General features: G+C 52.3%; 1 protein-coding gene across 1 annotated transcript; it reads left to right on the forward strand.

The window, feature by feature from the left end:
• The first annotated feature begins 38782 nt into the window (after positions 1 to 38782).
• SLC30A1 (solute carrier family 30 member 1) lies at positions 38783 to 47239 on the forward strand. Its single transcript, XM_037496546.2, has 2 exons — positions 38783 to 39371; positions 42535 to 47239. Exons 1-2 carry the CDS (start codon positions 38798 to 38800, stop codon positions 43434 to 43436), a joined length of 1476 nt encoding a protein of 491 aa, XP_037352443.1. The 5' UTR covers positions 38783 to 38797; the 3' UTR covers positions 43437 to 47239.
• Positions 47240 to 70638: the final 23399 nt, after the last annotated feature.

The following is a 70638-nucleotide window of genomic DNA, read 5'->3' on the forward strand; positions in this document are numbered from 1 at the left end:
CCTTCCTTCCTTCCTTCCTTCCTTCCTTCCTTCCTTCCTTCCAGTCAGATACGCGGGAGGGTGAGAGAATTCACCAGAGCCAGAGTGGGGACAGAACAGGCAGATTGACGAAGCACACTGCTGTGGGGAGCAGCGAGCGTGGCAGGAGGGGTCTGTGCATCATGTGGGACACTCGCTGGTGGCCGGGGATTGAACCGGTGCTGCAGAGGCTGCGGGCAGCTTTACAGCCCAGTGCTCAACCACTGCGCTACTGGGGAGGCCCTCTTCTGGGTCTTTCTTAGCTCTGGAATTGTGTACCTAGGGTTTTATGCCTGCAAGTTTTAAAGAAGTATGTGTGCCAGCAAAACATCATAAGGACCTGTCCATTTTTCTGACAGTTGGTTTTGGACATCCCCACTCTGCCAAATCTTCAGTAAGACCTGATCTCCAGGTCTGAAGGGATGTAATGGTTGATCAGGAGGCACAGAGATCCTTGAGGTTGCAAAGTTGTGGATCACTCTGGATGGAGTCGGGCAACCCAAAGCAAGGGATTATTTCCTTCAGCAGCTGTTTTGCAACCTTGGAAGCTTTTTCTGTCTTAGTGGGAAATGCCTCCATCCTTCCTGAGAACATGTCCACAAAAACCAGTAGGTATTTGAAATTGCCTGTTGTTGAAGGCATTTGCGTAAAGTCCACTTGCCAGTCCTCAAAAGGGAACTTGTCCCGATATTGAACCCCAATGGCTTTAGGGTGTGAGTCAGTCTTGGGGTTATTTCTGGCACATATTTGATCACCTCAGGTGATCCATTGTGCTATTTTATGTAAATATGGGCCCTTGAAATATGGGCGCACTGTTTCTAATAAGGCATCTCTCCCATAGTGAGATCCTTCGTGCAGATGTTTTAACACCGGATATACCAGGGCCTGGGGGAGGAGTATCATCCCATGGGAGTTTACTCTCCAAGTAGAGCAGGGGTCAAACTCAGTAAATCCCCATGCACGAGCTCTCTCCTCATCCCGCTCAGTGTATTCAGGAACATACTGAGTTAGGTCCCCAGGAGGGATGAGTGCACCCTGGACAGCAGAACGGGCAGCGGCCTTAGCCACCCGATCAGCTACTCTGTTGCCCTTTGCCATGTCAGACCTACTCTTTTGGTGGCCAGGACAATACATTACGGCCAACAGCTGATGGTAAAGCGACTGCCTGTAGCAAGGCCACGATTTCTAATGGCTGTTTGACATCCTTGTTACTGGTGGTAAGCAGTCCTTGCTCCTTCCAAATGACCCTGTGCATGTGGAGAATCATGAAAAAGTACTTGGAGTCCGTAAATATGTTGGCTTTTTTACCTTTTAAGAGTTCCAATGCATGGGTCAGGGCTATTAATTCAGCTTTCTACGCTGATGTACCTGCCAGAAGAGCCTTGGCTTCTACAGTGTTCTGGAGCATCACCACTTCGTATCCGGCACAACGGCAGTCTTGCTCCATGAAGCTGCTGCCATCTGTAAATAGCTCCCACTCTGGATCTGGCAGAGGCTGCTCACTTAGATCCAGTCGGCTGGCATACACTGTGTCAATGGTTTCTAAACAGTTATGGATTAAATTTTCATCCTCAGGTCGATCTACATTGTTTGGAAGAAGTGTGGCGGGATTCAGGGAATTGGAAACCTGCAGTTTCACATTAGGATTGTTTAACAGAGTTGCTTGATATTTTCCCATTTGCCCAGTCGTCAACCAAAGTCCATCATTCTGCTCCAGCAATGTCAAGACCTGATGTGGCACACACACAGTGATGGGCTGCCCCAATGTAAATTTCTCTGCCTCATGTAGGAGGTAACAAGTGGCAGCTACATCTTGCAAATGTGGAGGCCATGCCTTAGTGGTGTGGTCCAATTGTTTGGAAAGATATGCAATGGGCTGCATTTCTAGTCCCAACAATTGGATTAGCACTCCTAAGCCAACCCCCTGTCTCTCATATACATAAAGTCTGAATGGCTTTCTAAGATCTGGAAGCCCTAATGCTGGTGCTGAGATCAACTTAACTTTTATGTCATCAAAGGCTTTTTGACATTCTGGAGTCCAACACAAAGGTTCAGAGTCCAGGCCTTTGAGAGCATCATATAAGGGTTTTGCTATTAGTCCAAAGTTAGGAATCCAAATCCTGCAAAACCCAGCCACACCCAAAAATCTGTGCCACTGTCGCTGGTTGCTGGGGACTTTAATTAAGGGCTGAAATTACCTGTTTTCTTTCTGTCATCAGGCTCCATTTGCCTTTCTTAATTTCAAATCCCAAATATGTCACCATTTGTTTACATATCTGTGCCTTGTTAGGTGACACCTTGTAGCCACATTCTGCCAGGTGGTTCAGTACCACTATGGTATTTTCCTGGACTTGTGATCAATAAATCATCTACATATTGTAATAAGATGCCCTTGTTGAATTGAACCTTCTTGAGATCTCTAGCTAGTATTTCCCCAAAAATAGTTGGGGAGTTCTTATACCCCTGTGGACACTCCAGCAATATTGGAGAGTGCTCTTGGACTTAGGGTCTTGCCACACAAAGGCAAAAAGCAGTTGCTTTTTGCCATCTATTTTATCCCATCTATTGGGATACAGAAAAAGGCACCCTTAAGGTCTAATACAGAAAACCACCCGAAGTCACCAGGTATGGCAGTTAATAAGGTGAAGGGATTAGGTATGGTGGGATGTAAATCCTGGACAATGTCATTAATGGCCCTTAAATCTTGAACAAAATGGTACTCGCCTGTATGGGGTTTCTTCGCTGGCAAAATCGGAGTGTTGTACGTTGAGCGGCAGGGCTGAATGAGTCCAGATTGAAGAAACATTTTTAATACCGGCTCAATTTCCCTCAAGGCCTCCTCCTTTAAGGGGTATTGCATCCTCCTGGGGTTTTGCTCCCCTCTATCACTTCTATCTTTACAGGCTCTGCATTTTTCGCACATCCTGGGGTCCCATCAGCCCATACCCATTTACTTACTCTTTCAATGATTTCTGAAGGTAAAACTTCACCTTTTGGTGGAACATCTTTAGTAAATAACATCTGGAACCGCAGAGCATGTTCTAGAGGTAACTGTAGGTGAAGACTCTGATTTTTGGGTGAGAACGTAATTCATGCATTAAGCTTGCTTAAAAGGTCATGACCATGTAGAGGGGTTGGACACTTTTCCATGTATAGGAAGCTGTGCTGGAGCTGCGTGGTGCCCAGCAGGCACTCCAAAGGTTGTATAAAGGCTTTCTGTTGTGGCCTTTCTGTAATCCCAGTGACTGGGATGGTCTCTGCTCACTTCAGTCAATTTAGAATTCAAAACAGAGTATGTCACTCCAGTGTCCACTAAGAAATCAATCAGGGCCTCCCTGGTGGCGCAGGTAGTTGAGCGCCGCATGGTGAAGCTGTCCACAGCCTCTGCAGTTCGGGTTCCATCCCGGCCGGCTGGGGGGAATCCCACATGGGGCAGCAGACCTCTCCTGTCTTGCTCGCTGCTCCCCTCAGCAGTGTATTTCTTCAGTCTGCCTGTTCTGTTCCCCGCTCTGTCTCTGGTGAATCCTCTCACCCTCCCACACATCTGGCCTGTACCCTGGTTCTTGTATAAAAATAAATAAATCTTTAAAAAAAAAAAATTTTAAAAAAAAAAAAAAGACAATCCCCCACAGTGAGTGTTACCCAGGGCTCTGAGGGGGTTATTTTAATGGGCCTCTTTAGATCTAGTGGAGCCCCTGGGCACCCCTATTCTTCATCTGAACCTTCTCCATGTACTATCATTTGACTCCTTTCCTCTGTACTTGGCTCTTAATTTCTTCTACTCTGTCCGTATTCCCTCCTATCCTCATCTGAGCCTCTACTCTGGGCTACCATTTGTCTCCTTTCCTCTCTCCTCAGTTCTGGGTTCCTGAGCTCCGTCTATATTCCCTCCAGCAACCCCTGCGTCACTCTCATGTTGTGGTGTCATTGGCCTTCTTTCCTACCTTCTGTCACTATTTCATCTCCTGCTTACCTATAGTCTGGGACAATGGTACTTCTAATGTCCCTCTTCCCTGCAGTAAGCACATTGATTTCCCCCTAGGGGTTCACTCCCCCTAGGGGTTCCTGAGTGCTCTCCCCATACTGTTTCCCTGAAGCCCTGTCCTGTGCTCCCCTTGTATAAAAAACAGTCGCAGGTTTCCGTCTCTTTTCCTTTCTGTTGTTATAAACCCAAAATGTCAAGTCCACTGAGACAGACTCATCTCTGTGACGCCGTCCACCTTTGTTAACTTTCTCCTTATGTCTGGGGCACAATGCATAATGAATGCCATAGTGATCAGACGAGTGTTTTCTGGGGCTTCTGGGTTTATATCTGTGTGGTCGGTATATGTCTGGATAATTCTTTCAAGGAACTCTGAAGGATCCTCATTAATTCCCTAGTCGAGCCCTAAGATTTTATTGTAATTTTTTGTTTGGGGATTCCCTGCTGCAGTCCTACCAGTAAACATTTTTTATAGCGCTCTGACATCGCCATTCCCCCATTGTTGGGGTCCCAGTCGGGATCTACCACTGGGACAACCATCTCTGGCTCTGGGGATTCCCTGTCCTGTTGGTGGAGATGGTCAGCCTCCTCCCTGGCTTTCCTGAATACCATTCTCTGCTCATCCAGAGTCAGCAAAGTTTGTAGCATGGACTGTATATCTGCCCAGTTAGGGCGGTGGGACAGGAAGATAGAGGCAAACAAGTTCACCATCCTCTTAGGTGTCTGCCGGTACGAGGGGACAGAGCTCCTCCAATTGAGGAGGTCCACGATGCTAAAGGGATGGTGTGACCAAAAGTACCCAGCACATCTCCCATGTTCATTCAAGCCACCCATCGGCATCTGGCAAAAAGGAAACTGTCCTGCCTCAGGTTGGCCCTTCCAGCCAAAGTGGGTGCCATGTCTAATGAGGGGAAGAGATGCTAATTTTGCTTCCTCCCTGGAGAGCAGTGGAGGCTGTGAAGCCTCAGGAGTCTGCACAGGAGGGGCCTTGTCACACAAAGAAGGACTTTGTCCTGATGCATTTAAGGTATTTAGCAAATGATACTCCTCTCCTATCTCTGCCCTCAGGTCCTCCCAACCTACCTACCCTTTGGTGATCTGGGATTTGTAATTCCCAGTGTTGTGGGGGTGGAGTCCACAAAGCCTGTATGGAGTTAACTCAGGACATCCTTTCTCCCTAACAAGGTGTCAGTGTGAGCGTATGAAGGGAGTGTGTGAGAGTGAACATGGGTGTGTGAGGTGTCAGTGTGAGTGTGTGAAGGGAGTGTGTGAGAGTGAACATGAGTGTGTGAGGTGTGTCCGTGTGTGAACGTGTGTCAGGTGTGTCAGTATGAGTGTGTGATGGGAGTGTGTGAGGTGTGTCCGTGTGAATGTGTGAACATGAGTGTGTGAAGTGTGTCAGTGAGTGTGTGAAGGGAGTGTGTGAGAGTGAGCGTTAGTGTGTGAGGTGTCAGTGTGAGTGTGCGAACGGCACGGTGTGTGAGTGAACCCCAGTGACCGCGTGTGCCAGAAGCAGAGCGCCGGCCTGCGTCACACCAACAGTTCCGGGTTCTGCGGTTCACGGAGCTGAGATACCGGTGCCCTCTCCTCCTCCACACCCCGGCCTGTTCCTCATGATGTTATAGGACAGGGAGAGGGGTAGCCCAAGCCCCGCAAACCTGCCTATTTAAATGGGTTCTGCCATCCGCCGCATCAACACAAAACATAGGAGACTTTAATGGGAAGGAACTTTAATTAAACTAGGAAACAACACAGGTAAGGCAAAGAGTCTAGTTTCTAAATGAAGCACCCAAAGTCACCCATCCCCTCGTGGGTAAAAGTCCATCCATATGGGATCGGCCCAGAGCAAGGCCCCAAGGCCTGCCACAAGTCTAAAGCATCTTCCAGTGGGGACCCACAGAAAAGGGTCACAAACAACCAGACAAGCCCGGAAGGAAAAGAGCAAAATCAACATCAAGATAAAAGCTGCCATTGTCACCTCCCCACGGGTCTCACCCACATCTGTGTCACCTAGTCCACGACCAAAAGACAAGTGCAGTTTCTTCACGTGTCTCTAGGCTCCATGTGCCTCCTCCAGGTCTCCTGGCTCCATCCTGCTTCCTTCCTCAGTCTCTTCTGCAGCTTCTCCTCTTCCTGCTCAGCTCCACCCTCCCTTGGGTAGGGCAGGGAACCTGGAACCTCCCCCTTTCCTGGGGACCACCCTGTTACAATGAGAGCGGCATGGCTCCCCCTCCTCCCTCAGCCACGTTCACAGGCAGTCACCAAGATGGGCGACCTGAGGGTCGGGTGGGAGGGTCATTGGTGTCTGCACCTAGAAGCCCCTTGAGAGCTGGGCACACCCATGTGGTCTCCATGACCCCAAGGCCTGGTATCAGTGGCAGGACCACAGAGGCCGCATGAGGCTGAGGGAGCAGGCCCCTGAGGTGGGGCCAGAACCCACCCAGCAAACGCCATGATGACGGGACCCCGTGGGGTCCGCTCCCACTGCCCGCAAGCCCCAGCCCCTCACTTTCTGTCCTGTTCTCTTCCCCCTGAGAGGGCAGCCAAACTGGCCCCTTCTTGGAGTTTCTCTGGCCAAAACAGTAGCCTCTACCAGGTGTGGAGAGCCCCATTTTATTAAAATTAAATTAAAAATTGATGTCCTCAACTGCTCTGGTCGTGTTTCAGAGGTTCAGGTGCCCAGGAACGTGGCCACCGTGCTGGACATGGACCACATCCATACTGGAGGATGTTCTATGGGCCTTAGCCCGCAAGGTTTGTGGCTCCGGGCCGAGCTCCGAGCCTGTGTGGCTGTGACCAGGGTCCTCGGAGGCCACTCCTGGAAGCAGGGCCTTCCCATGTGGACCGGCTCTGAACCCACCCCAGGTTTTGGGGCTGGGGAAGTGGATTCCCTTGAGCCACAGGCTGAGATAGGACAAATTCCTCAAACTTTGTGCTTTACAGACAATGAAACTGAGGCCCTGAGAGGTGAAGTGATGCCCCCAGGTCACCTGGCACCCCGAGGCCAGAGTCCACCACTCACCAGGGGCCCCCTTCATTCCCCATCAAGGGCGAGCAGAGCGGGCTGCCTCAGAAAGGTCTGGGCCTTAGATTCCCAGATGGCCAGGCCCCTTGGAGGTGCTGCTCCAGGGCTCAGAAAGGGGCCTGAGGACCACGTTGTCCAGCAGCCGGTGTGGGGGCACCAGGCAGGGAGACTGACTCCGACTGGCTCAGCCCCTGAGGTCAACAGGGGAAACTCAGGGAGCAGTGACCTCCACACCCAGCTCCCCTGTGCTGCTCCCCCACACCCTTCTTCCCCCTCCAGCCTGCAAGAGGGATTCTCGGGATGCCCTGTGAAGGCCAGCGGGAGACCTTCTGCCTCAGGACACGCCAAGGCAGCTGCTCTGTTCCGGGTGGTCCGGGTGGCCCAGGCAGGAGCTGAGGATGATGAGACAGCACTCAGACCATGGCACCGGCTGCGTGGCCCATTTGGGCCTGGCACACGGAGTCTGACCCAGGCAGGGTGGCCGGCAGGGAGGTGCCTGACAAGATGCCTGCTGGCCAGCTCCATGCTGTTCCCTCGACAGGAAGCCTTTCATCTTTGGGCAGTGACCACCATGAGGGGCGGCTTCCCAGCCCAGGGAGTGCGGTGGGATTGTGCAGCCGCTCCCTCTGCAAGGAACCCCCTTTCATCTGGGGACCCCAAGCAACACATCATCCTTGAGGCCTCCACCTCTGTGTGCATGCAGCTAAGCCCTGGTTTTGGGAATTGATGAAGAAAACAGGAATTGGGGGCGGGGGGACAGGGATTAGCCTGGGGGCTGGTAGTTGGATGGCCATCATCACCTGGGTTGGGCACTTTGCAAAAAATTCCCCTGTTCTCCACTGCTGGCCACAGTCCAGTCGGGAAACTCTCAAGAATGGGGATCCCTGGGGATGGGTTGGGAACTGCGTCTTCATCCTCTGTTCAGGGCTTAATAGTATCTCAAAGGGGCTCTTGGAAAACTCCAGCCCCTGTCCCCAGCCTACAAGGCTGAACCAGGGGACCCTCCCCGGCAGGGGAACACGCTGACCCCTCTCCGCGGGAAAACTGGCACCAAGGACGTCTCTGTGTGGTTTGGTCCCCTCAGGTACATCCCCTCATCCCCTACTCACCCCCGAGCTAGCTCATCTCTACCGAAGACTTCTGGTGTGTTCCAGCCCCAAGAGACACAAGACAGGGTCCTTGGTCTGTAAGGCTCACGCGGCTTGCCTTCTCGTGGGGCACAGGGCAACAACCCCACAGATGTGTGAGGGAATGTGAGGTCGACGAAAGGGCTGTGAAAACCAGAGCCCAGTGTGGTGGAGTGACAGCCATTTTGACAGGGGTGATGGGAAGCTAAGCTCAGAAATTGCTGACCTGTCACACTTTTCCTGGTGTTGTTAGGGGGAAAGGATGTCCTGAGCAAACTCCATACAGGTTTTGTGGACCCCACCCCCAACTCCAGACCAAAGCCATCAAAACACTGGGAATGACAAATCCCATCACCACAAAAAGGAGGGTTGCTGGGACCTGAGCATGGAGTTTAGCAGCCAGGTTTGGTATAAAACCAGACATGTGGGCCTTGGGGCTCTCTCTTGGCCCCATAGCTCTTGGCTTTTTGCCAGCTCTCAGCACGACATTGGATACCAGGTCAGCGCAACTGGTAGGATGCATTCACGAATTTATCTCCTTCTTTTTCTCCTTGAGATATTCATTTCCCTTTCTTTTGTAAATAAACTCTTTATTAACCGTTGTGTGTGCCTGCAGTTGAACATTAATAAATCCTTTTTAAGCATGCAGGTGAGGACCCACAGTTAGGCAACCCATTTCATATTGGAGTTGCCCTGTAACAGTGTGAAAGCTCCAGGGCCCTCTCTGCATCCCCAGGTATCCTAGGAACCAAAGGTCACAGGCCCATCATGAGACCCCTGCTCATCCCCTCCCCGGCCCCTCTGTTCACGGCTTTGCTGAGAGCCAACTAGCCCTCCCTCTAAGAAGACCCAGAGATCTCCAGGCTCAAGGTGACACAGGGGGGCATGACATTCTGTCACCTTCAAGACACCTTCAGGCAGCCCTGGCTGACCGCAAGCTCTGACTAGCACCAGGGAGCCAGGCCAGCATCTCCAGGGCTCTGTCTTTCACTCTCCCAAGTGACGCCCTGGGGTCTGCTCCCCTGGGCCCCCACTTTTAGGATGGTGAAGGGGCCAAGGGCATGTCTGGCCCCTGGTGAGTCTGCAGGTACTGATACCCAGCACCCCAAAGGACAGAGGCTTGACCATTCCCTTCCCAGAGAGGTGGTGTTGGTGGGTTTGGAGGCAAAGACACCCTGTAGCCCTCTGCCCTGTGGCCTGCAGGGGTCACACTTGGTTGTCAGGCAGACCTGGAGTTGAGTGGGAGTTCCGCCACTGATGGGGCCCCTTTGAGCCTCAGTTTTCCCATCTGTAAAATGAGGATCTCACCTGCCTTGAAGAAATGGCCCAGTCCCTGGCCTAAGTTGGACCTGAGGTCAGTGACACAGGCTGTGGTTTCTGCGGCAAACAGCTAATCTCTGTCAGCTCTGATTCCTCAGCTGCGAAGGCGGGATCTCAACAGCCCCACCCCATGGAGCTTAACTAGCTGAGCTGCCAGGAGCCAGCATGCCATCTCATGTGGGCTCCCCAGCAGCCCTGGCCTGTGAGTCTGCGCTGAGCTGCAGCAGGACCATGTTGCTCCCACAGGTGGCCCTGTGGCTGCCCCAACCCCTGCCTTCCAGGCTCCGGGCTGCAGGGGTGGATCTGCCCTTCCCACCCCACCCTCCCCAGTCAATGCAGAGAAAGCGAGGGGGGAGGGGCTTTCTGGATGTTTTTCTGATTTAAATTCCAGATTTGGAATTGGAACTGACAAGGCTGGTTGGTGGCCCCAGAGGTCACAGAACACCACACTGGGTGGTGGTGGTGGCCAGCAGTGGCAAAGTGCTGCATCACGGCTGCCACCTCCTTCCTAGCCGGTTCTCCTTCTGGGGCTCACCGTTCCCTTCTCCTCTGCTGACTCATCCTCACAGCCTGGCCCGGAGGCCTATTAATAGCCTTTTCCTGGGACTTGGCTTCTCCTAAGACAGTTTGAAAGCCACCCTGACACCCCAACCCTCCTCCTGCACCACCCATCGGCGCCCTCCCCGGAGGCTCTGACAGTGCCCAGAAAGTTCTGGAACTTCCATTTTACCATCTATATTTGTTGGGGTTTCAAAATGGTGGCCTGGCAGTTTTGGCCAGAGAGCCTATGGGGGTGGCAGAGGGTCCCCGCAAGGCCGAAGGACACTGTGGCAATGATGAGGGGGATGCAGAACAAACCCTGAAGGGTGCCCAGGCTCACTTAAGGGTGCCTGCCAGCATGTCAGGGTCGTGGGGACAGAGGCTTCTAGGGCCTGGACTTCGACTGCCTCCAAGCGCAAACAAGCAGCAGAATGCAAAATGCCTTGGGCAGGCTGAGGCCCCTGGGCAGGCCTGTAGAGATAAGTGGACCTGCTCCTGGCCACTCCGTGGGGGAGGCTACTCCTCCCGGGGTAAACAATGCCTTCTTTATCTCCGCTTCATCGGTTAGCTGCTCAACAGATGATCCCTCGCTGGGCCTCAGCTACCTGAGCTGTAAAACAGATAGTGTCGGACAAGATGAGTCGTAAGGAGTCTGCCAGATCCAACCTTCTAGTTACTCATACGTGCCTGTTGTGGCTCTGCTCCAGAGGCGAAGCAGCTCCACTGAGGAGCCCTCAGATGGATAGGGGGCAAGCAGGGGACAAAGGGGTGTTTGGGGGCCTCTCTTTCCCTCAAAAGTCCTCTCCAAGTCCTTCAAGAGGAAAGCTCTTCCCACCCCCTGAAGGCCCATTGTTGCAGGGAAGCTGAGTCCAGCGTGGCTCCATGGACCTGGGCAAGCTCTGGCCCATGGGCCTGTAGTCACATCTTGGCCCCTCTCCAGCTCCTCTGGGCACAGTTCTGCCCTTTCCCTGAGTTTTTCGGCTCAGCCAGGATTCAGAGGGCTCCGGGCCGTCCACTGCTCCTAGTCCTGGGGCAGAGTCCCTCAGCAGTACAGTGACTCGGGGTCACAGGTTTCTGGGGCCCCTGGGTTCACTGATGGTGGGCACAGCCCAAGCTCCAGGGAGCCGGGGGGGGGGTGGGGCATCTTTGGCTTGAAAATGGATTGTCTCTGGCATAGTGTGCTGACGGTGAGAGACTTTAGGCCAAAAAGTCGGTCTTCTCAGAGCAGCTCAGCCAGGAGGCTAGGCCAGCCCAAGGACAGAGGAAACCTCGGACCCAGCAAGGAGAGGCAACAGCCCAGGGGCCAGCTGCTCTGAGCGCAGCTTGGACCCACCAGGCTGGGTTCCACATAGCCCTAGGCTACCTGACCTGCAAAGTGGGGGTGGCCACAGGGGCACTCAGAACCGTGCCTGGCACACGCTAAGCGCACAGGAGCTATTACTTAGCGCTGGACACTTAGGGCCACGGCCTCCACCACCAAGGACATCTATAGACTAGCTAAGCGAGCAAGAAGTAACACAGATCCTTAGGAACCAAACAATACTTTCAACTACTGACTAGCTGCTCCAAGGAGGACGGGAGTGATTGATCCCCACAGGGATGGACTGAGGCCTAAAGGGCTGGCCTGGTCCTCCAGGCCCACGGGCCCTTTCTAATTTGCCAGCCTCCCCTCCCTCAAACCCATGGGGGCAGCCCGATGGGGACAACCAACCCTCACCTGTCTGTTGGGGTTGGGACACTTGTCTCAGTAGCTAGCCAAGCACAGGCTGGTCAGGGAGCTGGCCTGGCAAGGTGTGAGAGATCAGCTTGTCAGTCAGTTTCCCTCAAGGAAATCAGGCCTGGCCCCAGTTGCTGACCTGACACTGAGGCTGAGGAGCCGAGAGGGGCACTCGTGGGCAGAAGGCAACCGCACTACGAGGTGGAGACCATAGCGACTCGCAGAACAGAGAGGCCAGGAAGGTGGTCAGGGGACTGGGGTGGTGGGGGAGAGAGAGGAAGCTGTCCCAGCTGCCTCAGGTCCCAATGTCCTGAAGGAGCTTGAGGGAGCAGGCTGCTGTCTGGAAGGGCTGGAGGCCAAGTCCGCCGGGAGCTGGAAGCAGTAGTGGGACAGCCTGGCGAGTATCTGGGGAAACGGGAGGTGTTGGATGGAACCCAGACTTAGAGGGTCAGGTTTCAGCTCTCAGTTAGGGTTCACCCTTATGGAAACCCTCCAAGCCCGGTCACCCTCAGGGGTGGACTCCTGCTTGGGAGAGATTGGGGTGGCGGGCTGTAGCCCGGGCCCCACAGGTGTTCTCTGGACCCACTGCTTGGCTTGCCGTCAGCTGGCGGGCGGACCAATTTCCCAAAGACCTCATTTAAGGAACGTTCTTTTATAAGCAGTCCATGAAAATGCATCGATTCTGAATTCGATTCAGAAACGGGCTTTCAGCTAATTGCTTTCAGAGAACTGTTTTTAGGTACATGGCCCTGCTCACAGCTGCTCTTGCCATTGAGGGGGCTGCTTCACCGTGTGTGTCCAAGAGGAGCCAAGGTCTCTGCAGGGAGCCCAAGGGCCCCCCCCCCCAGCCCAGGCCACCGGGCTGGCTGGGCTGGACCCGCGCCCCGAGACTGGCCAAGTACAGTCACACCTGGGGCCATGGCCGGGGGACTCCATGGAAAGGAATGGAGGTCACAGAGGCCCAGAGGTGGTTACAGTGCTGATTGTGGCCAGGACGCTCTGTTCAGTCAGCCAGGGAGCCTGGGGCTCTGGGCAGGTAACCAGGTGACATGGGTGGGGGTGGCGCTCAGAGCTGGTGGCACCGTAGGATGATCAGTCTGATTCTAGAACAGACACGATGCGGGGAGATTGGCTAAGCCATGGGCTACTGTTGGGCAACAGCGGACTGAGACTGGGGAACTAGAGCGAGAAAGGAAGGAGAAGGGCAACAAGGAAATGTTTTGAAAGAAGAAGTGATAGGATTAGTGTCTTGTGAGACTTTGGGGAAGTGGGGGGCTGGGGACAGAGCCCAAAAAAGACCCCATGGTCTCTGACCTCGATGAGACCATGCAATCACTGCTCCATGCCCTTGACCCTTTCCTCTGTGGGCTGACCCCATCACAGGAAAGGGTCTTGGATCTGAACCCCACTGTTTTGGTTCCCTGGCATGCTTCCTATTTCCAGAAGTGGACACTTTCCCCTGGGAGCTGTCCTCTGTCCATCACCCCCTGGTCAGTGTGAGGCCACTGGTGCACACGCCACACTCCTGGGCCCTGTCAGAACTGGGCACTGGAACTGAGGATGTGCCCTCGGTCCCCCCACCCCCGGTGTGAAGTTGGGGAACACCATGGCCATCTGCTCCTGGTCCATTCTCCTGATCCACATGGACCAAGGAGTGGGGTGGTCTTCTGCCCTTGGCTGCCCGCTCTTTGCTCCTCCAGTTGCTTTCACTTGAAGCAGCTGTCCCTAAAGCTGGGAAGGGCAGCGGGCATGGCAGCAAAGTAGCAGCCCATCCTCTGGGGCTGACTCACACCAGGGGGGTCCCTAGGGAGGAGAAACCAGAGGGGCTGCGCATCAGCAAGCCGACCCCCGGGTGTAGGAGGGGCCCTGGGGATGGGTAAGAGCTCTGGGAGTGTGGAGGGAATTGGAAGGCGTGAGGGGACCCAGCAAGAGAGGGTTCCATCATGGTGGGGGGCTAGGTGGCAGCATCCAGACAGCCACAAGAAGGAGCCCGTCAAGGATCTTAGTCAACAGGACACACGGGGCATGCAAGCTCCCCGAGGTCACTGAGAGCCCCACGCTGTGCTCACCACCGCTCCGTTATGGGGTGACGTGTCCATCGGTGGAGGACGGGCCCATTGAGAGGGTACTCTGCCCAGCCATGGACTCTAAACTCCCCTCTTCCATCTGATCCGGCCACTTTTGATCCCATGCACACCCTGAAGCCAGGAAGACTCACCTAAGGAAAGCCATCCATGGTCATGACCACCAAGGAGCCTCCCCCTCCCAGGCCAGAGGTGGGCAGCGCCCTGGGGCATTTGGAGGATGGCCTCTGCCCTCATGTGCTGGTTTCTGTTGGGCAGGACAAAGGGGGTCTGGAAGCTTCAGAGGTGACAAGGGGCCCCCACAAGGCCCCCCAGGCCTGACTGAGCTGGCCGCCGCCCCCAGGCCATGCTCGGTGCCTGGTGAAGTTCCTCGAAGGAACTGGGTTCCTTTCTCCCTTGTGATTCCCAAACATGGGAAGGCTCATTCTCTCTGGGAAGGTGTCCCTTCAATATTGCCTGCCTAGTTTCTGCTCATACATCGTCTCACTTAACTGTCATTTATTAATGAGAACTTTCCATTCCTTTTAAATGAAATCAGGTCTCTGTCTCCCTGACTTCTGTCCCTTTTGGAATCTAATTTCTTTTTTTTTTTTTTTAAAGATTTTTTTTATGCATACAAGAGCTAGGGTGTAAGCCAAAGGTGCAGGGGTGAGAAGATTCACCAGAGACAGAGTGGGGAGCAGAACAGGTGGAGCCACTGAAATACGCTGCTGAGGGGAGCAGCAGGGACACAGGAGAGGTCTGCTGTGCCATGTGGGTCAGCTCCTTGGCTGGGATTGAACTCAGGCTGAAGTGGCTGGTGATAGCTTGATAGTGCTGAGACTTAACCCCTGCACCACCAGGGAGGCCCTGGAATCTAATTTCAAATTGTGATCATGTCTGTTAGTTCTGTCTGTTTTCAGCTTGGGGAGCAGGAGCTGCTCACCAGGAACCCTCAGAGTTCAGCGCACAGCAGATGCCCAAGAAGTATTTGACAAGTGGGTAGATTAGATGGTTGGCCACGTCTCACTTGTCCCTAGTGTCCCTCGAAAGCGCCAGAGTCGGGCGTCCCTGGTGGCACAGCCAGTTGAGCACCGCACTGTGAAGCTGTCTGCAGCCTCTGCAGCATAGGTTCGATTCCCGGCTGGCCAGGGAGAAATCCACATGGCGTGACAGACCTCTCCTGCCTTTGTCCGCTGCTCCCCTCAGCAGTGTCTTCGGTTTGTCTGCCTGTTCTGCTCCCTGCTCTGTCTCTGGTGAATTCTCTCACCCTCCCGTGCCTCTGACTATACCCCAGTTCTTGTATAAATAAATAAATCTTTAAAAAATAAAAAAGAAAGAAAGAAAGTGCGAGAGTCATCTTTGAAGATGACTTGACAAAGAGTCTTTGAGAGTTTAGAGACTCCAAGCAATAGGAGGAAGGAGGTATCTTTATCCCTTTGAAGTAATTTATCCTTCATGTCTGTTAGATCAATAAAGATAACTGGTGAATTGTCTTCAGGAGGGAAATTTGGTGAATAGGGCAGGCCCTCAAATAGTGTCAACTAACGTTTTGTTCCACATCATTTTGTTACAACATTAATAAGAAACAAATAATTCTGGCCAATTTTGGATGAAACAGTGTTATTTGAGGCTTTTCTTTCATTGTGCATGTTTGCTCCCAGTCAACATTTCCACCAACTGATTGGCAATGTTAAGTGAGGACTGACTGTGGTTAAACATTGTCCTTCCCCACATGCCAACTCAGTCGTTAATTATATCACCAAATATTTATTGGACTCTGCTTCTGCACGGCATCTTGCGGGGCTCAAGACTGGCCCTATTTCACCCAGGTTTACATTAGCTTCATTCTATCTACATAGGCAAGAAGGTGGTGAACATATCTTAGGAATGTTTTTCTACTACAAATATTGGCGCACATAAGTTTTTCTGGTTAAACTTTAGATCTGTAAATTCACTCCTATGACCAGAACATTGTAGTCTGCATTGTGAGTCAGTTTCCTATGCAGGAAGGTCTTAAGAGCCCCCTGCATGTTAGGAAGGGAGGCTGGGAGCGTGTCCTGACATCATCAACACAGCAAGTCCCTGGGTCTCTTAGGTGGATGAGGCAGCAACCTGTGTGGCTGGAGATGCCCTTGGAAACTAGGGGGTAATGGAATCATTGCCCCCAAAGCCATTAGCTAAAACTTAATTGTGTTTTGTTTATCAGACTTTCTGATATTCCAGGCTTCAACATCCACTAAGATTTCCACAGGAGCTTTTCAAAGGGGGAAGCAACCGTGTTCTTTTCTGGCCTTCTCTTCTTCCATCCCCCCTCAGGGGCAGACCTGGTGAGAACCTACATGCCCCAGGCAGTGCCCGCCACAGCACTCAAGTCTTTATGCTGGGGCTGGAACAGTGGTTTGGCTTTAAGAAGGGAAAAAGAGGAAACATTCGAATGCCATGTTGAGAACCTGTAAGCTGGCAAGATGGAGCCTGTTTGCCGAGTCGGTGGGGCGCCTGGAATGGAGACAAACGGCCACGCTGTGCACACACTAAGGGTGCAAGTTAACAGTTTCCAAATGGCCTTTTTTTGGCTTTATTATCACCAATCCACTCCTCCCACACTGGGGGAAAAAAGAGACTAGTTTGTATTTGTCCTTCTCACTTCTGCTGAATGAACGTATTTCACTCAACGAAAGCAAAACTAGACAGGTTTGGTTTAATTGCACAATGGATATTAATATACTGTTTTTGAAGATAAGTGCTTTATGACCTCAGCATGAATCAGCTCTGGGGCAAGGAGTCATTCACGCCTAGGGAGGGGCTGCCTTGGTCAGGGGGGTGCCGTGGGAAGGGGTTGCTGAGCCTCCTGCTCACGCCCGCAGGTGCCGCCTACAGCCCATGAGCAGTCAAGTGTGAACCGAGACTTCACTCTCGGCCACGCTCCCAAATGCTGTTCGAGAATCTTTCGTGGTTATGCAACCCAGGGGGGCGGGGGAGCCCTCCGGCACCAGGACTCAGAGCAGTTAAAATACTGTGACCGGGTAGGCGGGGTACAGGGACACCAGCATCCTTATCTCTACAGCCCTCGCCCCCAGCCTCCTCTTACATTGCTCTCATCTTGCAGGTGAGGTCACTGAGTTGATCAGTCACCTGCCTAAGATCACCCAGTGGGCTGTGACCCCGTGAGCACCGGCTCAGACAGGAGCTAAGGTGTCAGGCTTCACGTATGTGACCTTATGAGGCCTGTGCTTCATTTTTTACTGCAATTTTGTGCTCTTTTCTTAAAGGGCCCCTTTTCCCCCCTTCCCCAGCTGCAACTGGCTCAGTAGCAGGTGCCACAAAACCCAGATCCATCCCTGGCTGTACTCCAAAGCCTTTGTTCTTAACTTCCCACCCATAGCTTCTGACCAGCTATAAGAGCCTGAATCTCTGGGAGTCTTATTTCCCAGCACACAGTATGTCCTCCATTGGACTCAAAGTTTGAATGAAAGCATCGGTGACCGAATAAATGTCCTTCTCGAAAAACATGCTGTGATTAATCCCTGCTGGACATTAACACGGGGCATGAAGTAAAAGGGGGATTCCGAGAGCTGGTGACCCCTTGAAGTGGCTGGCTCTTCCCTGACATGGACCCAGCGGGTACAGAATCTATAGTGACCCTCTCTTTGCAGAATGTTCACAAGAGACACCCTTTTTCATTTAGCTGATCCAATTAACAAAGGGACACAGTTCAAAGGCAGTGCCCACAGTGGCTGCGCCTCCGTGGAGTCCCCTGCTGGAATCGCCTGCCCGGATGAGGGGCTGGGCTCGGGGATCCTTCATACAAGTCCTTCTTGCATTGCAGATTCCTGACAGGGTCATCTTGAGGAAAGGCTGGGTGGAAACTGTCAGGAAGGGACAAGTCCTGGTGAGACACAGACGTGAGGACTGATACACACTGGAAGCGGCTCGGAGGGCAGCACCGTGAGGGTCTGGTGCTGTGACCTGTCTCCTGCAAGCACCTGGGGAGCTTCCCCCCAACCCCGGCACTGCTGCCATCTCAACGGAACCATGTCCAGATGAGGAGGCTCTGGGAGGGCAGGCTGCCTTGGGGGGGTGGAAGCTATAGGATCACCCATGCTTCTCCTCACCCCGACTGCAGGGCCACTGCCCAGGATTGAGGGGTGTGCTCAGCACGTCATGGGGCCTGCCCCCCCGGGAACTTAGTGGCCTGTGGGGGAAAGCAACAACTTGATATCAGCAAATCCAGACTAGAGACACCTGCTCTCTTCTGTGACAGTGGGACAACAGGCACGACCACTGCTTTATCAGACTTAGGAGCTGCTTGTGGCTTTAGGGAACCCAGAGGTATCCTGACTCAGAGCAGGTGGCTCTACACACGTCAGTCAGCTTGTCAGTCAGCTTGTTCACTGCTGCTCCAGGCATCCTACCCCAAGGGATGACAGGCAAAGGAGGAAGGAGCAAAGGAGAAGAGTAGGAGTGACAGGGAAGAGACATCACTTTCCTTTTCATGCTTTAACCCTCATTTAAATATCCAGACAGAGACGCGATCGTTAAAGGCACAATCTACCCCACAACCCATCAGCAAAATGGAGACCTACATTCACCCAAAAACCAATTGTTCACCAAAGTTTTCTTCTGCCCCCGCCCCAAGACTGGAGTTAATGCAACATCACCCCATTGGGGAAGGACAGGCTGGTGCATCCATGTCATGGGATTTTACTTAGCAACAAAAGGGAGGAACAAAGCAGACCTGCACCCCCGTGCCTGGACACAGGGGAGACGCTGAGGGAGGGGCCGGCCCCCAGGGCGAAGTAGGGTATGAATCCATGGACAGGACAGCCTGGCTAAGGCAATGGGGGTAGAAAAAGAGACCGGGGTCTACAGGGTTAAAGGAGAGGGGACGCTCAACCACAAAGGGCAGCCCCAGAGCTTTGGGGGTGAGGGGCTGTTCTCCAGCTTGATTTTGGGGTCACATACCCTATATGTTTGGCAGAACTCAGAACTGTGCACCCAAAGAGTGAATTTTACTGAAGGTCAACTGGAAAACAAAACAAAGTAAACCAGTGTTATGCCAGGACGGGTACAGACGGACTGGGGGATGCCACAGCACCAGAAGCAAAATCCAGGGAAATGGTTTTGCTAAAGATGACATTTCAAATCCACGGGGAAAATGGTGCTGGAAAAACTGCTCCTTATCATAAAAAATAGATACCTACTTCATACATTAAATCAAAGTAAATTCCAGAAAGATTAAAGATTTAAATTGAAAGAAAAATGTGAATGCTAGAGAAAAATACAGATTTTTATTTATACACACTAATCTTGTGGTATAAAATATTTTTAAGGATGATATAAAAATCAGAAACCATGAAGAAAAACAACAAATTAATTAAGTAATATAAAATATTTGGAAATGTTAGTAAAACAAGAGTATATGTAATTTGAGAGAAAAAGGATGCAATGGGAAAAATATTCATAGCACACGGTAGTCAAAGACGTGTGTAGTGGATACTGGGTTACACAGCCAGATTCCACAGTCAGTATTGGGGGTTAATTCCCCAGCTCTTGGGGTACTGCCATCTGACAGCTCACAGCTGGGTTCCTCTCCTACCACTGTCCACACAGGAAGAGCACTGGTTTTCTTGAGGTTTTTCCCTCTTGCCCAAAGGCAGAACCATGAAGGGCCACCCCAGCCCAGAGCTCCACATTGGGGGCAGATGAGTGACACCTTCTGCACAGTCTCCTTGTTTCACTCATGTTTAGGTGTTGATCCTACTGGCACTCCCCAATAAGCAAGGGAATCGGTCTCAGAGTCTGTTTCAAACATAATATGCTTCATACGTAAAGAACTTTTATGAATCAACAAGAAAGTAGAAAAATGGGCAAAAGACAGTCAATTTTGATATGTGCCATAATCAAAATCCCTTGAATCTTTTGTCACATCAAGTTCACTTCTAGGAATTTATTGCACAGAAATAATCTTGTAAGTGTGTAAAGCTATAGGGTGAAGCATTATTTATAACAGTGAAAAGTTGGGAACAGTCTTAATGCCCATCAATTATAATAAATGTCATTTATGCAGTTATTACAAACAATGTTTAGGTGTTTTGTTTTTTTTTTAAGATTTATTTATTTATTTATACAAGCACTGGGTACAGTCAGAAGCACGGGAGGGTGAGAGAATTCACCAGAGCCAGAGCGGGCAGCAGAACAGGCAGACTGACAAAGTACACTGCTGAGGGGAGCAGCGGGCATGGCAGGAGAGGTCTATGCACCATGTGGGACCCTTGCCTGGCACCCGGGAATCAAACTGGCACTGCAGAGGCTGCGGGCAGCTTCGCAGCCCAGCGCTTAACCGCTGCGCCACAAGGGAGGCCCCAATGTTTAGATATTTACAAACAGGAAACCACATTCAACATTCAAAGATACTTCTTACATTATAATCTGTAAAACAGATTACATAATATATAACATGTGTAAAATAGGAAAATGCTCTGGAAGGCCATAGACAAAAACACATGGTAGTTCATTTTTTTAAGGATTATAAGGGGTATTTATTTTCTTCCTCAAATATTTCTGTATTTTCTGAAAAAGGATACTACTGGATAAACCTTTAGTATGAATTCAAGCATATTTTCATTAGCTTACTCCCAATGATTTCAATGAAAGCACAAGAATTAACTTCAAAGTTAACCTTAACAGCAAGGAGAAACAAAGGTTTCATTCACGCTTTGCTGGTCGGTGGCCACACAAAGCACCCTCCACCCCCCGACACCTGCTGTTTCCGTGTTGGTTTTGTCTGTATCTTGCCTCCTTCTTCAGTGGGGATGCCTGGCTTGCCTTCGGGGAACCAGCCTCCCCGTCCTGAGGCTGGCAGGCCCCCAGGGCATGGAGCCCCCACATTGAGTGCCCTCAGAGCATTCGGGATGTAGGGGAGTAGCGAGCCACTCTGGAGCAGGTAGCCTCAGGCTCCATTGTACCTGTTGGAAAGCGAGGCTCGCTTCCGATGGGGTCTTAGGGCAGCCGAGCAGGACACCCCAAAAGCCCTCAGAGCAGTGAGAGGGAGATGCATTCCGAAGGTGGGTTGGTGCCTACCCACCGCTGTGCCCATGATTCCTCCCTGGACTTTCAGTGCTGACGACCAACGAATTCACACTTTTTCGCTTCAGCGTGTTGAGGGGGGCACACTTTGCACCTCCGTGGAGGACCTGCCAGGGGCCTTCTCTCCAGACAGCCACACGATGGGGATTAAGGCTCCAATACAGAATGTGGGGACACAGATGCTTGTCCACGACTTGCACCGCTGTGGGGTCAGGGGTGCAGGGGACAGAGACGCAGATTGCCCTTAACCAGGGTACACCTGGTGGGAGATCAGCCTGCAGAGTGGTCCTGGGTGTCAGAGTCCCCACCCAGCTGCCCCCAAGCAGAAGGGGCATCGTTTTCTTCTCTCCTTGGCTGCGCTCGCCCGTGGGGAGTAGCGTCCACTTTTCTCTGGCCCTCATTGAAATTTTTTCTCTGGACTTGACGTCCACTGGCTTGTCATGTCCACAAGGCTGCAGCTGCCCACTAGGGAGGTCTAGGGCTGGTGGCCCTCTCTGCTCCTGGGAGTGGTACCTTCTAGCCCAGACACCTCTCTCTGTGTTCCTGTTGCCTGGACTTTCCTCTCCACTGATGAGCTGAGACCCAGGCCCCGGGGTGCCCTACAGAGAAAGGGCAGAGGACAAGGAGCTGCCTGGGGCCTAGGTGCAGGGGCCCCGAGTGAGTCCCACTCAGCAGCCCGGCTCCGGGGAGGGGGGTAGTCAGTCCCATGTCAGGGTCTCTGCAGTCAGCACAGGCGTCCCTACAGGGCCTCATGGTGATGTAGTGGGGCCAGGGGACAGGACCTAGTCACCTTAATCTCACCATCACTCTCAACCCATGGACACGTGTGAGGATCCCAGGGGTGCTCCGAAGGACACTCATGCTTGCATGGAACCCTCCCTCCCATCCTCAGAGCCCCCGAGAGAATTTGCGAGATTGTAGCTTACACCTCCTGAAGGGAAACCAGCATCCTCAGCAGATTCCATTAGAGTAAGGGTAACCCATGAGGTCATGTCTGGTAATTAAGGAATTATCTTAATTATTTATTAATGCATGCAAGGCATGAGCACACTGGCATCTTCATTATCCAGGACAAACTTCCAAGGCCAAGCCAAATGCTTCCCAGAGCAAACGCGGCCCGACCACCCAGGGAGACAGAGCCCTCGACTGTGTTAGGTGGGGGGTGGGGAGCCTGCTTTTGGGGCGACTTTCTTGTCTTAGACCCTTTTTTGGTTCTTTAGGCGCAACATCAGAATCTCCAGGGGTGTTTTTGCAAGACTCATGGTCCAGTCCACCTCTGGAGACCGATTCAGGCCTGGGGGAATCTGATAGCACTGCTCAGCCCCTCAATTAGCAGATGGGGAACAGGGACCAGATCAAGAAAGCAACTTGTCTAAGGTGACACTAACCTTTCGTCCAAGAGCCAGAACAAGCACCCAGGTGCCCTGACGCTGCCCCAGTAGTAGCCAGGAGAAGCCCAAAGAAATTGGGTGTTCTCACCCATGCTGCCGTCAGCCGCATTACCCAAGAGCTCAGCACCAGGAGCGGGCTGGCCGGCAGCCTGGAGGGCTGCTCAGTGGTGGCCACCACTGCCAGAGACGGGAATAACTGTCAGACCCCGCTTTTCCCCATGCTCAAAGGCAGGCCGAGACTCTTGGGGTTCCACCATAGAAGATGGGATGGGGCGCATGAGGATGCTCCCGGCTCCCCAGGCCCTGTTCCTAGTGCCCAGAGGTTTGTGGCTGTGGATACTGGTTTACAAAGCCTGTCTCTCAAAGTCATGGTCAGCCAAAGCCTTTGTTGAAGACGACCTTGCCCTTCACGCCTTGGCTTCCCAGGCCTGTTGCTGTCCTTCCCTTGGTCTCCTGCAGCCACCAAGGGTGGGGTGGACATGTTCATGGGGTGCAGAGGCTCCTGGAGGCTGCAGCCAGGAAACATGTCTTGGTGAGGGGATGGTACCCGCCCGGTCCTGTCATGTTCGAGCCAGGCTGTGGTCAGAAAGTATTTCAGGGCTTTGGGGGAAAGGAACCAGGAAAAAACCCGGGAACTCCTTTTGGAAAAAAAGATGGCCTCCTCATTCCCAGCACTCCTTAGCCATCACAACAATGCTTACTCTTCGGGGAAACAGCCTTTGTTCTGGGAGGATGTTTACTCTGGAAAACTTCTGCCCCACCTGGCTCCCTGGGCCCCTCTGGGGGGCCTGGTCACACGCCATCATGGCCATCCCATCAGGCCACCTGACTTAGCAGAAACCAGATGCTCGAATTTACCACCACCCCCGCCAGGGTTACAGTGGGTTGACGGGGCCAAGGTCACTCGACAGAGGCCAGAGCACAACCAGAGCAGAGAGGGAGTTGCTGGGTTTCTAGAATCAAGGACATTAGCGCTGGCAGGGATTTTGCAGGTGCACCTGCTGGCGACAAAGCACCATCCAGGACTAAAGATGGAGGCAAAGGCTTCAGGAGCCGCCAGCCTCCCACTCCAGCCTGCACCACCCTGCAGTTCCAGCTTCAGTGCAACCAGCCTCTGTCTTGCTGTTACTCTCTCCCCTCCAGACCAGGCAATTAATGTTTTGGGGTCGTTCTGTGAACAGTTGCCCCTCTCCAAGAGGCTCTGAGGGAGTTCTGCAGCTCAGCAGGCTCTTCTGTATCTGGGGCTCTGTACACCCACAGGCTGCCTCTAGGGCCACCCCCTGCAGAGACTATTTCCCTTTGAGGAGAGGAGGCTGAGACAAATCAATGGAATGCAAATCCAAAGATATTGAGCAACAGCACAGGAGCCAGGGTCACCAGCACTGGGGTGAAGTCAGCTGATGGGAGGGAATTTTCTGATTCTGAGGGCCTTAGTAACCTGCAGTCTGGTCCAAAGGGAGGCTGAGGAGGGAGGACCCAGAGGTGGGAGCTGTCTCCTGGGCCTTGCTTGCCGGTGTCCGCAGGGGAGGAGGGAGGGAGAACTTCTCTGGACAAGTCCCCAGGGCATGCCCCTGGTCTGAAGGAGTGCCAGTGGTAACATTTCGAAAGCTCCTGTGTGAGGAAACGAGAAACAAACTGCAGCTAGAGGAGGTTCCCTTTGAAATTGGCTCCCAGGCTGCATTAAACCAGCACGGACAAGACTGAGATGAGATGGTTCTTCTCGGGCTCCCGGGGCAAAATTTGGAAAGCTAACAACTGACATCTTCTTCCTGATATTTCCCATCCTACTGTCTCCTTAAATTAGACTGTGCGCTGGGCGGAGATGGTGACAGATTCTAAGATTGTGCCCCTGAGCGTGTTTTGCTCCCTCGATTCTCCTTTGGGGGTAAATGACCAAGCAGTTCTCCCCTCGAATGCACTTGGGTCAGCACTTGACATGAGTGGCTTCTGCTGGGAGAAGGACTTCTCTTAAGCCTATGCTCTCTAAAGGTAAATGAAGATATTTCAGACTCCATGCATAAGAATTTTTTAAAAAGACAGGAGGGGCCTACAGCCTCTTTGACAATCTCCAGACCTTTCCCCCGTCTCTTCTGACCCATGCCCATCAATAGGATGGCCTCGAAGACTCCAGCTTTAGCCAAGGAGGGGGGGCTACCCCAAAGTAGTATAAGACTTAGTCTCTGCCGGTACCCAGTGTCCAGGTCATTTGTCAACAAAGCAAACACAAGAAATACCCATGAGCACCACATGGAGTTAGTGCTCCGTGGTGGAATCTTCTGGAACCTTTGTTAGAAGGTGCACAGTCTAAGCTGGCTTTCCACAAAGGGCATATTGGAGAGAAGCAGAGTGAAAAACAAACAGGAAAAGAAGGGGGAAACGCAAATGATGAAAATTTAAACTAGCATTTTCAAACATTCACTTGTACATCACTTCCCCCATCTCTGAAGTCACCAAAGCCCTGTAGCCGACTTCATCAACGTGCAGTCAGCCTGGCTCCATCCACCCCCTCCCCACATCCTGGATTATTGTGAAGCAAATCCCAGACATCATATCATTCCATCTGTAAATATTTCAGCATTTTACTAGCATTTTGCTGTAAGCAGGATCAAATTATACAGGTCAGAGCGTGTTTCAAAAATATAGCACAAAACCAAAAAATCTTGGCATGCTGCAAAGATCAGCCAATGGCACGTTTATTCCCAGGTCTACTTTGTTCAACAACACCCCAGCACATCAGAAGAATCCCCCTTATTTTTGTGAGGGGAAGGTTGAAATAAATGTATTCGTCCAGAAATACACATTTGTGGCTTAACACGCGGGCTCTGGTGGCATGTCGGAGCCCACGGCCGACGCCGGTCCCTGCGCATCCACTGCAGCTGAAGTCACCTTCTCTGCTCTGTTTTCAACAGAGGCCAGGGTGGTGTTTCGGGAGGACACGCCTGCCCTCAGCCCGTGCAGTGGGCAGGTTGGGCTGAGGGGAGCGCGGTGCGGGTGGGTGGGGGTCAGTCAGGGCACACACTCCCAGGGCTGGATGTGAAACTGAGTGGGAGGCAGAGAATGAAAGTAGAGTGTGTTAATTTTGGAGCACGGATGAGTCATGCAGAAAATGAGATGCTTTCCCACTGATGCTTCAAGTAATGCCTCCCGACTGGGAAAAGGAACCAGGTGAATGTTGCGCCTGATGGCGACAGAGATAGGAAGGGCGGGCGTGTGTGCTGGAACATACCTCCTGCCCACTCCCAGGGACCTGAGGGCCTGCTCTCGGGGCCTTGGACTCCCCCTCTTCAGCAAAAGGAGATGGGGCCAGATGATCCCCGGGCCTCTGAAGACCCACAATAGTCCATGATTCTGTTCAGTCAAGTATATTGTAAGAGTAGAGAAAGCTAAATTTGGGGTGACTTTAGAAAGAGGGCTCTGAGCAGCAGGAAGCAGCAGTAGCAAGTGAGATCGCTGGGTCCATGCAGCAGCTGTCAAGTCAGGAAACAAAATAATGGCTCCAGCCCCCAAGTGTGTGCCACGAGCAGACACGGCAACCAGGCGGCAACCAGGCGGCTTTCATCCATTAGTTCACTTCTTGTGGCAACCTGCAGGCAGGGTGAAAGGTTACCACATGACCACAAGAAAACTGAGGCACAGAGAGGGTTCGTCAACTCCCCAGCATGCGGGGCTGGTCAAGAGGAAAGCCAGACCCAGCCCTGGCCTAGCTGCAGTGGGCCACACGCACGCAGGCTATGCTTGGTGCAGAGAGAGCTAGTGGGCCAGATGCCCGCCCACACCCCTAAAGCTCCCTACCTGGCTGGCGCAGAGGCCAGCTTGAGGGGTTCCCACAGGCCAAATCTGGGACAGATTCAACCACAGGATGAAGGAGCATGGTGAACCAGAAACCACTGAGAAAGGAGAATCTGTGAGTCCCCTGATTGATAACAGACAGATGACAGAGACAGACACTAGATCGATGACACAGATGATAGACCGATGACAGGTGATGGCAGCCGACAGCTACAGCTGACAGCTAGACAGACTGACCATGGGTGGATACTCAGGTTGAGCCCCGAGCTGCCTGGTGAAAGCAGAGGGAGCTGGGAGTGGGGTGTCTTCTGGCAATGATGACTGAAGATGGGCCTGGGCAGGAAGCATCAAGGGATCCTAAGTCTGGAGGGAATGCCAGGGACTGAGATAGTCTCACAGTCTTAAATATCTCCCCAGAGCTGCTAATTAATTCAAGGGAGGAAAAAGAATTAATGACATGGTAGTGGGACCTTGATAGAAAACGTGCATTACCAAGGAGGGCGGGGGGCATCGTGTGTTCCCGCTGGGACACTGTCTGAAGGACAAATGCCATTTTGCACTATTCCAGCCCAGGATGCCTGAAACTCCAGACACACATAGTGTGGGGTATCCTTTTTTTCTAAGGGAAGGGGGGCTATATTCTGAATAGGGGTCAACATTGTAATATACAAAGGCAGGGTAGCAGCTGCTCCTGTTCCTGGTGGGAGGGGCTGAAGGACCGAGACAGGTAAACGCAAGCCTGACGGGACTTGGCGGGTATGGAGCAGGTGTGGGGCCCCCTCCCAAACTGAGTTATCAGAGGTTCCGCACTGGCTGAAGATGGGCCTGGGCAGGAAGCATCAAGGGATCCTAAGTCTGGAGGGAATGCCTGGCCCCTCTCAGCCAGCGAACTGCCGGCTGCACTGAGACTCCCTGTTTTCCAAAAACACACCTTGGAGTGACAGGCCTGGATGCCGCCTCTCCCCATGGCTCCAAGAGGGAGAAAGACTGCATGGATGCGAAAAGCAAATGGGCCTATGTTAACACAAGGGGCCTGGGGGCTTCCTTGAGACACTTCCAAGTGTCCAAATATGTCCACAGGAGAATTTTTATTTTAAGTCAATCTGATACCAACTAGCAACGGGTGGCCAGTCTCGGGGATCTTTCTTGAACTGCATGGAGGGAGTGATGGGGGTTGAACCCTGAGGGAAATCTCACTGGGTGGGAGAGGCTGAAGGCTGAGCTGGCCCCTTGTAGTAAGGGCTCACCCCCCTGCCCTACCCCCACCACGGAGTGATATAGTCACACAGAAACAGGCTTCCAGGGATGGGACAGAGAGCAGAGTGAGCCCATGGGAGAGAGCCCAGGAAACCCACCTCTGTCTGCATAGGACGAGATGTCCAGACCTAGTTCCTTGGTGTTGGACACGAGTCCCCCTATGGGGGAAACAGCCTGTCAGGCTCATCTTGCATTTGCTGCTCCTTGAAATACACTGGGACCAGAGGTTCTGTCACTTGGGAAGGGCAGTTGACATGAGCTAGCACTGGCCAGAACGCAGGGCAGGCAAGGGCGGGAGACACAGTGACTTGACAAGGGGGTTACTCTGAGGGCCACACACTTGGGCTGCTTCCTGGGTGCTGGGCCCTAGGGCTGCAGACGAGAGAAGGGGTCCTTGTCCCCACCGCTCTGGGGACAGATACACACGACATTCTTGCTGCTTTTTGCAAGAGCTTTGGCGCTGACAGGTGGGGTGCCGCCCTGGGAGGTAGAGCAGGTCTCTCCTTTGATGAATGTTCTGTTTTCCCTTTGCAAGAAACTGTGGTAGACTCCGGCAGAGCTGAAAGCCATGCTGTGTGAGGAAGGAAAAGGCACATCTGGGAGTTAATAATAATGGCTAAAATTTAATGGGTCCTAAGTAAATTTCCTGTGGGTGCTGCAACAAATGACCACGAACTTAATGCGGAACACAATAGAAAAGTGTTCTCTCCCAGTTCTGGAGGCCAGAAGTCCTAAACCAAGGTGTGGGCAAGGACTGTCCTTTCCTTGGTGTGTTTCCTGCAGAGGCTCTGGGACTGTCCTTTCCTTGGCGTCCCTGGGCCGATCGCCCGGCTTCCTGTCTGCATGGCTTGTGCCCTTGAAATTAGCTCCTCTCAAGACCTTTAATTACATCTCCCAGGACCCTTTACCCGAAAAGGCGAAATTGACAGTTTCCCCAGGAACTAGGATCTGGAAACATGTTTTGGGGGGCCCCTCTCCACTTGAGCCCTCTCCTGAGTCAGGCATTGTCCTGGCATCTTGTGTGTAGTTGCACCTCTAGTTCCCAACAACCCAGAGAGATGGGTTATTCTTAGTCCCCATTGGGGAAATGGAGGCACAGAGTGTTGGGCAGCTTGGAACCATCGTGTGGGGTACGTTGGTTGGGGTGCAGAGCTAGAATTGAGGAGGCATGAGAGACACACAGACACGTAAGGGCCCATGCAGAATGGCTTGCAAATCTAGATTCAGTGCTTCCTCTGTGGGTCACGGGCAGCTTTTGAGCGGGTGAGCACTGATGCCCAGGATTATGGAGCAGAAAGCACTGGAAGGGGTAGGGTAGGAGGTGGAGGCTAGAGCTCTGGCCCCAGAAACAGAGGGTTCTTACCAGTTCATCTATCTGATTATCCCAATGCATGGCAAGCCTATTCCCCATGAGACTTAGCTCCTCCCTCTCCTAGGTTCCATACTACGGGCAAACGGAAGATTGGACCCTCTCCACTGACCCCCATTTAGAGGCACTGACTTGGCAATTAAAGGTCTGCACTCAGACCTGAATGCAGCTGAGCACCCCTGGAACTGCCCACCCCCATTGCTAGGATGACGATCACTTTTAAGACCACGGCACGGGGGGGGGTGCTGAATGATGTCTCTCTTGAAGTTAAGGCTTGGTCAACTCTCACCTTATGATGGAACAGCCTGGAAGCAATGCAAAGCATCAGTAAGGTCAGTGACAAGACCAGGGAGGGGTCTATAGCTGCAGCCACTGCAAGGCGGGATTCTGGATCTGCAGCCAGGCCTAGGGAGGTGTCTGTTCTCACCTCCCACTCCCCTTCCTGGTGACGCAGCCTGAATATTAAACACCCCTTACTCATGGTTAGCCTTTGAGGCTCCGAGAGGATTTGCTCGGTAATGCCTGATGGGAAAGTCATATCCTGTTGGATAATGAAAGTTTTGGGTGCAAGGGCCCCCCAGTCCTCCTCTGAGTCCTCACCCCCACTTAGAATGCAGACTTCAGGGGCCAGTGATGCTAGTCAGAATGACAAAAGGTTCCAAGGGCTGGAGAAGGATTATTTTTCTCTGATGCAGTGAAAGCAAAAATAGGAATATATATTCCTGTCTTAAGGAATATGTTCCCTCAAGGATAAGACACTTGGCTTCATTTTTAAAATTTAATATAGAAGTGATAATCATTCATTATAAAATGAACACTACAGCAGATGATTAAAAATTAAATCAAAAGCAAAATTAGGGGCCTCCCTGGTGGCACAGGGGTGAAGTCTCAGCACTATGAAGCTATCACCAGCTGCTACGGCATGAGTTTGATCCCCGGCCAGGGAGCAAACCACAGGGCGCAGCAGACCTCTCTTGTCTCCCTGCTGCTCCCCTCAGCAGTGTGTTTCAATGGATCTGCCTGTTTTGCTCCCCACTCTGTCTCTGGTGAATCCTCTCACCCCCTGCACCTCTGGCCTATGCCCCAGTTCTTGTATGCATAAATAAATAAAATACATCTTTTTTAAAAAAGCATAATTAACAGATTTTTGAGCTTGAGGATACTTTGTTTTGGATGGATATTACAATAAGTCACCCAGGCCAGGGGTCAGTATTTCCAAGGTTAGTCCTTGACCAGGTTGGGAAAGCAATTGAAAGTAAGAAATGGATAAAAAATAAAATAAAATAAATATCTACACCAAAAAAAAAAAAAAAAAAAAAAAAAAAAAGTAAGAAATGGATCAAGGCAGGAAGCAGAACAATCTCTGAATTCACTCTACAGAGTTCTGTGTGAACAGGACCAATTTATGAACATACCACTAGAGAATCAGACTTCGGAGTGAACTGTTAAAGAGGTGTCCCTCACAAGTAGGACACCTCCCCCTAGTCCTTATAGTAATTACAAATTAATAAGAAAATCATAGAATCAGAAGCGCTTACCACTGAGATGAGCCACAGAATTTGCAATAGTCAGTCCAGGTCAGACCTTGAGCCTCAAAATGGGTTGATTCTCCTCAAATTGGGGTAGGAAGTTAAACATAAATACGGTGCAATTAGACGTAATTAGGGCCTCACAACCAGGGACCTCGAGCAAATTTCTTCACATCTTGGAGCGGGTCCATGATCTGCAGGATCTGCCCTGCAGACTTCACAGGGTCATTATGAGCTTAAACAAGGACTGCAGTCCTGCTTTGAAAACTGTGAGAACCCAGGGTGCTGTCTTGCAGACACGCTGTGGGTCCTGGTTTCACCCCATTAACTCCATCTCAGGTGAGATAGTATCAGCACAGGAGGGTGGGAGCTTCGAAGTCAAGAGAAAGGTGAGCTCATGAAGACCGTGTGGTGGTGACTTCTACACTGTCCAGAGAAAAAGGGTCACATCGGGCATAGGCAGGAAGCCCCGGATGGCAGCAAGAAGGGGTGAAGTGCATGCACGAAGCACTAAGCACCAGAAAGTTCTGCTAGCAACACTTGTTCGCTGAACGCAAATTGACTAAGCCAGCCGGGAGTCCAAAGAGAGCAAGGACCCGCAGTTCTTGCCCGCAGGGAGCTTGCAACCTGCTCAGATACACACAGGAATAGGGTGAGTTACATCACACCAGCAGCAGCAGCTCTCCTTCACTTACATCTCAACTTCATTGAGAGGCCACCACTGAAATGACATGGAAGAGGCCCAGAGAGATCACATTTTAAGGATGAATTCCTGGATTTTCCAGAACTCATTGAGTATGTTCCAAACACTTACATGTCAGCATCATCTCTATAGAGAATAGAAAGTCGGAGGAACATGCTTTCCAACTAATTGCTTTTCAGGTCTATATTTTGTACTTTAATTACAAGCCGCAGCACCCAGAGCAGAAGGACTGAAGAAAGAGGGGCATTCAGACTAAACCTTCAAAGCACCAGTGTCCTGGTGTCATACACAGCTCCCAGAAATTCAGAGATGTCCAGTAAGCCTATCTGTATGGGAGTTAGTGCTTTATTCTAGATTTAATTTCCAGGCATGCTTGGAAACTCAGATCTAGTTTTCAGCGTCCCAGAAATTTTTCTTTTCTTCTCTCCCTCACCTGCCACCTTTCAGCTTAACCAGCAAACACAAAGAGCCAGCGATTGTTCTGGGCACCGCTGTGTATTCTGCTCTGTCACTGCTCCTGCTTCCCCTCTGCTTCCGCATGGGGTTTCCTGCCCTGACCCTCTTTCATAAGGTTTCCCTTAGCCCTGGGAGCTCTTTTGTGATGTTTCTGGACTTTATTACTGCATTGTTACTTGTTTATTCCTTTTTCTACTGCTGGTTCCCTCAGGGAGCCGTTAAAAATTCATACCTTGACCCTCAAAGCTGTTGCTAGAGATTTTATATTTGTAATAATTATTCACTGACGTTCTGAAACAAAACACACAGATCTGTTCATTCTGAAGTTTGCTTCCAGATGAAATGTAGACGTCGGTGCACCCCCACTGTTAAATGGTGTCTGGTTTCACAGGGGTTCTATCATTGCTTTTCCACAGTGCAGTTTCCTCCTTTCATGACTTTTGATAACCAAGACTCAGAGGAGTGTCTGTGCTCAGCAGTTTGTGCAAGAATCTTTTTAGACTTACAGTTTGGGCAGATGCTGCCTAAGCTGGGAAGCGTCAAGTTGGAAGGGCTTGGCATGGGGAGCTGGGAGAGAGCTAGAGGGCTTTGAGATTGCAGAGTTTGGGTGAAATATTTGACCCTCCCTCAGACTGGCAGTGTCCACAGAGGAGCAATGTTCTCTCATCCCTCGAGTCTGCTGGCCAGCAGTGTGGATGCTCAGCAAAGGAGCAGGAAGGTCCTCAAAAATTAGCAAGGAAAACCAAGCTATTTACTCAACCGGAGATCACACCTCCAGGGCCATCATTCCTTGAGCCCCTTACCCCTGCCCTGTGCTACCACTGTGTGCTAGAACAGCCAAGGGAAGGGGCAGATTTGACTCAAGTTTTTCCTTGAGTTTCTATATATTTGGACTACCCAATGTTGGGGAACAGGAAAGTGTACAGACTTAAATAGTCCGCTGTTACCGAAATATTGCTCTTTCTGGGGTGTAGGGTTATAACATTTTACAACCTGGAAAATGTATATCTGACTGCCCCCACCCCCATCCCGCAGAACTGCAGAGAATAAAGCACAATGTCTGGAAAATGGCTCATAAGGGAAAAAAACTGCCTGCACAAACCAGCTTCTCCTAAATGATCAAGTTGAACCGAAGTGCCTGCTTTCTTCTGGTTCCAGACTGCCCGTCCAGTCAGCTGAGTCATGAAGGGATCTGACCCTGCTTGGTGCGCATCCTACCTCACCCCTCCTTATTGATTCCTCTTTGGGCATTAAATTCTCACCTTTGGGGCCTCCCTGGTGGTTCAAGGGGTTACACACAGCACTGTGAAGATATCTGCTGCCTCTGCAGCACGAGTTCTATCCCCTGGCAGCCAGGGAGCAACCCACATGGCACAGTAGACCTCTTCTATCTCACTCGCTGCTCCCCTCAGCAATGTATTTCAGTCAGCCCACCTGTTCTGTTCCCTACTCTGTCTCTGGTGAATCCTCTCACCCCCCCATATCTCTGACCTGTACCCCAGTTCTTGTATGCATAAATAAATCTTTTAAAAAATAAAATAAATTCTTACCTTGGAGGTATCTCTTTTTAAATAAAGGGACACAGTAACTGCCTGCTGGATATTTGCATAGATTTCCCCTGTGGAAGTGGCTCCCCAATTTTTACATAGGAGAGACTAGTTGGCCAGTGGCTTGAAGCTGCTGTTCTCACTTAGATCATCAGAAAAACACTACTTGTCTGCTACAAGTGATTGGGCAGTGGGTATGCTACGGTGGCAATACCTGGTGGAGTGATCCTAATGTTGCCAAAACTACAAATATAATATATAAAAACAAACAGAAAACAATGAATTAAAAAAATTGTTTATTCGATTTTAGAAATCCCAAGGCCAAGTGTAGGGTAACTAAGTTTTAGGCTTTTCTGCCCTCTGCCATTAGGATTGCCCTACCAAATGGGAGCACCTGCATTTTGTTACATTGCTATATTTAGTTGTGTTGTTTACTCTTGTGGGCCATGGCTGCAGTATTGAGATAGTCGCCAAGAGAAGCAGAAGCAGGAGAGAGAACAGGAGAAAGAAAAGGAGAGAGAACTCCAGAGAGCCAAATAAAGAGGGAAGGTTTGCCAGGGGCTGGGAGGCCTACTGGCCTCCTGGTTCCCCAGCACCCCTGCCTGCCATGTACCTATTTGCTGCACTACATGTAAAAGTTCAATAAAAGCCTGAGAAAGACACTGAGGGCTCCAGGACTCTTCTTTACCCATCTGGTCTGCTGGGATCATAGATAATGTGCTCCGTCCCTGTCCTGCCACTACAATTGGCGTAGTCGGCAGGATAATTTGATGCAGCTGGGTATGGAGCCCTCCAAAGACCTCAGGAGGAATGGAAGAATAGCAGACTGTGAGCCTGTGACAACGCTGGAGGCGCCAAGGCAGCACAGGTAGTGACCAGAGTCCAGGAGCTGCAGGAAGAGCTAAAGATGCTGCAGTGGGCCTCTCTGGTAGTGCAGGAGGTTGAGCACCACACTGTGAAGCTGTCTGAAGCCTCTGCAGTGCAGGTTTGATCCCAGCCGGCCAGCGAAGGTCCACATGGTGAAGCAGACCTCTCCTGTTTCGCCTGCCGCTCCCCTCAGCAGTATTTCTTCAGTCTGCCTGTTCTGTCCCTGCTCTGCCTCTGGTGAATCCTCTCACCTTCCTGTGTATCTGGCCTGTATCCCAGTTCTTGTATAAATAAAAAATAAATCTTAAAAAAAAAAAAGATGCTGTAGTAGCACAGGAGGTGGACAAGGTCCGGGAGCTAGGGGATGAGACCTCAAGTGGAGGAGGAGACAGCCTGCAAGGATCAGCCCATGACCCCTGAGACAGCAGAATCATGGGGGAAGAAAGGACCATGATTTGGAGCTCGCCAGTGCTAACACAAGGAACAATGGATGGAATTAGATTGACAATCCCGCCATAAGGCAGAGGAACTTTGGCAGGGTAATGTTATGTTTTTGGGACCCTGGGGGAGGATGGTATTGTTTGTACACATCAGGAGATGGGAATCTGGGGGTGGCCAGTGGGCCTCAGTGTTTAAAAGAAGCCTGTGTACTGCCCAGCAATCCTAGGGCCACAGCCTGGAGAGGCAATGGCCAGAGTAGAGAAAGGGGCAGGCATGAGAAGAGCCCAAAAGGCTGAGGGAGGAAGCCCTCACCAAGTTCTCTGCAGTCAGGCAGACGAGAGGTATCAAAAAAGCCAACTTAGAAAGGCAAAAGCTGGTGCTGAGATTGGGAAGCCCTGAATGGCTGTTAAGCAACTTAAGTATGTTAAAGAAGGCCAATGAGTCTCTTAAAATCACCTGTGGGTGATGCCCTGTTCATTGTTGATTAAGGGTGAGGAACCTGTCCTTGGAGGACAGGTGGGGAAAATGGCTTCTGGTGGAGCCTACAGCCTAAGAGGGGACCCAAGAGAGGCCACATGTGGAGCTTGTATCCATGGATCCCCGACCCATGTGCTCGTGCAATGGGTTGGCCTGAGTGCAAGGGACTGTGTGTCACACTGGTGGCTATGAAAGCCAAGTGTTGGAGTGACCGCAGACAGAAAACCCTGAGGATTGGGTGAATACCCCCAAAGACAGAATTGCCAATCCAAGAGCGAGTGCATCCTGGGGATGGATGCTGTGTGTGGCTTGTGGCTGAGATCACAGTCAGAGAAGGCTAGGAAGCCTGCCGGCTCCTGGTGTGTGACAGCAGATGCCTGTGGTTTCCACCCCCGCCCCCCACCCCGCCCGGCCCCGGCCCAGTGCACAGTGCCTTTGGCAGCAGAAGTGGTGGATCATCTGATGGTGCCAATAATCATCTTTTGCCACTAGTTTGGTGCCCTGCCTGGACTTATATGTGTTCTGTTGTATTGTTTCACCATTATTTTCTTTTGTGGGCCATGGCTGCAGTGTATATATTTGTTAAAGGAAAATTGTATATAACTTATATGTACACTGTATGGCAGAAAACCCTGAGGGGGTGGATTGTAGGGTAACTGATTTTCAGGTTTTTCTGCCCTGCCATTAGGATTGTCCTGCTTGATGGGGGGCATCTGCATTTTGTTACATTGTTATATTTCATTGTCTTGTTTACTTTTGTGGGCCAAGGCTGTAGTATTGAGATAGCAGCCAAGAGAAGCAGAGGCAGGAGAGAGAACTGGAGAGAGAAAAGGAGAGAGAATGCCAGAGAGCCAAATAAAGAGGGAAGGTTTGCCAGGGGCTGGGAGGCCTAATGGCCTCCCGCCCCCCTGACACCCCTGCCTGCCATGTACCTTGTAGATCCCAATAAAAGCCTGGAAAAAGCCACCAAGGGCTCCAGGACTCTCCTTTACCCATCTGGTCTGTTGGGATCATAAATAACGTGCTCTGTCCCTGTCCTGCCACTACACCAAGTTTCTTTGAAAATAGTAACTCAGGTAAAAACAAACATTACTTGTCCATACCAAAGGACAGAGGTGACAGAGTGGCACTGCCACCACCCAGACATGGGACTTGGCAGCAAGTATGTATGTAGTGCCAGGAAGGGCACAGAGCAGTATATCTGTGATTGGAGCAGTCGGGTTGGGTTACAACCCGTTACAGGGCAACCCTGTTGCAAGCTGTTACAGGGCAACCCTGATATAAAACAGGTTGCCTGACTATGGGTCCTCACCTGTGCGCTTAAAGGGGACTTAAGCTGCAGGCACACACTAAAGATTAACAAAGGTTTATTCACAAGGGAAAGGGAAATGAGGAAATGCACAACTCAGAGAAAGAGGGAGATAAATTCTTAAATGTGTCCTACCCGTTCCACCAACCTGGAATCCCAAATGGCCCACCGACACCAAACCTGCTTGGCCAAAAGCATGAGCAGAGTGCCCGAGACCCCGCTAACATGGCTGGTTTTATTTACAAACTGAGAAAATGGCTGCTTAACTCCACCCTTAGGTCCTTGCAATTTCCCTTTGGGGATCATGGGATTTGTAGTTCCCAGTGTCTTGATGGGGGGGGGGCGTGGTGGCATCCACAAAGCCTGTATGGAGTTTGCGTGGGACATCCTTTCCCCCTTACAGCAGTAATGGGCGCAGAGCAGGATCAGCAGAGCAGGGTAAAAGCGGAGTCCTGGAGCCCTCGGTGGCTTTCTCAGGCTTTTATTGAGCTTTTACATGTAGTGCAGCAATCAGCTACACAGCAGGCAGGGGTGCCGGGTGGGATGGGGGGCGTGGGGGGGTGGAGGGGGCGTTAGGAGGCCAACAGTCCTCCTAGAAGCCCTGTGCAAGTCTTCTGGGCTTCTCTAGCTTCTTTCTCCCCTTCTCTCTCCTGCCTCTTTCTCCTGGTGCTATTTATCTTGGAGAATTATCTCAATACTGCTGCCATGGCCCACAGAAGTAAACAACACAAATATAACAATGTAACAAAATGCAGGTGTCCCATCAGGTAGGGCAATCCTAATGGCAGGAGGGCAGAAAAGCCTGAAATCCATTTACCCTACCAAGTAAAAAGACTGTGGAGTTGAAATCAGCTCCTTGCCACTCCACCTCCCACCCCACCTCCACCCTCTTCTCAACATTTTAAAGCAGTTTTCCCTTGTCATGTTAGAAGTATTGGGGCTATGTTCGCAAAATTCTCCTTAGCTTCTACCCTCAGATAATGCAATCATCAAATCCTCTCAAGTTTTCCTTTATAACGTCTTGGAAACTCTCCTCCAGGCTTTTCTATTCCAGGGAAACTGAACAGCCAATTCGGCTCTACTCAGGATTGGGAGATGAGAAACATGCCATGTACAAGTGAAAAAAAAATATAGAAATAATACAAATATTCTCCCCCCCCCCACCAAGAAGGGTAAAATAACATAGCTCCCAGCAAGCCTTCCATGGCCCCAGGCACTGGTTCCTGTTGCCTTTGTCTCAAACAACCCAGATAAGTGGGGGTCCTTCCTCAGCTCAGGGGCTGTCCTGAGGCCTTTGGGGCCCCCACTCAGACCACTGTGTGACTGCCGCCCTTCCACCCTGGGATCGGGAAGCCTTCCATTCCAGGTTTAGGGATCGCCACTCAGAGCAGGGCACGGACACCCCAACTCAGGAGCAGACACTCCACGAAGCAGCGCTAGTCCCACTGATCCAGACTATTCCATTGTGATTGACCACCTTGACTGGGTCTGGGGTCACCTGGACAGAAGCTCATTCTCATGCAGCCTCCCGCCCCTCCCCTTCCCCATGGCAACCAGCACGGGACCGCAGTTTGTGGTCTATAAATAAAATGTTTGTGAAATCACAGAGCCCTAGAATGTCAGTGTCAGGAGGAATCCAGGGAATGAGGTCCTCTCGTCTCATCTTCCCTTAACAGGGAGGAAACCGGTGTCAGGGACGAGGCGACTTGCCCAGAGCCACGCAGTGGCAAGTAGCGACAAAGCCAGAGCAGATCGGGCTGCTCGGCTCGCGCGGTCTGGACCCTAAATAGTCCCCAGACGCCTGGCGGCCCAGATCTCTGACTTGACGGTGACGGGGGTGACCTGCTGCACGCACACCCTCACGGGGTGTGCGGACGCCCTCCCCAGGCCGCGAGGGCCCGAGTCCCAAGTTACGGGCAGCCGGCTGGCGGCTCCGCAGCCCGACCCCGGTCCCGACTGGGCGCCCGCTCCCGGGGACCCCCGCCCCCGCCGTCACACCGGCCCACGTGCGCCAGGCGGCCCCGCAGGTGCGCCAGGGGCGCGGGCCGCCCCCCCCGGCCCCGCCCCGCCGCCCCGCCCCACCCCCCCCCCGCTGCACGCGGCCCGCGCCCCCGACCCTCCCCCGCGCTGCCGCCGCTGCACCCGGCCGCGGCCCCCGGCCCACGCCCGGCTCGCGGCGGGAAGACCCCGCCCCTGCCCGCCCCGCCGCGCCGCCCTCCAATAGCGAGCGCGGGTAGGCGGGGCGCCGCGACTGTCGTGAGGGCGGCCCGACCAATGGGGAGGCAGAGCGGGCCCCGGGGGCGGGGCTTCGGGGCCTTGTCACGCTCGGGTCCGTGTGAAAAGGGGGGTTCCGAGTGCAAAGCAAAGTTTTTTTGTAAACCGTCTGCAAAGGCGGGGGGGCGAGGAAGGCGCCGAGACCGGGCCGAGTGCAGCCGCCGCGGCCGCCGCGCCAGATTCGCCCGCCGTCGGCCGCTCGGGCCGGGCCCGCCGAGAGCCCGGGAGCCGCAGCCGGAGCCGCAGATGCGCGGAGCCTCCGCCGCGCGGAGCCGCCCGCCGCCCGCCCGCGCCGCCCCGGCCCACCGAGCCCCGGGCGCCCCCGGAGCCGCGGCGCCCCGCCGCCGCCGCCGCCTCCCCGCCGCGGGGCCCGGGCCTCTGGGGCCGAGCGGGCGCCGGCGCGCCGCCTGAGGAGCCGCGGCTGAGGAGACGCCGCCGCCGGCCGGGAGGCGCCGCCGCTGAGGAGCCGCGGGACCGGGCGCCGCGCTCGGCCCGTCCGCCGCCGCCATGGGGTGCTGGGGGCGCAACCGCGGCCGCCTGCTGTGCATGCTGCTGCTGACCTTCCTGTTCATGGTGCTCGAGGTGGTGGTGAGCCGGGTGACCGCGTCGCTCGCCATGCTGTCCGACTCGTTCCACATGCTGTCGGACGTGCTGGCGCTGCTGGTGGCGCTGGTGGCCGAGCGCTTCGCCCGGCGGACGCGCTCCACGCAGAAGAACACGTTCGGCTGGATCCGCGCCGAGGTGATGGGCGCGCTGGTGAACGCCATCTTCCTCACCGGGCTCTGCTTCGCCATCCTCCTCGAGGCCGTCGAGCGCTTCCTCGAGCCGCACGAGATGCAGCAGCCGCTCGTGGTGCTGGGCGTCGGCCTGGCCGGGCTGCTGGTCAACGTGTTGGGGCTGTGCCTCTTCCACCACCACAGCGGCTTCGGCGGCCACGGCCACGGCCACGGCGCCCCCGGACCCCGCGCGTCCGACGGCCACGCCGCGGGGCCGCCGGGCCGGCCCGACCCCGACCCGGAGGAGACCAACACGCTGGTGCCCGACGGCCGCCGCGCCAACGGGCTGAAGGCCGAGCCCTCAGGTGAGCGGGCGCCCCCTGCGCGCCCCCTGCGCGCCCCCCGCCCCCGGTGACCTGGCCGGGTGTCTCCTGCCCCGCAGAGTCCCGCCCGCGGCCCCCGCCCGCGCTGTCCCGGGTCGCGCTGACCCCTAAGCGAGGGGCCAGAGATCAGCCGCTGGTGCTGCCTCCGCGCACCGGGCATGGTCTCCGCCCCTCCGCGGGGGTGTCCCCCGCGTCGCCACCTCCGAGCTGGTCCTGGCAATCCCGGACCCAGGACTGGGCATTTCCCGTCCTCTTGGGACGTCTCTGAGCCCGCCGGAAACAAGTGGGAAGGGCGTTAGTTAGGTCCCCGCGCGTTTTCGGTGGGTGCCAAGTGCCCTCGTTGGAACTGGGGGAGGAAATGTTGAAAGGAAGGAGCTGGAAGAGGGAGCCTGTTGCCCCGCTGGGCTTCTGTAGGTTAAATAGTTGTCAGGCTTTTTTGCCCTCCCACCATTAGGATTGATCCACCATCAGGATCCCCGCGGTCCTGAATGCCTGCTTGCTAGCGGGCACCTGGAGTAGGGTGTGGGCATGTGTAGATGGATTCACCTGGGCTAAGACTGGACTTGTAAGGGCAGCGTCACTGGGGACACCATCGGAACAACAGAATACAAAGAGCAGAGAAGGAGAAGCCATGAAAGAATGCTGTAGAGCCCAGGAAGAGTAAGGACTCCTAGGGGGCTGGGAGGCTGGTCCACCACCCCCCTGCCTGATAGGTATCTGGTAAATCCCAATAAAAGCTTCGAAAATGCCACAGAGGGCTCCAGGACTCTTCTCCACCTGTCTGCAGAGAATCATAGAAAACCTGCAATGTGCTTTCCTGCCGCTACAATTGGCTTAAGTTGGCAGAATGATTTGAAGCAGACTGGTATGTAGCTCTCCAAAGACCTCTGGAGGGACTGAGGAGTAGCAGACCGTGAGCCTGTGACAGTGCTGGTGGCACCACGGCAGCACAGGAGGTGGACAAGGTCCTGGAGCCACTGCACGACACCTCGCCTGGAGGAGGAGACAGCCTGCGAGGACCAGCCCGTGGTAGCAGAATCATTGAGTAAGAAAGGACCATGATTCTGAGCTTCCCCAGTGCTGACACATGGAAAAAAGCCAATGGATGGACTTGGACTGACAATCTCACCAGAAAGCGGAGGAACTTTGGTGGGACTATGGGACCCCGGAGGTGGATGGTACTGTTTGTAAACCCCGGGAGATGAAAATTAAGGCATGAGAAGAGCCCACTGTTGGCTGAGGGAGGGAGGAAGGCCTCGCCAAGCTCTCTGCAGCCAGGCAGAGGAGATGTACCAAAAAAGCCAACTTAGAAAGGCAAAAGCTGGTGCTGAGATTGGGAAGCCCTGAGCTCCTGTTAAGCAACCTAAATATGCTAAAGAAGGCCAAGAGTCTCTTTAATCTCCCGTGGGTGATGTTCATTGTCGAGAAAGGGTGAGGTGCTGAGGAGCCCATCCTTGGGGGACAAGTGGGGAACGTGGCTTGTGGCGGAGCCCATAGGCAAAGAGGAGACCCAAGAGAGGCCGCATGTGGAGCTTGTATCCACGGATCTCCGACCCATGTGCTTGTGCAATGGGTTGTCTGAGTGCAGGGATCTGCGTGTCCCTGCACTATGAAAGCCGAGTGTTGGGAGTTACCGCAGACATAAAACCCTGAGGATTGGGCGATTACCGCCAAAGACGGAATCACCAATTCAAGAGTGAGTGTATCTTGGGGTGAATGCGGTGTGGCGCTTGTGGCGGAGACCACAGCCAGAGAAGGAGAGGAAGCCTGATGGCTCCTGGCGTGTGAGGGCAGATACTTGAGTGGTTCCCCCCTTGCATGAGCAGCGCCTTCGGCAGCAGTAGTAGTGGATTGTCTGCTGGTGTCAATAATCTCTTTTGCCACTAGGTTGGTGCCCTGCCTGGACTTGTTTGTATTCTGTTGTATTTTGTTATAATGTTTTATTGTGATGTATTCTATTTACTTTTATGGACCATTGCTGCAGTGTTCATATTGCCAAGAGAAACGTGTATATAACTTGTAGACTGATACAGACTGAATGGCAGAAAACTCTGAGGGGGTGGATTGTAGGGTTAATGATTGTCAGGCTTTTCTGCCCTCCTGCCATTAGGATTGATGGTGGATCCCTGTGATCCTGAATGCATGCCTGCTGGCGGGTACCTGGAGTAGTGTGTGGGCATGTATAGATGGGTTCACCTGGGCTAAGACTGGGCTTATAAGGGCGGCATCACGGGGACACCAGTGGAACAACAGAGCACAAGGAGAAGCCACGAAAGAACGCCTTAGGGCCCAGGAAGAGTAAAGACTCGTGGGGGACTGGGAGGCCTGCCAGCCTCCCAGCCCCCCGCACCCCTGCCTGCCATGTACCTGGTAAATCCCAGTAAAAGCCTGGAAAAAGCCACTGAGGGCTCCAGGATCCTTACCCCCTCTGCTCCGGTGCTCCGGTCATAGATCCTGCCTATGGCCTTCCTGCCGCTACAGCTTCCTTCCCTTGGAGGTTCACTGGACCCGCTGTGCTGTCGAACACCAACCGCCTTCCTTCTTGCAAGGTGCAGGGTGGCACCTTTTCCAAATTCTTAGGACATCGCGAACAGGTTTAATGGCCCATTACCTTTCCTCTCACTCCTACAGGGCAGCATGTTGTTAGGAAGAAAATGAAGATGCTGTGCCTAATTCCTTTAGAAGATCAGTAGGTTTGGGGTAAGAGGTGGTAGGAGGTAGGAGCGATCGCTTAATTCCAAGGATTCCTGACATCTCTGGTGGTGGACAGGTGCACATTGATAGGTCAGTTTCTGAACTCTGCACCAGGAGGCTTGTTTTTGTTTTTTTCATGATAGAAGTTGAAGTTGACCCCAGCGCCCTAGTGACAGTGGCTGGGGTCTCTGTGCCCATCAGGCATTTGTATTAGACACATCCATGCACGGTTGTCTCTCCTTTGGGCTGGTGCCATTCAATTTTGTGTTTTCTTTTGGCCCTTGTGTCCTGGCTGGTTCCCGACCTGTCACCTTCTAGTCTGTTGTCCAGAGTGTGTTGTTTTCATATTGTTTCACGAAGCTTTCACCTTCTTCATTCCCATGGTATTAGGCGAGAATGTTTATATAAATACTTCCAATGTATTTGACACACGATTTTTATTTCTTTGTAGATCCAGAAAAGTCCAGAAGCGAGACGGTGGAAGTGCAAGTGAATGGGAATCTTCTCAGAGAACCTGACCATGTGGAATTGGAAGACGGCGACAAGACTGCACAGCTGAACATGCGTGGAGTTTTTCTGCATGTCTTTGGAGATGCTTTGGGTTCAGTGATTGTAGTAGTAAATGCCTTGGTCTTTTACTTTTCTTGGAAAGGTTGCCCTGAAGGGGAGTTCTGTGTGAATCCGTGTACTCCCGACCCCTGCAAAGCCTTTGTAGAAATGGTGAATAGTACTCAGGCGACAGTTCATGAGGCTGGTCCTTGCTGGGTGCTATATTTAGATCCCACTCTTTGTATTGTGATGGTCTGTATACTGCTTTACACGACTTACCCACTGCTTAAGGAATCTGCTCTTATTCTTCTACAAACCGTTCCTAAACAAATCGACATCAAACATTTGATAAAAGAACTTAGAGATGTTCAAGGAGTTGATGAAGTTCATGAATTACATGTTTGGCAACTTGCTGGGAGCAGAATTATTGCCACGGCTCACATCAAATGTGAAGACCCGACATCATACATGCAGGTGGCCAAGACCATTAAAGACGTTTTCCATAATCACGGGATCCACGCCACCACCATTCAGCCTGAATTCGCCAGTGTCGGCTCCGAGACAGGCGTCCTCCCCTGTGAGCTTGCCTGCAGGACCCAGTGTGCTCTGAAGCAGTGTTGTGGGACGCTGCCGCAGGCCTCTTTGGAGAAGGACGTGGAAAAGGCCCGGGCAATGAGCATCTCTTGCTTAGAACGTAGTGACAATCTCGAGAAGAAGCCCAGGAGGACTAAGGTGGACAACATCCCTGCTGTGCTGATCGAGATTAAAAAAATGCCAACCAACCAACCTGAATCTTCTTTGTGAGTCTTGACAAGGAGGTGATCCTTGACTTGTGCTTTTAACCGCAAGAGGGAAAAGACTCCATTGAAATTCTAAGTTTGCCAAGTAATGTCATAGAAGTCCTCGCTGGTCAAACAGCTTAATTCTATTTTTGTAAGAACAGGATGGGACTGCTCACAGAGGTCTATAGTACAACTTTATGAGTGGAGAGTACAGCTCCGCTGTAACAATTTTGGAAAGCCAGTTTTGACACTATGTTACATTTTTGTTTAAGTAAGTATAAACTTATATAACATAATGACATTTGATTTCCAGTTTTTCCATGGTAAAAAATTAATTAGGGGGTAAATAAAATTGTTACTGGAATTGCTCTGCTTTTCTTTCCCCCCTTTGTTAAATTTTGTTTATTAGGCTTGTAATTGCTAGAACTTTAAAAATCGAGTTTGTTTCCTTTTACATGTTAGGTGATATTTACTTGCCCTGTGAGGTCATTAGTTTGCATAAAGGCAGCATATTTTAAGAGTGACTCATGGATATTATTAGGAAACGTTTCTTTTTCTTCACCCAGGGTATTTATAATACTGAAGATCAGTTATTATCCTATATTCTGTATTGCTGAGTATTATTCTGAGATAATTAACAAATTGAGCTCCAGTTTACACATAAGAGCAGGGAAGGGAGCCTGCCAAATTGATATTTAGATTATTGTAAAATAATGTTCAGGCTATGTTTCTAAATTGTCTGAGAATTTGCACTCACGTTTTCTTTTACCAAAGTTAGTCTAAAACCTGGACTTGGCTCGCCAGCGCTGCTTTGCTTTGAAAGTGGCATTGGAAACGTTGAGCTGAAAGTCATCTCACAAGACACCTGTGCTCAGTATCTTTAAGGACATTACACTTAATCTAACGATCACAAGTCATATTTCAAATTGTGGGAGTTTCCACAAACTTCAGAGCTTAAGTGGGTTCATGGCGTCCCCATATGGATCCCAGCCAAGCCCTCCAAGCCCAGCCAGCCATGTGTGTGCTCAGCTGGGGGCCAATGACTTGGGAGAAGAAAGCAAGCTGAAAGTCCTTGCAATGTGGCTAACGTTCTTAGAAAGCACAAGTAGTTCAGGCAACATGAAAATTTAAGTGTCCATAAGTCATCCTGTCTCGACATTGCTCAGACCTTCTGATTGTGGCTGTTTTTGCCTGGTGCCACAGTATCTACACAGGAAATTGTTTCTGGCTGTTTCATTGTTGCTGTGGATTTCAAATACCTGGATGAATATTATTTAAGGGTATTTAAGTTATATTTTTCTTGAATAGAGGTTATGCTTTGTGAAAAATCTAGATTTTTGTTCTCCAAAAGATGAATGTTAATAATAGCAGTTATCATGTATAGCTCTATTTTTCTAGAAACAAGGTATCCTGACTACTTCACTAACTTTTCTAGCTGACTACTTTTGGGATGGCAACATTTTGGAATTTGTGATAATTCATTGTTTCGGATGAAAGTATTGGCATTTGACATTTAACTTTAATTAAAGGGATGGTCTTTTCTGGTAGAAGGCGTTTTTTTCTAGTGTGAGCCTGTTGCTGGCAATGGGCCTATTTAAGAACAGCGGCTTTTTCCAATTAGAATGAGGTAACTTGAGGAACATAGTTTGTGAGTTCACAATTACTGTAATGGGCCAAAACCATAACCTGCCAATTTGCAACACATCTTGATCTTTTCATACTGGTCTCTGATGATGTTCAATTCTTACACTATTAGTAACTTTGAATTTTGCGGCAAAAAAAAAAGCATGAAATTGGGGGATCTCACACAGGTTGGGTGAAAAAGAGAGAAAGCTTTGAATTGTACTGTATCATGTACATTCCTGATTTAACATTCAAAACATGGAAACATTTACTTAAAATCTCTAAACAGTTTGTTAGTAGAAATATTTCAGTGATGATCCATGAGGATAACTGGGGAAAAATACTGCAGTCAGTGGCATTTCCTTTACAAATGCTCTCAAGTCTATTTCTTACAGTTTCTTGCAGCAACTGAATGAGGATTTTTTTTTAAATGGTGTATAAGCATGGGACAAGGGCTATTGTTTTTTCAAAAGTGCTTCGAGGCAACAGCCTTTATATTTTAGTTATTTCACTTTGCACCACTTTTAAGTAGCTGATGTGTAACAAAGGGGTACCTAGGATTCTCTTTTCAAAGAACTTTGTCATAACAGCAAAATCTGGGCACTGACTCACCTTTTGAGTTTAAGCAGAGAATTATTTATTTCTTTATAATGCACTTTCTAACCCATTATTAGCTATATTAGCATTATCTTTTTTAAAATGCTTTTATATTTAAATATTGTGGGATTTAAGTATCTTTTCCAAAATCATTTATTCCTTCCTGAGAGAAAGTAAGGGACATACTCTGAATTCTGAAGAGACTTAAACCCAGTATTTAAATATGCTGTTTTATAACACTGCGTCAGTTTTAGGAGGTCCATCGCTCCTACCGGCTCTTTTATATTTGAGCAAGATCAGTGTCTTTAGAATACGTGTTTAGAAACTTGTTTGTCGTCCAGTTTAGTGAGAAGGTGCTGCATGTGCCTGAATTAAAACCACCCAGAAATTTTTCCAAACCAAATGCAGCCTTAGTGATGAGAGAGATTTAATTCTCCATTGTCACCTTTTCACTTCTGTGATTGTTTGTTTAGGTTTTTGTGGAGGGGCATCTGCATTGTGGGGACAAGAACCTAAAATAGATCAAAGTCACGGCAGCTTTGCCGTGTGTGTTGTCATGCTGTAGACAACATGATAGGAGAGCTAAGGTCTATGTTGGGAGAGGAAGAATTTCCACCAAGAGCACCCTGAAGGTCACAGTAGGTAGAAGATCGTGTTAACATGTTTGTATCTTGCTAACATTCTCAGTTAACTTTAAAAGTCAAGGGAAGAGGCCTATGGAACCAAATGTGAAGTGTCTAGTAGGCGCACTGGCATTGAGTTGAATAATTTGACTGTTTATAAGGAGATAACATTTGAATGATATTAATGTCATTTACCTGCTGTCTTAAGATGTTCATGCATACACATATATGGAGAATAATCCTACAGTATAGAAATATTTATTTTAATAAGCGTTTCAGTTAAGTCATAAAACAGTGTTAAAACTCCTGGGAAGGTGGAGGGTTTTGTTGTGTTTTGTTTTTTAAATTGAAACCTTGAGATCCAGTGTTGGGCCATGGGGCCTGGGAACGGTAACCATGCTCTGGCTGGCGCCCTGTGGCGGGGCACTCGTTACCAGCGAGCTCTGGGGGAGCAGTCATTTCACTGGCACTAGAACCTTTTTTATGTCACTCAGTTTAAACTTTTAAACCAAAAATTGTATGGTCCAGCGTCTTTGGTGAAGAGATGCTGAAGGGCATGTAACATACAAGTAACCCGTGTTATATGCAAGACACAAGTTGCCCTGTGTGGTTCTGCCTCAACAGCACAGTGTGGTATAGCACTGGGCCCTGGGACCCTACGAAGCTCCCTCTCATGTTGCCGGGTGCCTGCAGCGCCTGCCTACCCAGCCAGCTGTGGCGCGTTCCATGCAGTTATCATCTCATGAAATGCAGATGCAGGTAAATCGTCTAGTGCTGCAACATTTTACCTAACTTTTTGTACGTTTGATGACTGTACTGTGTTTTCCAAAGCTGTTCCTACCTCACCATGAGGCTTTACGGATTGTTATGTATTATAAATGTTCTTTATGAGACAGACTACTGTGTTTCTTCTCATTTATTAAAAGTTAAGTAGCAAAATAAACTAATTTTAATGTTGTCTGTGCGTACGACCTGCCCCCTGTGCTTGCCTGCGTTGCGCCAGGCCCCCGCACAAAGCAAGTGTTGCGGGCACCAGAGTGTCCGGGTTTCAGGATGGCTTCAGGATGGTGAGGGCTGCAGATGTGGGCAAAGTTTGCCTTAGCAATGGAAAGGGTAGTGCCGCAGGGGCTCCTGAGTGGATGGCTCCAGGGCTGTGGGGCTTCTGTTTAAGTAGGAAGCCGGTGGACTCTGGTGCCAGGCAGCCCTGCGTCCCTTTACCTGCTGTTTGTATTTGCAAGTGTCATTATGAGGATTATTTTAAAGTTACAGAAGCATCTGGGAACTACTAACCCAAGAGTGCATTAGTTCATTGATTTGGTTGAGTTCCAGACTATCAGAAATGTAGTTTCTCTAAAGAACTTCTGGCTGGGTGACAAACAGTTGAAAAATCAATTGACAATGAGTGGAATAGATAATTAATAGAACTGAGATAGACAATAGCTATTCCAAAGAAGGCATGAAAGTCTTTTATGTTTATTGAGTTAACAGTTTACAGATAAAAATCTTTGGGAAGGGGGTCCTCCCTGGTGGCCTAGGGGTTGAGTCTCAGGCTATCACTGCTATGGCCTGAGTTCAATCCCCAGCCACATGGCAACCCACATGGTGCAGCAGACCTCTCCTCTCTTGCCCGCTGTTCCCCTCAGCAGTGGATTTCAGTAGATCCGCCTGTTCTGTTCCCCACTCTTATCTCTGCTAAATCCTCTTACTCCCCACCCCCGTACCTCTGGCCTGTACCCCAGTTCTTCTATGCAAAAATAAATCTTTAAAAAAGTCTTTGGGAAGTATTCATGTAGGTTAAAGTTGCGGGGTTGAGAGGAAGGGGACACTGGGCAGCGCAGAGGATGGAGGGCAAGGAGAGGAGACCACAGGAGGTGAGAAGTGCCCACACCTACGTGCACCACATTTCAGCTGCCTCCATGCATCCTTTTTCATACTTCAGTGGTTCTGAAATCAGAATGCACCATCGTGATAGCTTAACAATTGCTGTTGGCCAACTTCTCTTGTCTAGAGGAGTCTTCCCAGAAACGAATTCTTGGGTAATCTGGTCATTCAAGAAGCATTTGCCAACATTCCCCAAAACTTGATCTCTTGTGCTATGCACATCTGGAGGAGAGCTGTTGCCTTTGAATTAGATGAAAATACTCAAAGGTGGCGACAGCACTGCTTTTAAGGAAACATTGTAGACATTTCTGAACCTTCAGTATTGACCATTTTTGCTCATTTACAAACCTGTCTTCCTTCGAGAGCATAAGCAGTGAGGTCAGAGCCATTATCGATTGCCATACCCAGGTCCAGCACAGGGACTAGCCCACTGGACGCACCAAAGGTGTTGGGTGGGGTCCTTGCTGAGGGCCTGGGGGTTGAGTCTCAGGCTGTCACCACTGCAGCCTGAGCTTGATCCCCGGCCAGGGAGCTGACCCACATGGTGCAGCAGACCTCTCCTGTCTCCCCATTGCTCTCCTCAGGAGTGTATTTCAGTGGATCCGCCTGTTCTCCCCACTGTGTCTTTGGTGAACCTTTTTACTGCCCACATCTCTGGGCTACACCCCAGCTCTTTGCAAAATTAAATAAAATTAAAAACAGAAACAGGTGTTGGGTGGATACGGAGGGCTTGGTGGGAGTGGAAGCAGAGCAGTAATACTATGAACAGCTAAAATACACTAAACTCCAATTACATCCCAGGCACACACTTTATCCTTGCGAACCCCGAGATATTCCCCATTATTCCCGCTTTACAAACAGATGCCAAGCTCCCTAGCCAAAGTCACTTAGTGACTCAGGGACAGAGGCAGAATTGGCCTGGGGCTCTGCAAGTTGCTCTTCCTACCCCCTCACGTCAGCAACCTGCTTCATAGGTGAATTTAAGAGAGTTCTTTGTCATTTTCATCAAGCAGTAGCGATAGAAAAGAAATAGGGAACCTGAATCTTAAAGCATTTGATATTTATAAACAATCAAAATAGTCACCTGATGAAGGTCAGAACGTTCTTACCTAAGTCAGACTTTCTCAAGCTTTGGTGGCCTTTTTCTTTCAAATTACATGTGGGAGATAAATAACAGTATTTTAAAGAATTCTGGGCCCTTGTTGTATTCCAGCCTTACTGATCAGCATGACTTTACAAAGGAGTTTCCCCTCAGTCACCACTTGCACCTTAATAGTATTGACTGAGTATCAACTGCTACTGAAGTACTTGAATACCCTTTTATGCTAAAATCAGTGGATATCTAGAGAAACTGGGGCCAGGGTGATGGCCGTCGCTGTGGCTGAGGAGACATGGGAAGGCCATCTTCTTCTCCACAATGTGCCAGCAAGAGCGGCCATTTGTCATGGAAGCATCCTTGAGCCTCCACCAAAACGCCTGTAGCTACTCCCCGCTCGTGGTCCAGACAACCCAGCTGCTTCAGATTCCCAGGGCGGGTTACGGGGTTGGTGGTGGTGTGACTGAGGAAACCACAAAGCGACAGCGGCCACACCTCCGGTCCCCTCTGGAGACTGGCTTGAATGAACCTCAAATGGTTTCAACTTCAGCTCCTCCGCAGGTTCAGGAACCAGCTTCCATGTTCTGCAGTCAAATAGGAAGTCTGAGGGTTTGGTTTGTCAGGCTTCTCACACTGCAGGGCCAGGAGGCCAGATTGTCCTCAAGGAGGCATGGCTGGCACGCCATCTGCACAGGCCTCAGCACCCTTGGCTCTGTCGAGAAGATGAAGGAAAAAGGAGCTTCTGGGCCTGTAAAAAGGGGTCGAAACCAGTGGTTCTTGTTAAAACACAGAGTGACCTCTTCTGTCTCCCTGCTGCTCCCCTCAGCAGTGGATTTTAGTGGATCTGCCTGTTCTGCTCCCCATTCTGTCTCTGGTGAATCCTCTCACCGTGCCCCTCCAGTCCGCACCCCAGTTTTTGTATGCATCAATAAATAAGATAAATCTTTAAAAAAATGCACAGAAATTGAAATATTAGATTAGAAACTTGAAAGGATTTTTCTTTCTAATGCTGAAAATGCCAAGGATAATACCAAATGTATCGGACTGAAGGTCCTGCAGCAAGTAAAACCTGCCTCAGGTTTTAGACACCTCGGGAGGTGCGGTGACGTGACAGAGCTCAGGACAGAGCTGCTGGTCAGAGTTCTTGGGTCCATGGGCGGGAGCGCCTGACTGCATGAGATGGCGCAGGCTGGAGACGGTGATTCTAGGTGCTCCCGGCCTAGTGTGTTACACTAGCAGCACTGCCCAGATAAAGAACAGAAACGGGGATGGTGGAGCAGGTTGTGGGGTACAGGATGCGTCTAAAGAGTGAGGTCCTGGCCTTTCATTGATAGGGGAACAAAGAGAAAATGGCGGGTCAGACTGGAAATATGATGTTGTCATTTAGGGCTTTAGGGAGGGCGAGTCCACGGATCAGGAAAGTCACAATCTTTCCCCCACCCCTACCCCCCCACGAACGGGACGTTCGTTCCACTGATCAGTCTCTGGGGTGCAAAGTAGATCAGTCAACACCCCACCTGCAGTGGTCCCTGTCACATCCACTGATGCAGCCCATTGTCCCGGGGTGATGGGAGTCCTGTTTGTGTTGGACTTGAAAGGTGCTTGTAGGCTCCTGCATGCTACAGTTAGCAGACCCCACTAGTCCTTTATGACTGTGGCCCCCGTATGGCCCAGGGGCTCGATACATGTGATTAAAGATATTGAGATGGGAAGATTACTGTGGCTAATCTGGGTATTTCTGAAATAATCATAAGGTGCTTAAAGGAGAGGGGAGTCAGATTCAGAGATGGGGTGACAGGCATGAGGAGGGCAGAGCACTGCTGTGGTTGCAGAGACTGAAAGACAGTACTGCTAACTCCATACTGAGGGGAGGCCAGGGCCAGGGCCAAGGAGGAGGGGAGCTGAGGAGTGGGGGCCAGGGCCCTAGATGGAGGCCACTAAGTTTGTGGTAATTGCTACACTACCAAAAAGAAACTAATATAAGAGTGCGTATACATAATGTGTATATATATTTAAATTAAACTAAAATCAAATATAATTTATACACTAAATTTTCAGAATTATTATTTTAAGGCCTTTGCGCTCACTGAAGTTACTTTACAGGCAAACTCCTAAATAGCTTTGTCAGAGGACACTCTCCCATACTTTACATTTCTTGCTACTGCAAGAATGAGATGCCCTCTCTTGCTACTGCAGGGCAATGACTTCAACAGAAAAATTAGTTCCTGCAACAGTGATCTGTAGTTTGAAGCAAGAAGGAGCAGCCCCAGTCCGGATATTTCACTGTTTAGGCGTGGCTTCCAAGTTGGCTTCCGAGTTGGCTTCTGAGTTGGCTTCCGAGTTGGCTTCTGAGGTGGCATGTTGAATATCGAATTTAGGGAATGAACAGCTCCTTAAGGGGCCTGGGGTATTTCAGCTGCAAGGAGAAGGAGAGGCAAACTCGGGGTGGGGGATCAGCCCTGGAGGGGGTTAGCCCTGGACGGGGTCAGCCCTAGATGGGCAAACTCAGGAAAGAGTCAGCCTGGATGGGCTCAGTCATGGGGTGTCAGAGATGCCCTCTCTGGAAGTCTCGAGGGAGCAGGTGCCTCTGCTTCTCCGACATCTGCTCCCCTTGTGGCGAGGGTCTCCTCTTTTGCTCCTTCCACCCTACCCCCAATCCTGTCCTTCCCCTACAACCCTCACCAGGCGAAGGCCCTGTTCTCAGACTGTGGGCCAGAAAGTCTCCCTTGAGAGGGTCCTTGTAAGGACTGCGGTGTGGAGATGCTCAACCCCCAGACAGCCAGGAAGGGCCCACGGCTGAGAGCACCACGCCGGGAAGCCCCACAGGCTCCATGGTCCAGGCAACCAGGAAGGCAGGTCTGTGTTCTAGTCGCGACATGGCCTCCCGGGCCCTGGCCCAGCCACTACCCAAGGGGCTCCAAGTGACCTGGCTGCCATCCCAGACTCCCTGCCGGTGTGACCTTGGGTATTGCATGCTGACTTTCTGCTTCAGTTGCCTCATCTTAAAACTGTTAGAGGGCTGTAAAGATTAAGTAGCCGATATGAGGGAGGCCCTTTGAACAGTGCCTGCTCCTTAGTAAGTGCTCAGTTAATATTAGCCAGCGAGTCCTCGCCCATCCCCCTTCCCTCTCCTCCTCGCTTTCTCCCTTTCCCCTTCTCCCACTCTCTTCCCAGCGGTGACCCTTACTCGGGCCCTCCATTGGCCGCTCTGGACTCTGGCGCTGGCCCTGTTCTCTCCCACAGGGCCACCTTTCTCATTTGCAAAATGTTTTGACTTTTTTTGCTTTAGGTAACTTCTGCAACAAACGCTGGCTGTGGAGACAGGAGCATCCGGAGGACAAGCCATGTTTGCCCAGAGCCCGTCATATGAGTTCTGCTTCTGAGGAGGGATGGGGGGCCATGGAGTCTCCTGGGGAGCCAGTGCTGGCCCTCTGTGGGGGCTGCGTGGGCACGTCCTCCAGCAGCTGTGCTGGTGGTTGCAGTTTGCCCATCGTGTGGAGCCTGGCAGGAGTGCTGCTGAGGGCAGAGTGGGACCCGACATCTCAGGGGCCTTTCCAGTAGAGAGGTGGGACTGGAAGACCCTTGGGGGCAAGGAAGGCATAGGGGAGGGTCGGGCGGGCCTTGGTGCTGACCCAGCCAGCAGTCCTGGCCCTGCCACCGGCCTCCAGGGAACCAGAGGCAGCACCACTCACTCCTTTCTTTTAATTTAATCCATGCATAATATAATCTTCACCTATTTTTTTTTAAACTAATCTTTTTTTTTTTTTTAAAGATTTATTTATTTATTGATACATGCACTGGGTACAGTCAGAAGTGCAGGAGGGTGAGAGAATTCACCAGAGCCAGAGGGGAGAGCAGAGCAGGCAGACTGACAAAGTACACTGCTGAGGGGAGCAACGGGTGGCAGGAGAGGTCTCTGCGCCATGTGGGACCCTCGCAGGTGGCCGGGGATCGCAGCCCAGCACTCAACCGCTACGCCACCAGGGGAGGCCCCCTCTTCACCTATTTTTTAAAAACAGCTCTGAGAAGCTCTGGAGCAGATGGCCTAGGGGAAATCACGGCCCCCATGAGCTGCTGGGGGTGCTGCCTTAGAGTTTACGTTGCCTTTGCTCTCCCCGTTTTAATTAGCGACGACTCATGCAAGGAACACCTATTTGAAGTTTAAGTTAATGAGCAGCAAAAAAAAAAAAAAGTAATGAGTATTGCAGATTTGCTTCAATATCTGCTTCCAAGGATCGTTGCGTCAAAATGAATTCTGGTGACGATTGTGTTACAGGATGTTGGGATGTGTTCACGCCTCCAAGATCTGTGGGCAAAAGGAAAATGGTGGATGCTTCTGTGTGGTTTCTAATCAATTGCCAGGAAGCCCCTCTCACCCCCGCTAGGGGTTAGAGCAGCTGGGCCTGCAAAGGCCAGCCAGAAACCTCCTCACTTACCTCACCATTTACAGCAAAACACTAGCATTTTGTATGTTTTTTAAAAATCAGCAAATTTTGTTAAGTGTATAGATTAGGTCTTGAAATCACCTTTGTTCTTGTTGCTGGGGCACATGGTTCTGTATCAAACTACGTTTTATTGTTTCTACGTGGAGGCTGCTATGTGCACTATTTGTTTTTATTTTATTTGTTAGTGTTATTCCAGCCTTGTCAGTGCATAGCTCATTGTGCTGCGGCTCCTGGCTTTGCTCATGGGCATCTGCACTTGCTGCAGTGTGACCACCTCAGCCTGCCCTCCAGAACGGGGTGTACGTATGTGCAAATGTGTGTCTGCAAGTATTTTCTCTTGCGCAAATACATACAAGTTGGTTGAACAACATATGCCGTGTGTTAAACCAAAAAGGGTTAGAGACGAGATGACCTTTTGAAGGAGCTTGTCAGGTGATTCTGGCGACATGTTACTCTAAAGATAGTGCGTCCTTTGAAATTGCTTTAAAAAAAAAAAGATTTTATTTATTTATGCATACAAGACCTGGGGTGCAGGCCAGCGGTGCGGGAACTGAGAGGATTCACCAGAGACAGAGAGGGGATCAGAACAGGCAGACTGAAATCCACTGCTGAGGGGAACAGCAGGGAGACAGGAGAGGTCTGCTGTGCCCTGTGGATCAGCTCCCTGGCTGGGGATGGACTCAGGCTGCAGTGGCTGCCCATAGCTTGATAATGCTGAGACTTAACCTCTGTACCACCAGGGAGGTCCCCTCCTTAGAAATCACTTTTTCGTGCAAATGTGGCGAAGGACGGACCAGGTACAGTTGGCCCTGCTGTCGCTGGGGCTGGGGCGCTGTCTGGCGCTGGGCCGCTATCTGGGGCTGGGGGGCTGTCTGGGGCTGGGGTCCCCTGCTGGGCTTCTCACACTTCGCAGTGACTGGGGCACAGGGAAGCACAGGGACAGCGTGGGCACCTTGTCCCTTTTGGGGTCATGAACACAAACTCCCCAGCTCTGCAGTAAAGACAGGCTTTGGCGACAGACGGACAGGAGACCTGTGGTTTCCTGTGTGGGCCGCCCTGGACTCGTCACTTCCGTCTCTGTAGGAGTAACAGCGGGACAAGCTTGATGGGACTGTCATGAGGACTGAAGGAATTGTGTCCCCTTGTCATGGGCTGGGTAGTAAACAAGCTCGGTTGATCATGACTGGTCCCTGCTCCCAGGCGGCAACTGCTGGTCTCTCCTGCCAACCACAAAGTAAGGCTTAGTGAGATTAAATATTAATCTAGATTATCACTCTTCTTCTAGAAGATTAATCCAGAAAGTCCTCAAATCCAGTCTCCCACTTGGCCAGTTTCCACTAAGGCCAGGCTCCAGCAGGGGCCAGGAGCTAGGACCTGCAGGGTCCAGGCCCGGAGGAGCAGAGTGAGGCCTTGGGTCAGTGCCCTTCTCCAGACACCTGTCCTGCCAAGGTGCAGACTCAGCCCTGCCTGTGAGTTGGGCGCTTCAGCAGAGACACTGAGATAAAGAAGTCAAGTCAGGTAGTGATACCTTCTGAGACGGAAGCACCAGCAGGGAGGGGCAGAGGGCGCATGTTTTTGTGCATGTCACTGGTCTGCCGGGGCAAAGGTCAGGAGAGCTGCTGGGAGGTGGTGGTGGTTACAGTGGACAGCCTGAGCGGACAAGCCACCCCCAGACTGCGGGAGATGGCACGGAAGGCAGCAGGCGAGCAGGGACGCCAGCTCTCTCTCCGAGGGCATGTCAGACCCCTCAGAGAGGCCTGTCTTCTCATCGGTTGATCAGACTGATAATCAGTTTTCTTCTCCAAATATTTTCCTATGGCTGGTTTTTCCCTTCAGCCACCGCCAGCCCTTGGCTGGGTCAGCCGAGCCTGGGGGGCAGGCTCCTGTTTGGGGCCTCAATCTGCACAGTGACTCAGCACACCCACAGTGCTGCAGGCCCCTGCCCCTGGGTCCTGTGCAGGGAGAAGGAAGGGGATATGTGTGGGGTGTGACATGGATGTCTCTGGCCACCCGACTCCCAGAACTGGGAGCAAAAGCTTCTCCCAGGAGAGGCCTCCAGCTCGGCCTTGTTTCCTGGAAAGGAGTGCCACAGAGAGCGGCAGGGCCAGGATGTGGACTTTGAGCTAGCTGGGTGTAGGGCCTGGCTCTGACACCTACCAGTTACATAAGCGTGGGCAACACGCTGCCCTGAGTGGTGGGCCTGTGGTGGGCGAGGGCGCAGCTGTCCTGGCACAGACCAGTGGAATCGACCAGGCCCCTGTGACCACAGTGCCATCCTGGGTACAGCCAGGCATGCCAGCCCTCCTCGCCCACCCCCATCTCTATTCAAATACTGATAACACTGTGGCCAGAGGTTGTCCAGAGTCACTCCTGGAAATGGGTGGTGTGAGCTACATATGCAAAGTCAAGGGCGCCGGGACTGCTGGGACTCTGTTCTGACCACCTGCCTGGTGCTGCCCTGACCAAGGGATGTGGGGTCCTCCCGTCACACCTTGAGGCCTCTTACAATGGGTGCAAATCTTTCAAAATGTGGCCAAATATTTTAAAACGCTCTTGCTAGAAAGTCTGGTCTGGCCATGCATAGGGACGAGGCTCAGTAACCCGCAGCGGTTTGCTCTGCTGGCCCAGTGCCCTCCCACTTTGATCTATGTATCTGGTGTTCGCAGTACCATCCACTCCTACCACACACCTCAAGGCTGGTATGATCCAGGCCACGTCGTCAAAGATTCAAAGGCTTTTCACCAAGTGTTCCTTTCCCCTATGGGGTTTGTGGGGGCTGGAGGTTCGTCTCAGCCTTGAACTGAACATCTTTTGGGGAAGCCCCTGGGGCCGTGGGGTCCAGGCCTGTGAGAGGGAGAGCCTGTCCCCAGGCACCTCAAGGCGGGCCTAAGGCACATCCTGGTCTCTGTGACCAGAGTATCTAGGCAGCACCCAGCACTTAAGCAATGAATTTATTTTTATTTGCACCCAGATGTGTTCTCCTAGTAAACTATGAAAATAATGCTGCCGAAGCTGAAGGAAGTTTTCCTCTACTCATTTTCAAGAAAGTTATTTTTTTAAGATTTTATTTATTTAATTTTGCATAGAAGAACTGGAGTGCAGGCCAGAGGTGTGGAGTAAGAGGATTCCTCAGAGACAGAGTGGGGAGCAGAACAGGCAGATTCACTGAGATACACTGCTGAGGGGAGCAGTGGGCGAGACAGGAGAGGTCTGCTGCGTCATGTGGGTCAACTCCCTGGCCTGGGATCGAACTCAGGTCATAGTGGCAACAGTGCTGAGACTTAAGCCCTAGGTCACCAGAGAGGCGCTGTTTTCGAGGAGTTTTTTTGAAAAATAGGGAGTGTATGTCTGCTTCGATACCAGCACGAGCTAGAGCAGGTAAGTGGTATATATGAAAGCCACTAAGGTTGAATCTTTTCTTTGATATCCTTGTTTCTTTTCTTGGGATACCTTTCTGGTTAAGAATCAAAGTACCACCAGCCCCTTAAATGAACTTAGCAGCTTCCCATCATTCGGCCACGCTGCAGAAGAGCTGACATGAGCCAGGAACTACCCATCTCTCGAAGGTCTGGTAGAACTCACCATTCTCATGAGTGAACTATGCTTTGAATCTGCAGCCACATGTCTCCTTTTACTTGTCAAAGGATTAGTCAATGCTTTGGATTTTGCAAAGAAACAGCATTTCGTTTTTGAAACAAATACACATTTATTTTTCAATCATTAGTTTTAGTTTTCACTCTCAACTGGATTTACTTTGCTTGTCTTTTACTAGCTTCTTCTGTTAAATGTTTAACTCATTTTTTTTAACTTTCCAATTATTTAATGTGTGTTTAAGATTATCGTTATTCTGATGGCTGCTCTGACAAAATCCCCCCAGATTTCAGTAGGTTCGACTCTCCTTCTAGATCATTTCCAGATAATTTATCATCACCACATTGACTTCCTATTTTATCTCGAGGTAAAGAGGTAGCTATTACTATTTCATGGCTCCTACTTATTGTATTACAAGTAGTGAATAAGGCCATGTGAAGTCAATATTTTGGAATTCAATAAAATTGTTTTTGTGGCCAATTCATGATCATTTGTGTACAAATTCCATGTGTATTTTGCTTTTGGGGGTAGCAATTTGTTCATTTGTGGGGTTGAAAAATTTGCGGGGTTTTTTTGGCCAGAGCTATGGAGGTAAGAGGACTCACCAGAGACAGAGTGGGGAGCATAGGGGTGATAGTGCTGAGACTGAACCCCTAGACCACCGGCAGTTCCTCAGTATCCATGTGTGTTTCTTGTATGCTTGATTAGTCATTCCGGAGAGTGACATACAAATCACCTCATTCTGACAATACATTTGTCAGATATTTTGTTGGATATTTTCTACTTGTGACTCTATTTATTTTACTTTGTATAGTTCAATATTGTATCTAAGCAAATCAATATTTATCACTGTTAAATCTTCTTAATGATTATTCATTTTATGACAATAAAATAGTCCCTTGTCACTTTTAAAACCTTTCACCTTGAACTCTATGTAGTCTAACATTTGTAGTTATGCCTATTTTAATTTTCTTTACATTTGCATGGTACACCTCCCTCCATTCCTGTATTTTTTCATTGACCTGTGTCATTTTTTTTTTTAAGTGTGTCTCTTGTTTAAAGCCTCTGGCTGGTTATTTTTCAAAAACCCAATCCTACATTCTGCTTTTTCACAAACAAGTTGAACTTATAGATGTTTATCAAGACTACTGGGGTATTTTCATTTAGTCCTGGCATTTGTTTCTATTTGAAAGTTTCACGTTTTAAAGCTTTTTTTTGCTTTCTGCTCTTTGCTCTACTTTTATTCTTATAAGTATTTCAACCCCTTTAAATATATATTTTTTAAAGATTTATTAATTTATTTATATATACAAGAGCTGGGGTATAGGCCAGAGGTGCGGGGGCATGAGAGGATTCCCCAGAGACAGAGTGGGGAGCAGAACAGGCAGATTGACTGAAATCCACTGCTGAGGGGAGCAGCGGGGAGGTGCTGCTGGCCATGTGGGTCAGGTCTCTGGCTGGAGATCAAACTCAGGCTGAAGAGGCTGGCGATAGCTCGATGGTGTTGAGACTTGACCCCTGCGCCACCAGGGAGGCCCCACCCCCTTTAAATATTTAACACATTTTCCTAAGGAAACTCTCTTCTAGCCGGTCTAGAGTGGTCACCTTCTCTATGTGAATCCTCTTGGATAACACAAGGAACTTTGTCTTTATTTTTTCCCCTCTCTCATCCCGCACCATATTCATCCTGCTGATAAATTTTATGGTGTCTTTTTTTACTATGATAAAACATACATAATACAAAATGTACTGTTTTAGCCATTTTAGGTGTACAGTTCAGTGGCATTAAGTGGGCTCACGCTCTGGTGCCGCCATCACAACCATCCAGAATTCCCTCATCGTCCCAAACAGAAACTCTGTCCTCCTAAGTCAGGAGCCCCTCACTGCCTCCCGGCTGAGCCGGCAATCTCTGTCTCTCCACGACTGCTCTGCTGGGGCCCTAAGTAGGCCAACCTCATGATATTCTTGTCCTCTTATGTCAGCTATTTGCATCAGGACAGTTATTTCCAAGGTTCATGCGTTTTTCTAGGATTTTTGGTTTTGCTTGTTTGTTTTACTGGAAACATGTAAACAACATGGATGTAACATCAAGCTACACTTAACAACATAGACGCACCTACATGCGACGAGCAGAGATTCATTGTTTGAAAGGCTGAGTAATGTTGGGGGTACGTGGAGGCCATTTTGCCTCCCTTCATCTGTGGGTGGGGTTGGCTGCTGTGGCTGGTGCTGTTGTGGGCATTGAAACGGCAGTTCTGGCCCCTGCTCTCTGTCCCGTGGGGTGCAGGGATACGCCTCGTATGGAATTGCTGGTGATTGATTTCAGGTGGAACTTTCCGTGGAGCAGCCAAGCCATTTCCTGCAGCCATTGCAGTTTTATGTTCTCGCAGCAAGGCTCCAGGCTGGCGGGTCTCCCGTCCTCCGACACCTGTTGCTTTCCTCTCTCCTGCCCGCCGTCCTTGGGGTGCAGCCGTACCTCCCACGGGCTTATTTGCGTTTCCCTGGGGACTCATGAACCCCTCCCGCATCTTCCTGTGCTCATTGGCCACTTGGGATCTCTTTTGGAGAAAGGACCATGGAATTTCTCCCCCAAGTTGGGGGCGATTTGCCCTTTGTGCCTTCTTTCCAGGGGCTCTCTGTGTGTTTCAATGTTCACCCGGCGCAGGCGCCCCACTTTCTCTCGCCCTGTGGGTGGCTTTGCGTCCTGACAGTGTGTGGTGACAAGCGTCTAAATGGATGAAACCCATGTTACCTGTTTGTTGTGATGCTTTTGGTGTCCTGTCCAGTCGCCGTCACCTGATCCCGGATGCCTGCTCCCGTGTTCTTCAAAGCTAGTTTTAACTTCCATTGAGGTTGTTGCATTAATGTTTGTATACGATGTAAGATGGGGCTTCAGCTTCATTCTTTTGCTTGTGGATAGCCAGTTTCCCCAAAAATATTGTTGAAAAGACTGTCCTTCCCTATGGAGAGGTGTGATGGGCTCCACATACCTATGTTGAAGCCCTAACACTCACTCAGCAGCTCAAAATGCAACTGTCTTTGGAGAGAGGACCTTGAGCCATAATCAAGGTCACCAGAGGCTGCACAGATGGGCCCTGACCCCACGGCTGTGTTTGAAAATGGGATATGGAAGGCAGTTAAGCTCAAGCGAGGCTGACAGGGCAGACTGCTCCAAGAGGACCGAAGTCCTCATCAGAAGAGAGAGTCACGAGGGGCGTGTTCTCACTGAGAACAGGCCAGGTGAGGCCACAGCAGAGGCGGGGGTGGGCAGAGAGGCCTCAGCCACCCACCCAAACCTGCCAACATCAGATGGCCCCACCCACGCAGGCACGATGCTGCAATGTGGATGTTACCAGAACAGTCACCAAAAGTATCAAGGGTCTAGCTCCAGGACTGGGGTGTTGCTTGTTTGTTTCTACCATGACCACACCTCTAACAGCCAGACATGGACACAACACAAAGCTACACCTACACAAGCAGATGTACCTGCTCACAAGCCTGTGGCCACACACACACTTTTGTGCAAGTTCTCGCCCATGTGTTCCAGCTCTTGGTTCCTTGACATCCCCGTTCCTCATGGTTTGTCTTTCCACTTACTAGAACAGATCTTTTTTGCAGAAAGTCCAGTTTGGCTGGGCATGGAATTCTGGGTTCTGTTTCCCCCTTGACATCTTACTTAGTCTTCGTAAGGACAGGGTTGTGGTCCATTTCCCAGCTGTGGCTGCTGTGCCTGGGGCCGCGAGGCTTTTGGGTGCAGGCCCCACGGTCCACACGAGGCGTGTTGGGCCCCATCCCAGCCCTGCTCGCCCCATCTCAGACTCGGGCACTTTCAATGTAGCAGTTTAGGTAACGCAAGTGTGGACAGAAGGCGCCTCCCCGTGAGCTTCCTCCTGTCCCCGGTCCCGCTGCCTCAGTGGCCCCAGATGGACAGTTTTCTCCCTACACGCGAAGTTATCGGTCAACGGGTCGTGTTCGCTTTTTAGATTCTTGTGACCAGGGGCTGGGACTAGAGCAGCTTTGCTTGAGGAAGAGAGAGTGGGGGGTGGGTGGATGTGAGGGCTGGGCTGGGGCAGAGGGTACTGGGAGGGCAGTGGGGGCTAGAGGCAATGGGGACGGGGGCGGGGGCCTCTGATGACAGTTGTTCTCCTTCTGTCTCCCTGGCCTGCACTCAGAACTGGCCTGACCTGGGCTTGGCCTGGAACTGCATCTGGTGACCAAGAAAACTTGCTCCCAGGCTCAGCCTGGTGTCTCCTGGAGGCCCTGCAGCTGTATGAGCTGGTGTGGGCCTAGCAAGGCTGCCCGAGCAGCACCCGGGGACAGCAGCTGGCACGAGCCCAGCAGCCCAGCATGTGGGAAGGAAGAGAGAATCCTGGAGTCCCGAGTGCCTGGGCATGGAATATTTTGCCTTGCTGGCTGGGATCCCCCCCACCCCCACCTTCCTTGGCAAAGTGAAATAATTAAGAGCATCTCAGTGGCAAAGTTACAATTAATTTTGCCTCCTTCTGCCATAACAGCCCTGCGGAGTTGGGAAGGGAGGGGCCTCAAAAGGTATTTCCACCTTGGCCTGACTTATTAGGGTAGTAGAAATGGACTTTTTGTTCTTACTGGTAGCTTATTAAAACCCTCACGGAATGTGCAGAAGGCAAATTTAGTTTGAGGAGCCCAGCAGGCCGAGGAGATGCTGAATAAATAGTCTGGCTGTTTGGATAGCTGGTAGTTGGTGAGAGGGCGCTTCTGAGTTGGGCCCCCCTGGTTTGGGCCTCAGGCTCCTGGGGTCCCCTCCGGGGAGGGTCTCACTGCTCCCCCAGAAGCTTCCCTGCCTGGGCAGCGCCCTGACCACCGGGAGGCTCAGTCCTCTCTCTTGTCCTGATTTGATTGCCCCTGAAATCTCTTCTGGTGAGCAGTGTGGGGAGAGGGGAGGGAGAGCCTGAGAGAGGCCCCAGCCAGGTTCTGGGGCCCAGGCCTCGGCAGGGTGGGGCAGCCCCAGGCAGAAGGCTGAGGGAGGAGGCGGCACTGCCACCCTGGATGGGGCCGCTGACTCAGAGGCACAGGGCTGATCACCGTAATTACAGCACATGCCGGCAGTGTTGAATCTTGTCAAAGAGCAGACACCAGAGGCCCCTGCCCCTTCACAAGCAGAGACCTTCTGGAAAATACAGCCTCAGCCCACCCTGCTCACCCCTACAAAGGCAAGAGTCCCATATAGGGCTCTGCTCTCACCACACACCACAGCACGCCTCTCCCTCCTCCAGATCTGTAGCAAGACCAGAGAGTCCTGCTGGGCTGGCTCCTGCTGCCTTGCAACCTCTTGAGCACCTGTGGCCTCCATGTCCCACGCACGAAATCTGCACAACAAGTAGGGCAAGAGCGTGCCGTGTGCACCTCACTGGGAATGGAGCGGCCGGGAGCTAGACAAAGCCCTGCGCCTCCTGGTGTCGACAGTGCAGTGGGGTGACAGGGAAAGGCACAGCTGGCCCCCGGAGTGAGAGTTAAGGGGAAAATCAAAACAAGGAATGGGGGAGGGTGAGTAAGGATGGGGGGAGGAGGGAGGAACAGAGTTGAGGGAGGAGGGGTGTGTCCTAGTTGTAAGGACGATGGAGGAGAGTCTCACTGATTTTGTGCCATTTGAGCAAAGCCTGGAATAGGAAGGACCAGTCAGACACCTGGGAAAGGGATGTGGTGGTGGGAGGCAGTGTGTGCAAAGGCCCTGTGACAGGACCGAGCTCTCCATGATCTGGAACAGCAAGGAGGCCGGGCAGTGGGCACAGAGCAGGGGAGGAAGGTGAGAGCTGAGAGGGCTGCTGCCACTGTCGCATTTGTCCTGAGTGAGGCCTGAGGCTTTGAGCTGCACTGTGATCTCATTTATATTTCGAATGGATCCTCCAATTACTTTGTTGAGAACAGGCTGAAGAAGGGGAGGGGAGGCCGGGAAGCACCTCATGATCCGGAAGAGTTGGGGGCTTGTGAGGGATTACCCAGGATTACCAAGAACACCGTGGTGGGAACAGAAACTGGGGTCGGAGGGCTCCGGTTTGGGCCCCGTTGGAGGGTGGGCTGACCGCCTTGCAGACAGGAAGACCCAGGACTGCACTGGATAGCTTACATTTGGGGTGACTCAGAGCACATGGAACCACTTCTTGGAGCAGGTGCTCAGATGTGCTTCCTGGAGGGCACGCCCTTCTGTGGGAGACTTGGCAAATAATCTCCACGAGAAGATGAAAATTCTAACACCCCTGGTGTGGCGAGCAAACTGCGGGGAGGGCCGGGAGCAAGGGGTGGCACCCGCAGGGCCAGGCTTCTCAGAGGGCAGCTCCTCGTAGGCCTGGAGAGCGTGGACAGGAGAAGGCTGGCAGGCTGGACGGATAGGCCTGGAGAGGAAAGAAGTGGCAGTTTTGGGGGGAACAGACCCACCTCCCCGTGGGTCTCACCCACATCTGTGTCACCCAGTCCACGACTAAAAGACAAGCGCAGTTTCTTCACATGTCTCTAGGCTCCATGCGCCTCCTCCAGGTCTCCTGGCTCCATCCTGCTTCCTTCCTCAGTCTCTTCTGCCGCTTCTCCTCTTCCTGCTCAGCTCCACCCTCCCTTGGGTGGGGCAGGGAACCTCCCCCTTTCCTGGGGACCACCCTGTTACAATCCCACCCTGTGAGAGCGGCGTGTGGGTGTGTGTGTTGGGGAGCAGGGACGGTGGTCAGCCGGGAGTCAGGGTCCAGTGGGGACAACCTAAGGGTCTTGCTTGCTGCTGACCCAGCTGGGAGCCTGGTCTGGGGTGTGTGGACGCTGAGGGGCCCCGGGGAAGTCTGTGGGCAGCAATGGGGCCGGAGTCCCGGGAATGCATGATCCCGGGGCTAGTGGCTCCAGGCCCTGACTCTGCCCTTGTCACCCCGTCTGGAGAAGCCCAGGGTGCGAGGCATGGTCCAGGGTCCCGGAGGCCCACGGCCAAGGCCAGCAGACCCAGACTTGGGACCCTCCAGGACGGACAAGGACCCCTCTCAGGTGGCACTTTCCTGAAGCCCCTTCTCCCACCCTTGGCCCTTCCTGGTCACTGCCTGGCCTCTCACTCAGATAAGGAGCTATTTTTGCTGTCCACCCCTCCCCCACACCCCCTCCTGTGCTATCAAGAGGGAATTCCTGACAGTCCCTTCAGGGGACAGGGAGTGGCCACAGCTGCCAGGCAGGGGAGGGTGATGGCCAGGGAGCCAGCGGGACCCCAGAGGGAGTGGCAGGTGCAGTGGTGGGTGGGAACTCAGCAGACCCCCAGGTTCCCAGGGGATTGGGCCAGATAAGAAGAAGAGAGGAGGTGGGGTGGGATGGGGCTGGGAGTAAGAGCTGCCCTACCCCCTGACCCCCCATGGCCGTGCCCCTGGGCCGGTGTCCTCGGTCTGACTCCAGCTTCAGCCAGCCTGTATACACCTGGTGCTGTGGGTCCAGGGAAGCAGCAGAGGTGGCAGGTGACAGGGCAGCCTGGGGTGTCAGCCCCCCAGCTCTGGCTTAAGGGTTTTGATGGGGTGGGGACTCCACTTATAAAAAGCAGGAGTTCTGGGCCAAGTGGGGTGCGGAAGGGATGTGGCTTTTAGAGGAAAGGGTATAGAGGGACAATGGTGATTTTGAGAAAGAGTGAAAAGGGATTTTTAAAACACCAATGTCCCCACCTCACTGGGGCTCAGACCCAGCAGGTCCACACACCTGGTGCCGCTCCTGAGGGCGAGTGGCTGGGAGGGGTGTGGGGGGCTTACCCAGGATGCGGTGCACCACCCAGCCTGGACATTCCACAGAACTGTGCCTGAGCTCCTCAGCAGGGACAGCCTAGCCCCTACCCTCTGTGCCCTGGCAGCACTCACCCCATGAATCAGGAAGCCGGCCCCAGAGGAGCTGCAGGTCAAGGCGAGGGCGGAGCAGTCTGCTCTGAGCAGTGAGGCAGGGCCAGCTCTGCTCTCCATGCTGCTGGGGGCTCCTGCAGCAGACCTGGCTGCTCCCTGGGCCAGGTGTCCTCACTGCTGACCCGCTCACCTCCCCAAGGCCTTCCCTACCCCCCAAGACTCCCCCACCAAGAAAATGGAAACCCTCCCCCACAGCCCCGGCTCCTGATTCCCCTTTTCTGCTTCCTTTTCTCTCTTGGCTGCATTTGCGGCCACACACAGCCAGGGCCACTGATTTGGGGGCAGCCTCCCACCCAGGACAAAGGCACCCCAAGAGGATCCCACCTGTGGACCCCGCTCCTGGGCCTGAACAGGAGTTCTGAGTCGTCTTCATTTTAACAGAAGGACACCTGCCCCCACAGATCCACCCCCAGCTATTCCTTATACAGGCTGCTCCTGAATGCCAGGGGCTCTCCGCAGCAGCGGCAGGCATCGCAGAGGGTGGGTGACTTGCCTGACGTCACACAGCAGGGGCAAGAGCTGCTGGGAGGCCTGAGCTCCTAGGGATAGTCCTTGACACACTTGGGGGTGTGCATGCCTGTGCCCCCTCCCTGTTACACAGTATGTGTCCTTGGGGACTCGCTGTCTGTGAGCAGGGACTAACTGCTGCCCTTTCCCTCAGTACCCAGTGTGCTGGCCCAGTGCAGTCCATGCAGTGGAGGCACAGGCCTCCTCCCACATCTGTGAGGCGAGTAGTTACAGCAGGTGAGGGGGCAGTCCACAGGGACCGGTTGACCCAGTTCCATCTGGAGGCCACCCTGGGGCACTAGCCCCTGTGGTGGTGGCGGTGGGGGGAGACCAAGGCACAATGCAGGCCTGGGCGGGTAGGTGCCCTGGTCCGCCAAGGGTGAGGGGGCAGCTGAGTCCCAGTTGCTGGTGGCCAGGTGTGCCTCAGGGCAGACGGGATACAAAGCAGGGGTATATTTAGCTGCTAGGAACTGTGGTGGCCCTGTCCCCCAGGGTCCCCCTGCCAGGTGGGGAGCTCTTGGGGATGCTGTGCCCTGTCTGACAGGAAGGCCGGTGTGGCGGGGGTGCTAGAGGCTCTTGCCTCAATCAGGAAAGGCAGCAAGCCCCCAGGAAGAAGTGGGCCCAGCCAGAAGGCAGGTCTTTGCCAGATCCTGCTGAGGCTGGAGGGCCCTGGGGAGGGGGAAGCCAGACTGTCTTCTCAGAACCTGAGCTGGGCGTGGGCTGGGAGGCCTGCACCTGTCCTCCCTGAGCTCAGTTTGCTGGGTTAAGTATTACAGGAGCCTGGTGTTACTTCATTATTTTTAGCTGTCAGGCTCTGAAGAAGAACAGCTGGACACCACGAGAGGATAAAATCAGAAATCTCAATCAAGGAAGGCTTCCTGGAAGAAGCAGAACTTAGGCTGTGTCCTGGAGGGTGTGCCCGAGTGGAGTTGGGGGTGGGGCTGAGTTACCATGTCCTCGGGCCAGGCCTGGCCAGGCTAAGGCCTCGAGGCTTCCTCCGAAGGATCCCCTCATGGTCAGCCGGCTGGGTCCTATCAGATGGGAGGTAGGCCTGCCTACAAGCGTCTCCAGGGCTGATGGGGCCCCAGTCTACAGGGTGTGGTATGCCCCCCAGGTCTGGGGTTCTGACGCTGGCCCCCAAGGGCCAGGTTAGCTGGAGCAGGCTTGCCGGAGAGCGTCTGCCTGGGTGCGAAGGTGATAGCGTCCTGATCTGGCCGAGGGCGTAGGCTCTGGTAGCACTGGGTACCAGGCTGGCGGTGGCGGCAGAAAGACACTCTGGAGTGGGAGGTGGGGGAGCAATTGGCTTGGAGGGGGTGTGTGGAGTCCCCGTTACTTTGAACAGCTTCTGTTTCTTTCGCAGCCCCTGCGCCGTGCGAGGCCAGGCCCATCTCACTTAATCCACATGAAGGGCCGGGAGCTGGGATGACCATGAGAGGATGTAAAGGGGGCTCAGAGGTTGCTGAAAGGATGCAGAGAGAGCAGGAGAGTCCACACTGCCCCTCCTGAACCCATGCTTGCTCCCTAGGCTGGCATCAGGGTCTGTGCCTGCTGGGGACATCTCTATGGCCTGCCCTGCATTTGCTCATGTGGGGAGACAGGTATCTGGGGGTGCCTGTCCCTTCCAGCCCACAAAGGGGCTCAGTCGTCCCTGGACCAAGATGCAGGGGTGCCCCGAGCCTGCTCATGAGCCCTGGTTGGTGTCCCTGGAGCTAGGGGCTATGTCGAGCTCCCGGAGGAACTCACAGGGCAGCTGCCCTTACCTCCTGGGCTGAAGCTCTCTGTGGTGTTGCAGGTCCCTCCCTCATGATGTCTGAACATAACAGAAGCTCACACCTGTGCACACAATGCTCGCCATGACTCCCACACACGTGCACACTCACACATGCACTCACACCTGTGCACACACCACGTGCACACTCACACATGTGCACACACACCCAGAAGCCAGTTCATCAAGACCTGGGGGCAGACCCGCCCCCACCTGGCCACAGTGGATGGGCAGGCTTGTCTCTCCTGAGCTGGGCTGAGGCCCCCCCTGCCAGTTGGCTGATTTTTCCGAAGAGCGACAGTCATCAGAGGCAAACAAAAAATCTGCCCCAAGAGAACATCGTCTCCTATTTTTATTCCCTCCTTTTTGGAGTATTTTGGGGGAGGCAAGTGGGATCAGTGGGCGGATGTGACTTACATAATAGTGTCTGCAAACCCCGGGGGCTCGCCAGATGGATCTTTATGTAAGTGACAGATGCGTATACTTGTGAACACTCCACCTGCTTGAACCCGAGAGAAGTTTCTGTGCCTGTGCCATGTTACACGCCCCAGAAGCAGCTCCCGCCCCCAGGCAGAGGTGGCGCGAGACCATCATGGAACAGAAGGAGCGTAAGCGCCCCCTGTGCCTGACCCCCTGGGTGGACACAGCTGGTCCAGCCGGGCCACACAGTGTCACCTTCCCTTCCTCACTCATGCATCAGGCTGTACGTGCAGCCGTGCACACATGTCACGACCTATGACCTACTGAAATCCACGTGCTTACAGCACCGGGGATGGTGTGTGTGGATTTCATGTGACACAGCGTGCTCTCACGGAACACAAGCAGAAAGTAGGTCTATACTCGTGCTCACGCCTCCCTTGGGAGCTTCCACCAGCACTTCATAAGAGTTTGGCCTCAGCACCCCTTTCTCCCCCAGGACTGAAACGAGGGTCTCGGAGCCCAATGTCTGTGTCATGGGGGCTGGGGTCGGGGCACTGACCCCGAGCTGCTCCACCAAGTTGCCCTGAGTTGCCCCATGGATTCCGCGTCCAGGTGATGCCTCCATCCTGCCCACAGAAAAGGCAGTGGCGCCATTTCCCGAGTGCATTGCTGGCTGGGCACCCACCACCATGCGGGGCAGCTCCTCGGTCCTCCTCCGTCTTCCTGGGTCCTCCTCACTCCTACCCCGGCCCCCTACTTCCCTTTCAGCAGAATTAAGAGCTGCTCTATGGAGACGCCAAGCATCTTGACTCCAGGGCAGTGAGGAGGGAATAGAAGACCCTTGGCATCCCCTGAGAGCAGCAGGACTCCCGGGGAAGGAGGATGGGGGAGTACGGTGGGGGGTTCCCCATGAGCTTGAAGATGCAACCCAGGGAACGGTGCTCCCCATCACCCTGACACTCTGCAGTCAAAGAGAAGGAAAGACCAGGCCGTGTGGCCTCCCTCAGGGGCTTGCCTCCATCTGGTGTCCACAGCGCAGGAGGATAAAGTCGAAAGGAGCCAGGGCGGTCACCCAGGGGTCACCCAAACCTAACCCCTTCTGGCCCTGTCCTCTGCTGCCCGCGAGGCCTTGAGCAAGGCCTCCCGCAACCTTGCCGCGCTGGTTTGGAGGGAGTGCACCTGGCAGGCTGCTGGGCTGGTTACACAGGTGAGGTGCCACAGGCCCTAGAGAGAGCCTAGACAGGTCAGCTCCCATGGGCCTGGCCGCACTCTCGCAAGAGAGAAGTCAGCTGCGGGGCCAGAGGTTGGCCTGGGATTGCGGCTGAGCTGATCCAGGAAGGCGTAGATGCTTTGAGACCACCTGTCTCGCTGCTCTTGCCCTGAGGACCGTAGGAAAGGGGGCTTACGCTGGGATGATGGAGGTCTGACCTCATGGAAGTTCCTTGAGTGCCCAAGTGCGGGCGAGACCTTCACCCCCAGGGTCTGGGGCGACATGTAGCAGCAGGGGGGCCTGCTCTGGAGGCCGGTGCAGACTCAGAGCCAGCGCTGGGTCCCGCCCCCCACCCTTGGACTCCACTGTGCTCCAGCCCGCTTCCGCCCTCCCCTGCCTGGGCCCAGCATGGGGACCCAGCCCAGGTGGCTTCCTTCCTGTGGCTACTGGGCCTTTGAAACCGCCTGAAGCATTTCCTGTCCCAGGCTGAGTTAGGCCAGCGCTGGCCGGGCTTCCTCCCCAAGCTATGCTCAGGCCCCGCTGAGATGCTGGCCAGGCTTGGGGAGGCGGGGTGGGGCTTCCTTCCCCCAGGGAGGGGCTGGAGGTGGGAGGCAGGGCTAGGCCATGCTTGCCCTGTGGGGTCGCTTGGGGACGCCTGGGGAGGAGGCACCCAGTCTGGCACATCAGCAATGGGGGCTCCACAGCTGTAGCCCCAAGGCTGCCTGAGACAGTGGCCAAGGAGATCCCTGAAAGAACTGGTGTCTGGACGCTGCTCTAGGGGCATTCGTTCCAGATTCCAGGTTCTTGAGCAACCCGAGGAAAAGAAATGACCGCACACTTGGTCCAGTTTCTGTGGGTCAGCCCAGGGGGCGGCACCCGGGCCGGCTCCGGAGAAGGGGCTCTCAAGCAGATTCACTCAGCATCATGTGGGGACCCGGTCCTTTCTTAGCTCCTTGTGCCTGCCTCCGCTCAAACCGCCGATCTATGCCTGCGGCCTCTTGCTGCATCTCGGTGGATTTCACACCAGTGGCCTGGAGGTTGTTAGCGTGGGGACGAGTTTCTTGTGCTGTCGGGGTGGTGTCTGTTGGGCACGGGCGAGGGGCCTGCCCGCGCCCCCAGTGGGGAGATGCTGTTCCTGCTTCACAGTGGCCCGGTCAGCCAGAGTTCAGGCTTCTGGGACCCTGGCCCTTGTCTTGCCCCACATTGCACTGGTGGTCACTTTCTGTTAACCCTCCAAATGCCATGTCCACACTTAGGTGTTGAGCTCAGCTCAAGGCTGAGACCCACTCTCCTTTCAGATTTTTTTGACTTACTTTTGACAACAAATCTTGTGTGATGAAGGCCCACTCAGGCTTTGTTCTATGTCCATACCGCGCAGCGATGACCATGGACTGGGAGCCCCCACCCGGGCCCAGGGGCCTCCCAGAGTGATGCCTGGCACTCAGCCGTCAGTGGCAATTATCTCAAGGGGAGGTCCAGCCAGGCAGCCCCGCCAGGGCAGGATAGTCCTGGTCACTCTGCCCTGGAGTGTTGGGGTTCTGGGCACATTGCCAAGGGGGCTAAGGCCACATTCCAGGCAGACC

Source organism: Talpa occidentalis, unplaced genomic scaffold (assembly GCF_014898055.3).
Source record: "Talpa occidentalis isolate TD23 unplaced genomic scaffold, MPIMG_talOcc4v2.1 talOcc4.8, whole genome shotgun sequence".
Taxonomy (NCBI): Eukaryota; Metazoa; Chordata; class Mammalia; order Eulipotyphla; family Talpidae; genus Talpa; species Talpa occidentalis.

Coding starts and splice junctions, on each gene's coding strand:
- SLC30A1 (XM_037496546.2), top strand. CDS start 38,798: ATGGGGTGCTGGGGGCGCAACCGCGGCCGCCTGCTGTGCATGCTGCTG. Junction 39,372..42,534: donor GCTGAAGGCCGAGCCCTCAG/GTGAGCGGGCGC, acceptor ATTTCTTTGTAG/ATCCAGAAAAGTCCAGAAGC.